This window comes from Staurois parvus, unplaced genomic scaffold, assembly GCF_062004578.1.
Source record: "Staurois parvus isolate SC_StPar_1 unplaced genomic scaffold, SC_StPar_1.0 ptg000025l, whole genome shotgun sequence".
Taxonomy (NCBI): Eukaryota; Metazoa; Chordata; class Amphibia; order Anura; family Ranidae; genus Staurois; species Staurois parvus.
In genome coordinates, this window is record NW_028317821.1 from 22,297,843 (window position 1) to 22,369,931 (window position 72,089).

Genomic DNA, 72,089 nt, shown 5'->3' on the forward strand with positions numbered 1-72,089 from the left:
AAAAAGTATATAATGCAGTACTGCTTTAAAATAATTCATAATAAGGATATAACCACTCACATTTAACATGCAATCCTTGTGCATCCCATATATCCCTGTGAAAAGTGCATCCAATTCCAATATCCTACCAAGAATCACTGTCTTCACACCAAGGTCTTCTGTTTCTCCAGTATTTCAGCTCTCCCATGCAAAGATATTGCAAGAGATCCATAGTGCAGCAATTCCCTAAAATCTTTCCATCTTTTAAAAAGCCAATTCAATTACAAGCACACTCTTTTAAAAGCATGAAATCCTCGCTTAAGATGGCCACCATGAGACTTCCAACATCCATAATGACGGCACATCTGGTGCCTGCCATCACTTCCGGTGCCTGCCATCACTTCCGACGCATTTAATCCAATTGACTTTGTCCAAAGATGTGACATCTTTAACCCCTAATATAGGTCATCTGGATCTGTCTGCTGTTGCTATAGACAGTAAAATTGGTAGATGCTCAACCAATGTATATGTAAACATTTTACTGCTAATTAGCATAGATTTGAACCCTAGCATTTAGTTTGCTAAAGCACTGTGAGGGAAATTTATTAAGATTGGAACAGTTTCTTTCTTTCCTTTTCACAGTTTAATTAAACAAGTTGAATATAGAAGCTGATTGGTTACTATGCAAAGCTGCTCCATATTCTGTCTGCTTTGTAAATTCCTGCTTTTTGTAATAAAAAATTGCCCATTTTTTAAAGAAAATACTTGTTTTCACCTTTTTTTAAAATTCTTTGCTGCTTTTCAGTTCTGTTCTTTTGCAGCTTCTTTGCAGAAACATCATTATCGGAAGCCAGTGTGACAATGCAAGAGCATGATTCGGATATGGGAACAATAAGTCTTCACTTTGTAACAGGAGGGGTCTGCACAAGGACCGTCATCACAGGATCACTTGGTACCAGTTGCAGATTTAAAAACAATAGAAAATGATTTCAAAATTACAATACCATGTTAAAATATTTTTGACATTTTAGTAATTGAATTTACATATACTTTAAAGGCCAACTACAGCTTAAAAAGAAAATCATTGCCAAATGTAAAATAAAAAAATAAAACAGCCCTACAATACTTTCCTCATCTGTGGCTCTGTTTTCTTCACCTGGCATCACCTGGTTTAATTCTTTTTATTTCCGCTAACTCCAGGGCATCAATGACCCACCCTTTGGAAGCGTATCATTAGGCCACCCTGGACTCACAGGAAAAATTTGCAGAGATCCATACTGTGTTGATCCGTAAATGTGTTGAGAGGACCTGTAATGTCACCTGACCAGACTGAAAACAGCTGCAAAAAATATATATATATATATTTATAAAGAAATGAAAAAGTAGGCTTGCTCAGCTTTGAGTTCATCTTTAACCTTTTACCCTTACCCTCTGTACTTATTAACTGAATTCCCCCTTTTCCACACCACACCTGTCAGGAATCTGGGTATGACCAGAAAGGTGTGGACTGACACAGGGAAACGCAGGTTTCAGGTATAGTATAATAATACAGTTATTAGCCACCCAGATATATATACAAACGCACAGTGAATAAACCAACCTTCCACTAATCTTAGTAGGTGCAGGAACACAGGCGTAGTCAGGGCTGGAGAGGTGGAATGGTCAGGCCGGCCATAGGGTTCTGTAATGAACGTTTGGTGGTACCTCTAGCAGTCCCTAGGACAGGATTCCCCAGGGCGCGGAGTCTAAGTCCCAGTCTGCTTATTCACCAGGGCCCCTGATGGTGGGGATGGACTTGGAGCAGATAGGAACCAGGTCGCGGCCCCTGAGTACACCTGCTAGTGGTAGAGGGATCCGCCAGAGGTATGTGCAGGTAGAAAGCCTGATGTGAAGAGGCAGAAGGTGTGAGCGGGGACGGCTGGATCCATGCAGGATGGATGGATGGCAGAACAGTTAGCGTGGTCAGACGAGCCAGGTCAGCAACATGCGGGCAGCAAGGTACCAAAGGAGCAGGCAGAGAATGGTCAGGGTCACAAGCCGGGTTCAGTAACTCACGGGCAGCGCGGTACAGGGGATCAGGCAGAAGGATGGTCAGGCAAGCCAGGGGTTCAACAGGAGACGGTCAGCAGAGGTCAGGATCAAGCAGGGTCAGCAACGAAGCAGGAACACAGGATACCAGGTACAGGCGCTCATGGGAAAACATACACCAAGGCCCAGATCACAGGCCTGGTCATGCCTTAAATACACCTTCTGCAATCAGCCCCAGGTTTGGCTGATTGCAGAAGTGAGCTTCTGGCTGCTGAGAGCACCCGCTGGTCAGCCCTGGTACTGCAGCCCACACGGCAGGTGAGTCCCACCACCAGTGCTGAGTCCATTCCTGACAACACCACTAGGATACTTGAATGGTACTATTGCACATAGGTGTCCGTTTATGAACCAGCGATAATAGATCGCTGCTCAGTTCTCCGGCATTCTCGGAGAACACAGTTCTCCTTTGAATGCCTTTTATGAAGCAGTTCTCCGAACGAAGGGAGAATGGTCTCCAAACACTGGAGAACGGTCTACAAATGCTGGAAAACTGCTGATTTTACTATAATCTCACGAGATTACAGTAAAAGATCAGTTTACTAAGCAGATGTAAATTATCGCTGCTTAGTTTGCGATCCCTCCGATTCTCCAGCTCTGGGCTGGAGAATCTGGAGGGAGAACACAGATCTCCAGTGAAGGGCTGAACATGTTCTCCGCTGATCTCCTGAGTGTCATAAACTGTGAATGATCAGAGAGTAGCTGTGATCCTCTGAATCGCAGCTATTCTCTGTGTCATAAACGGACACCATAGTCCCATGTACTGGCATAACAACTCCCCGGAGTACAAAGCCTTTTGGTTTAAGACTGGACTTGAAATCTGCTGCTCCACAAGACTGGACTAACAGATTCCTTGAACAATGTTTTCAGATTGATACATTTACACATGACAGATACCTGTTTTTAAGATGCCTAAAAAGTCTGTAGATTAAGCTGACCCAGGGGCAGACTGACAATTCATGGGGCCCCTGGGCAATAGGGGATCATGGGGCCCCTTTGTCCTTGCCCAAACTCAAACAAAGCCTATGAAAAAGGTACCAGGGGCATCTCATAGGGGCCCCCTACTGACCCCGGACCCTCGGGCAGTGCCCGAGTTTCCAAATGGTCAGTCCGCCCCTGAGTTGACCAAATTTAGTTTTCAGAAGCATTTCAGAAGCATGTTGTTAATTCATAGAGGGACAGTACATGAACATATTACAATCTTATGTGCATGTGTTTTGTATACTGATATAAAAATAAAAATTGTTTTAGATGACAAATAGCAAAAAATACATTACAGATACATCATCTTAAATCTTTGCATTTATCTATATCACATCTATATGGTTTTGGTTTTCTTTTTATAATGCCAATTCTATTTTATAACAGACATACTGCATACAACAGCAATAACTAACTTTTTTTCTGAAAGACTGCTGGAATATTTGTTTTATATTACAATTTGTTTCAAGCACTCATTTATCAAAGTCATAAAGCAGCATAGTACTGGGAAAGAAATGTATATGTTTCATGACAAACTGTAGCAGACAAACTGTTCTGTAGCAGTCTGAATCATATGTTATAGAGGTTTGCGTGGTGATGGAGTTAAATCAGAATTGGGTCTAGAAGCAAGAGCATAATACTGGAAGCCTAGACATGTAATCATTTATGTGATTAAAGGTCACCAATGTCACATGTCTGAGTACACCATGAAGTATACATTGTAAGGAACATTTCACTGATAATCCACATTGTCATTCATACTGGGAGCCTAGGTGAGAATGAAGAAACACTTAAAGTTGAAGTGTAGGAATAGAACAAAAATAAACATTAATATTCACATATATTGGTCTGATGCTGCAGCTGCCCCCTCCAGCTGTAAGACCAAAAACTGAATGATCGCATGACCACTGATTGCTCAGTTCTAGGTCTTCACTGAGCAGAGAGTGGTGACTGTCAGTTCTCTGCTCTGCTCCTTCAGCACTCACTGGTGCGCCAGGCTGTGAAGAGGGCTGGAGCAACTGGCTCAGATTCTCAGTGGTGCACTGGGAGGCTGAGTCACCTACCAGTCAGGCATCTGGACAGATCCCAACATTAATATTGTGATCTCTGCAGAGTCTGGAAGATCTCTATGATATCAGCCAACAATGGGCAGCTATAAGTGCACATCTGTGATACAGAAAAGAAGTATGGACAAAATAGGTTTGGCCATACTTCTCTTTTAACCAAGAAACTGTACAGAAAATGGGGTTGATTTACTAAAGGCAAATGGGCTGTTCACTTTGCAAGGGGATTTTTTACTTTGCAGGTGAAGTATCCCTTAATTTAGTGGAAAATAATAAAACTTTTTACTTAGCAAGGAAATTATCTCTTAACTTAGTGAATGCAGTGAAAATTCACCTTGCATTCACATGCAAGGAACATTTTAAAAATAGTATTTTTGCTTGCACATTTGATGATAGAATTAAGCAATGGTTCACCTCGCTCACTAAGTTAATGGAAAATTCCCTTTCAAAGAGAAAAGCCATTGCAAAGTGAACAGCAGACTTTTTGCTTTTGATAAATCAACCCCATTGGGTTTGGTTTTGCCTTCAAAAACTGCAAAAACTGCTGTCAATTTCAACCCTAACCTACCCCATTGTCAATTACGACTGAAGCAAGATATTCTATAGATGTATCCATCACTTTCCATGAGCTGTCATGAGAGAAATTGAAGGACAGACATTGCTTCTGAAAACGCTAGCTGAGCGGCCAGTTATACCGGTTATCTGACTTCGAAATCACTGACCTGGAACAAGTATGCAGATTAGCAAAGATGGAGAAAAGTCAAATGTCCTTATCTTCGTGCTTATTTGGGATCATCAACTTAAAGTTTTGAAGCCAAAGGGTCAGTATGGCAGCTAAGCAGCTGTCTTTCTTAGGAGGAATGCTCATCAATAACAGTAAATATGTTTTTTCCCATGACAGGTGTCCTTTAACATCACAGTAATATTTACCATTGCTGGCATTGGAAAAAAATTGTTACTGAATGTAGGAGCATGTTGAGACTTGACCATGCACCAAGTGTTGCCTTTTATGTGGAGAACCCACATTTCAAAGCACAAACATTATTTTGTACCTAGACATGCAAGATAAAACTATTATGAGCCTTGATATCTAGTACGTTAAGAGAAGACAGGCTAATCTCTTAAAGTGTACCTAAACTCAAGTGCAAAAATGTAATATATTGCAGTCCTTAGATGTGGTGGCTGCATTGGTTTTCTTAAGATTTTCACCTGGTGATCTTGACAGTAATGCACTGGCCTGTCCTCGGATGGCAATTTTCACTCACTGTTCTGTATCTATAAATGAGAATAGTGGCACCATTAGCTGCACTCCTGGCTTGGATTGCAAACACCTCCACATCACCTCATTGCCATAACATGGAGGGGGTGGAGCTCTATAGTTCACAGAAAAGAACTGACAAGAGCTAATCTCATTGTTTTACATTTCATTTCTGTGCACAGGAAGATACAAACACATCATTTTTCTGGCAAAATCAACAAGTAATTTTTGCACTTACAGAAAAAGTGCTTAGCTTGAAAAAATAAATTAATTCAGCCACAACATCTAAAGACTTGTAAGCTGCAATATATTACATTTTTTTCTCCAGCCTAAATCCACTTTATTGGTCACCTAGTAAAAGATTTGCTCAAACAAGCTAACAGTAAAACTAAATTGGATAGATTTTAGATAATAGTAACATAATAGAAAAACAGAATGAAAGCCTGGAAATACACAACTCCAGGTTGCCTCCACTTGTAACTTAAAGTGGTTTGCATGTATAAATTCATAACATTTGCCAATAATGTGGAATTAATTGGCGCACTAAGAAAGACAGACCCAAGTGTGTAATGTAAAGAGCAGAAGAAAAGGGAGATGTCAGCACTCTTAGAGAGGGGACATAATGACACAATGACAAGAGTCAATAGATGATAAAAAGTTCTTAAAAGTCCAAAAAAGTAATCCAAAGGTGCTTGATTCAGTGGCAGCTGTTTCATAATAGCTAGAAGAGACTCTGCATGCAAACATGTAACACCACTGTGAGGCTCCAGTCCACTGCATACAGGTCCCTAGAACACTGTCCCTGGCTGTGCTGGTGGCTTCCAGCACTTCCTAGTTGACATGGGTCCACAAGGCGGGCAAAGATAATGTCACTTCCTGGATACAGTGGTGGTGGAAGTTGCACACATTCAGATCACGCGTGCTCCTTTATCAGGCCAGCAGGACCGGACTGGTGCCTCATAGCAATGTTATATATTTGACAAGTGCTCTTCCTATTACTTTTGTCAGTTGCCAATGTTGTATTATTAAATTAACTGGCTTTATTACAACACTTAGGTGGCTATACTTCTGTTTCATTTGGGTTTCAATATGGAAGAATAAAATAGAATAGAATGTCTGTACTGTCATTGCAAAAATCATACAATTACATTTGATGCCACTCTCACATAGAGAACAATGTCTTACACACAAACAGACAGTATAACAACCCACACAATACAATTAGTAATTAAAAACACACATAATAAATAAATATAATTAAAATTCATAATACCTTAAAAATAGCATTAAAATGTCATGCAATTATATTACTGAACAAAACCCACCTAACCAGCAACCAGGATTTAGTTTTTTGTTATGTGAAGAGGTTGGATAATCTTAAATACCCAGGGTTTCCTAAATGCTCTGCATCAATATCTAGTATATCACAAAAAGAAAAAGAAAGCGCCAATCAATAATATCAATACTATAAAGCAGCAAACCTCTAACCCAAATTTGGTGTAAAACAAAAAATCAAAATCGGAATGCGCTAAAAATATATTTAAAAAATCAATATACTGTGTTTGGACTTTTTTGCACAGTATATTGATTTTTTTATATATTTTTAGCGCATTCCGATTAATATCTAGTATATGCTTCACTTATCTCAACCCATATGATATTTTCCTCCCACCTCTCCTTCCTTACAGAGCACCATCGGCAGATATACAGAAACAGCTGGCTAAATTTTATACTGCTGCAAAAAGAAAATGTTGAATGCTCACAGCAGAAAGTAAGGGTTTAAGCATAGATGGAACAGTTTTCTTTCCTGTAAATTGGGGTTGTGTTGATGCTGACTGTGCTGATGGGGGATACCCTCCCGCTGAGCCATTGGGGTTTATTTACTAAAGCTGGTTCACTCAAACTCTGGTGCACTTCTGCATAGAAACCAGTCAGCTTCCAGGATCTATTGCTAAAGCTTAATTGAACAAGCTAAGGTTAGAAGCTGATTAGCTACCATGCACAGCTGAACCAGATTCTAAATGAACCAGCTTTAGTAAATACACCCCATTGTGTTCTCCAGGCGTGGAGGGTGGGGTCGGCTATATTAGCCACTAGCAATAATAGCATGTAAAATCCAACAAGATGGTTGTACCCTAGTTGATTGATTGACCTGTTTGGGTACATTGAGCCTGCCCATACAATTTGAATCTTAGCCGATCCCTGCTGAAACGGCCAAGATTTGAACCATCTATGACTAGCTTAAGGCTTGATAGTATTAGCATTAGGGTTGGCAGGAATGTTGGTTCTAAGCAAGTAAACCAGTGCTGCAATATACTTCAAATACATAGAAAATTTGGGCAGCACTTATGTAGAAAAACAGAATAGAACCTCTTTAAAGGGTATAATAGATATAATGTGGATTTGTATGCATTTTATTTTTATGTCTTTATTACTATAATTTAGCCTCTTGTTTGGTGATTCATCTCCTCCTGACCTCCCTTTGTATTGTTAAGTCTGCAATTTCAATTAAAGACTGTGCACATAAATGAAATTCTTCTGCTCATGGTGCTTTGGGAATCATTTTTGTTTGTCATGTACAGGGGCGGACTGACCATTTGGAAACTCGGGCACCGCCCGAGGGCCCGGGGTCAATAGGGGGCCCCATGAGATGCCCCTGGTACCTTTTTCATAGGCTTTTTTGAGTTTGGGCAAGGATACAGGGGCCCCATGATCCCCTATTGCCTGGGGGCCCCATTGGTTGTTAGTCCGCCCCTGGTCATGTATTACATGTTTGTGTGCTAACAAAGATTTTACACATATGTGTGTACAAGTAGATGCAAATATATGCAGAAATAAATGGAACATTTTACTTTAAAAAATACACCCCCCCCCCCCCCAAAAAAAAAATGGCTCAAAAGCATTACAGTTTCCACACTACCATAGACTTGGGTTTAAATGGTTGATCCATATCTTATGGCCTGCATTCTGTTCATATATATTAAAAAAAATGATTTTCAAACATAGTTGCAGTTTTTAGAAACATAGTAATTGTTCCACTTGTTTTACCTTTTGTTGTTTATTTTATATTCTGTGTCAGAGGTGTTTTAGTAGATTGCATATAGAGTTCAGTACATTGCATAGTAGCTAAAGGAATTTGAAATATTAAAGCTAATACTGTAGAAACACTGGAGACCCAATCAGATAAGAAAGTAAAGTTACTTTTCACTGAACAATGGTTGTTTTAAGGGAATAAAAAAAAATCAATCAATGGCTGATATTCTACTTCTACTAGTTCAGAAACCAAGCTGCATCTGCTGACAGTTTGGCTTCTGAAAACAGTGAAAAAGGCTAAAATCAATAATAAGAATATTAGATGTTAGTGTGATACAAAGTAGAATGGGTCCTGTCAAGTAAATGTTTACCCTCTAGTCAAATGCTAAGTTACAAAGGCAGGAAGGACTATATATCATGTCTTCAAACATTGTTAAATGTAGGAAATATATACATGTGTGCAAACTTATATGGTTATATTTAGAGATGAGCGAAGTATTCAAAAATTCGATTCGGCGAATTCGCGGAATAAATTCGATTCGAGTCGAATATATTCGCTGTGAATTTAACTTATAAAAAGGGTGTTTCTAGGCTTCAGAGAGCCTTTATATTAGTGCAGAACACTGTACCTTTAATTTAAATGCCCTTGGAGTCTGCTGGGGAAGAGAAATAATACTGTCAGTCAGTATGACATGCAGATGAGTGCCGTCGATCTTAGAATCACCGCACACTTCACTCATTTGGGCAGTCACGGGGCCAAAACCAGAGTGTGGAGCCACAGTGTGGCGGTGGAGGCAGCAGCAATGGGAGGCCATACAGCACCCTATGACAAAATGGAACCCACCAGCAGTATGAGGAGACCTGAAAGTGGCACATGGCAGAGTGTGGCGATGGAGACAGCAGCAATGGGAGGCCGTACAGGGACCCATGAGACACTCTGGACCTGGCAGCAGCATGAGGAGGCGGTACGGGGGCCCATGGCAGATTACGGGCCTGGCAGCAGCAATGGGAGGCCCGTAATCTGCCAGCACCCTATGACAAATTGGAACCCACCAGCAGTGTGAGGAGACCTGAAAGTGGCACATGGCAGAGTGTGGCGATGGAGACAGCAGCAATGGGAGGCCGTACAGGGACCCATGAGACACTCTGGACCTGGCAGCAGCATGAGGAGGCGGTACGGGGGCCCATGGCAGATTACGGGCCTGGCAGCAGCAATGGGAGGCCCGTAATCTGCCAGCACCCTATGACAAAATGGAACCCACCAGCAGTGTGAGGAGACCTGAAAGTGGCACATGGCAGAGTGTGGCTTTGGAGACAGCAGCAATGGGAGGCCGTACAGGGACCCATGAGACACTCTGGACCTGGCAGCAGCATGAGGAGGCGGTACGGGGGCCCATGGCAGATTACGGGCCTGGCAGCAGCAATGGGAGGCCCGTAATCTGCCAGCACCCTATGACAAAATGGAACCCACCAGCAGTGTGAGGAGACCTGAAAGTGGCACATGGCAGAGTGTGGCGATGGAGACAGCAGCAATGGGAGGCCGTACAGGGACCCATGAGACACTCTGGACCTGGCAGCAGCATGAGGAGGTGGTATGGGGGCCCATGGCAGATTACGGGCCTGGCAGCAGCAAGGGGAGGCCCGTAATCTTCCAGCACCCTATGACAAAATGGAACCCACCAGCAGTGTGAGGAGACCTGAAAGTGGCACATGGCAGAGTGTGGCGATGGAGACAGCAGCAATGGGAGGCCGTACAAGGACCCATGAGACACTCTGGACCTGGCAGCAGCATGAGGAGGCGGTACGGGGGCCCATGGCAGATTACGGGCCTGGCAGCAGCAATGGGAGGCCCGTAATCTGCCAGCACCCTATGACAAAATGGAACCCACCAGCAGTGTGAGGAGACTTGAAAGTGGCACATGGCAGAGTGTGGCGATGGAGACAGCAGCAATGGGAGGCCGTACAGGGACCCATGAAACACTCTGGACCTGGCAGCAGCATGAGGAGGCGGTACGGGGGCCCATGGCAGATTACGGGCCTGGCAGCAGCAATGGGAGGCCCGTAATCTGCCAGCACCCTATGACAAAATGGAACCCACCAGCAGTGTGAGGAGACCTGAAAGTGGCACATGGCTGAGTGTGGCGATGGAGACAGCAGCAATGGGAGGCCGTACAGGGACCCATGAGACACTCTGGACCTGGCAGCAGCATGAGGAGGCGGTACGGGGGCCCATGGCAGATTACGGGCCTGGCAGCAGCAATGGGAGGCCCGTAATCTGCCAGCACCCTATGACAAAATGGAACCCACCAGCAGTGTGAGGAGACCTGAAAGTGGCAAATGGCAGAGTGTGGCGATAGAGACAGCAGCAATGGGAGGCCGTACAGGGACCCATGAGACACTCTGGACCTGGCAGCAGCATGAGGAGGCGGTACGGGGGCCCATGGCAGATTACGGGCCTGGCAGCAGCAATGGGAGGCCCGTAATCTGCCAGCACCCTATGACAAAATGGAACCCACCAGCGGTGTGAGGAGACCTGAAAGTGGCACATGGCAGAGTGTGGCGATGGAGACAGCAGCAATGGGAGGCCGTACAGGGACCCATGAGACACTCTGGACCTGGCAGCAGCATGAGGAGGTGGTACAGGGGCCCATGGCAGATTACGGGCCTGGCAGCAGCAATGGGAGGCCCGTAATCTGCCAGCACCCTATGACAAAATGGAACCCACCAGCAGTGTGAGGAGACCTGAAAGTGGCACATGGCAGAGTGTGGCGATGGAGACAGCAGCAATGGGAGGCCGTACAGGGACCCATGAGACACTCTGGACCTGGCAGCAGCATGAGGAGGCGGTACGGGGGCCCATGGCAGATTACGGGCCTGGCAGCAGCAATGGGAGGCCCGTAATCTGCCAGCACCCTATGACAAAATGGAACCCACCAGCAGTGTGAGGAGACCTGAAAGTGGCACATGGCAGAGTGTGGCGATGGAGACAGCAGCAATGGGAGGCCGTACAGGGACCCATGAGACACTCTGGACCTGGCAGCAGCATGAGGAGGCGGTACGGGGGCCCATGGCAGACTACGGGCCTGGCAGCAGCAATGGGAGGCCCGTAATCTGCCAGCACCCTATGACAAAATGGAACCCACCAGCAGTGTGAGGAGACCTGAAAGTGGCAAATGGCAGAGTGTGGCGATAGAGACAGCAGCAATGGGAGGCCGTACAGGGACCCATGAGACACTCTGGACCTGGCAGCAGCATGAGGAGGCGGTACGGGGGCCCATGGCAGATTACGGGCCTGGCAGCAGCAATGGGAGGCCCGTAATCTGCCAGCACCCTATGACAAAATGGAACCCACCAGCAGTGTGAGGAGACCTGAAAGTGGCACATGGCACAGTGTGGCGATGGAGACAGCAGCAATGGGAGGCCGTACAGGGACCCATGAGACACTCTGGACCTGGCAGCAGCATGAGGAGGCGGTACAGGGGCCCATGGCAGATTACGGGCCTGGCAGCAGCAATGGGAGGCCCGTAATCTGCCAGCACCCTATGACAAAATGGAACCCACCAGTAGTGTGAGGAGACCTGAAAGTGGCACATGGCAGAGTGTGGCGATGGAGACAGCAGCAATGGGAGGCCGTACAGGGACCCATGAGACACTCTGGACCTGGCAGCAGCATGAGGAGGCGGTACGGGGGCCCATGGCAGATTACGGGCCTGGCAGCAGCAATGGGAGGCCCGTAATCTGCCAGCACCCTATGACAAAATGGAACCCACCAGCAGTGTGAGGAGACCTGAAAGTGGCACATGGCACAGTGTGGCGATGGAGACAGCAGCAATGGGAGGCCGTACAGGGACCCATGAGACACTCTGGACCTGGCAGCAGCATGAGGAGGCGGTACGGGGGCCCATGGCAGATTACGGGCCTGGCAGCAGCAATGGGAGGCCCGTAATCTGCCAGCACCCTATGACAAAATGGAACCCACCAGCAGTGTGAGGAGACCTGAAAGTGGCACATGGCACAGTGTGGCGATGGAGACAGCAGCAATGGGAGGCTGTACAGGGACCCATGAGACACTCTGGACCTGGCAGCAGCATGAGGAGGCGGTACGGGGGCCCATGGCAGATTACGGGCCTGGCAGCAGCAATGGGAGGCCCGTAATCTGCCAGCACCCTATGACAAAATGGAACCCACCAGCAGTGTGAGGAGACCTGAAAGTGGCACATGGCACAGTGTGGCGATGGAGACAGCAGCAATGGGAGGCCGTACAGGGACCCATGAGACACTCTGGACCTGGCAGCAGCATGAGGAGGCGGTACGGGGGCCCATGGCAGATTACGGGCCTGGCAGCAGCAATGGGAGGCCCGTAATCTGCCAGCACCCTATGACAAAATGGAACCCACCAGCAGTGTGAGGAGACCTGAAAGTGGCACATGGCACAGTGTGGCGATGGAGACAGCAGCAATGGGAGGCCGTACAGGGACCCATGACACACTCTGGACCTGGCAGCAGCATGAGGAGGCGGTACGGGGGCCCATGGCAGATTACGGGCCTGGCAGCAGCAATGGGAGGCCCGTAATCTGCCAGCACCCTATGACAAAATGGAACCCACCAGCAGTGTGAGGAGACCTGAAAGTGGCACATGGCACAGTGTGGCGATGGAGACAGCAGCAATGGGAGGCCGTACAGGGACCCATGAGACACTCTGGACCTGGCAGCAGCATGAGGAGGCGGTACGGGGGCCCATGGCAGATTACGGGCCTGGCAGCAGCAATGGGAGGCCCGTAATCTGCCAGCACCCTATGACAAAATGGAACCCACCAGCAGTGTGAGGAGACCTGAAAGTGGCACATGGCACAGTGTGGCGATGGAGACAGCAGCAATGGGAGGCCGTACAGGGACCCATGAGACACTCTGGACCTGGCAGCAGCATGAGGAGGCGGTACGGGGGCCCATGGCAGATTACGGGCCTGGCAGCAGCAATGGGAAGCCCGTAATCTGCCAGCACCCTATGACAAAATGGAACCCACCAGCAGTGTGAGGAGACCTGAAAGTGGCACATGGCACAGTGTGGAGATGGAGACAGCAGCAATGGGAGGCCGTACAGGGACCCATGACACACTCTGGACCTGGCAGCAGCATGAGGAGGTGGTACGGGGGCCCATGGCAGATTACGGGCCTGGCAGCAGCAATGGGAGGCCCGTAATCTGCCAGCACCCTATGACAAAATGGAACCCACCAGCAGTGTGAGGAGACCTGAAAGTGGCACATGGCAGAGTGTGGCGATGGAGACAGCAGCAATGGGAGGCCGTACAGGGACCCATGACAGATTACGGGCCTGGCAGCAGCATGAGGAGGCGGTACAGGGGCCCATGACAGATTACGGGCCTGGCAGCAGCAATGGGAGGCCCGTAATCTGCCAGCACCCTATGACAAAATGGAACCCACCAGCAGTGAGAGGAGACCTGAAAGTGGCACATGGCAGAGTGTGGCGATGGAGACAGCAGCAATGGGAGGCCGTACAGGGACCCATGAGACACTCTGGACCTGGCAGCAGCATGAGGAGGCGGTACGGGGGCCCATGGCAGATTACGGGCCTGGCAGCAGCAATGGGAGGCCCGTAATCTGCCAGCACCCTATGACAAAATGGAACCCACCAGCAGTGTGAGGAGACCTGAAAGTGGCACATGGCACAGTGTGGCGATGGAGACAGCAGCAATGGGAGGCCGTACAGGGACCCATGAGACACTCTGGACCTGGCAGCAGCATGAGGAGGCGGTACAGGGGCCCATGGCAGATTACGGGCCTGGCAGCAGCAATGGGAGGCCCGTAATCTGCCAGCACCCTATGACAAAATGGAACCCACCAGCAGTGTGAGGAGACCTGAAAGTGGCACATGGCACAGTGTGGCGATGGAGACAGCAGCAATGGGAGGCCGTACAGGGACCCATGACACACTCTGGACCTGGCAGCAGCATGAGGAGGTGGTACGGGGGCCCATGGCAGATTACGGGCCTGGCAGCAGCAATGGGAGGCCCGTAATCTGCCAGCACCCTATGACAAAATGGAACCCACCAGCAGTGTGAGGAGACCTGAAAGTGGCACATGGCAGAGTGTGGCGATGGAGACAGCAGCAATGGGAGACCGTACAGGGACCCATGACAGATTACGGGCCTGGCAGCAGCATGAGGAGGCGGTACAGGGGCCCATGACAGATTACGGGCCTGGCAGCAGCAATGGGAGGCCCGTAATCTGCCAGCACCCTATGACAAAATGGAACCCACCAGCAGTGTGGGGACCTGAAAGTGGCACATGGCAGAGTGTGGCGATGGAGACAGCAGCAATGGGAGGCCGTACAGGGACCCATGACACACTCTGGACCTGGCAGCAGCATGAGGAGGCGGTACAGGGGCCCATGGCAGATTACGGGCCTGGCAGCAGCAATGGGAGGCCCGTATTCTGCCAGCACCCTATGACAAAATGGAACCCACCAGCAGTGTGAGGAGACCTGAAAGTGGCACATGGCAGAGTGTGGCGATGGAGACAGCAGCAATGGGAGGCCGTACAGGGACCCATGAGACACTCTGGACCTGGCAGCAGCATGAGGAGGCGGTACGGGGGCCCATGGCAGACTACGGGCCTGGCAGCAGCAATGGGAGGCCCGTAATCTGCCAGCACCCTATGACAAAATGGAACCCACCAGCAGTGTGAGGAGACCTGAAAGTGGCAAATGGCAGAGTGTGGCGATAGAGACAGCAGCAATGGGAGGCCGTACAGGGACCCATGAGACACTCTGGACCTGGCAGCAGCATGAGGAGGCGGTACGGGGGCCCATGGCAGATTACGGGCCTGGCAGCAGCAATGGGAGGCCCGTAATCTGCCAGCACCCTATGACAAAATGGAACCCACCAGCAGTGTGAGGAGACCTGAAAGTGGCACATGGCACAGTGTGGCGATGGAGACAGCAGCAATGGGAGGCCGTACAGGGACCCATGAGACACTCTGGACCTGGCAGCAGCATGAGGAGGCGGTACAGGGGCCCATGGCAGATTACGGGCCTGGCAGCAGCAATGGGAGGCCCGTAATCTGCCAGCACCCTATGACAAAATGGAACCCACCAGTAGTGTGAGGAGACCTGAAAGTGGCACATGGCAGAGTGTGGCGATGGAGACAGCAGCAATGGGAGGCCGTACAGGGACCCATGAGACACTCTGGACCTGGCAGCAGCATGAGGAGGCGGTACGGGGGCCCATGGCAGATTACGGGCCTGGCAGCAGCAATGGGAGGCCCGTAATCTGCCAGCACCCTATGACAAAATGGAACCCACCAGCAGTGTGAGGAGACCTGAAAGTGGCACATGGCACAGTGTGGCGATGGAGACAGCAGCAATGGGAGGCCGTACAGGGACCCATGAGACACTCTGGACCTGGCAGCAGCATGAGGAGGCGGTACGGGGGCCCATGGCAGATTACGGGCCTGGCAGCAGCAATGGGAGGCCCGTAATCTGCCAGCACCCTATGACAAAATGGAACCCACCAGCAGTGTGAGGAGACCTGAAAGTGGCACATGGCACAGTGTGGCGATGGAGACAGCAGCAATGGGAGGCTGTACAGGGACCCATGAGACACTCTGGACCTGGCAGCAGCATGAGGAGGCGGTACGGGGGCCCATGGCAGATTACGGGCCTGGCAGCAGCAATGGGAGGCCCGTAATCTGCCAGCACCCTATGACAAAATGGAACCCACCAGCAGTGTGAGGAGACCTGAAAGTGGCACATGGCACAGTGTGGCGATGGAGACAGCAGCAATGGGAGGCCGTACAGGGACCCATGAGACACTCTGGACCTGGCAGCAGCATGAGGAGGCGGTACGGGGGCCCATGGCAGATTACGGGCCTGGCAGCAGCAATGGGAGGCCCGTAATCTGCCAGCACCCTATGACAAAATGGAACCCACCAGCAGTGTGAGGAGACCTGAAAGTGGCACATGGCACAGTGTGGCGATGGAGACAGCAGCAATGGGAGGCCGTACAGGGACCCATGACACACTCTGGACCTGGCAGCAGCATGAGGAGGCGGTACGGGGGCCCATGGCAGATTACGGGCCTGGCAGCAGCAATGGGAGGCCCGTAATCTGCCAGCACCCTATGACAAAATGGAACCCACCAGCAGTGTGAGGAGACCTGAAAGTGGCACATGGCACAGTGTGGCGATGGAGACAGCAGCAATGGGAGGCCGTACAGGGACCCATGAGACACTCTGGACCTGGCAGCAGCATGAGGAGGCGGTACGGGGGCCCATGGCAGATTACGGGCCTGGCAGCAGCAATGGGAGGCCCGTAATCTGCCAGCACCCTATGACAAAATGGAACCCACCAGCAGTGTGAGGAGACCTGAAAGTGGCAAATGGCAGAGTGTGGCGATAGAGACAGCAGCAATGGGAGGCCGTACAGGGACCCATGAGACACTCTGGACCTGGCAGCAGCATGAGGAGGCGGTACGGGGGCCCATGGCAGATTACGGGCCTGGCAGCAGCAATGGGAGGCCCGTAATCTGCCAGCACCCTATGACAAAATGGAACCCACCAGCAGTGTGAGGAGACCTGAAAGTGGCACATGGCACAGTGTGGCGATGGAGACAGCAGCAATGGGAGGCCGTACAGGGACCCATGAGACACTCTGGACCTGGCAGCAGCATGAGGAGGCGGTACAGGGGCCCATGGCAGATTACGGGCCTGGCAGCAGCAATGGGAGGCCCGTAATCTGCCAGCACCCTATGACAAAATGGAACCCACCAGTAGTGTGAGGAGACCTGAAAGTGGCACATGGCAGAGTGTGGCGATGGAGACAGCAGCAATGGGAGGCCGTACAGGGACCCATGAGACACTCTGGACCTGGCAGCAGCATGAGGAGGCGGTACGGGGGCCCATGGCAGATTACGGGCCTGGCAGCAGCAATGGGAGGCCCGTAATCTGCCAGCACCCTATGACAAAATGGAACCCACCAGCAGTGTGAGGAGACCTGAAAGTGGCACATGGCACAGTGTGGCGATGGAGACAGCAGCAATGGGAGGCCGTACAGGGACCCATGAGACACTCTGGACCTGGCAGCAGCATGAGGAGGCGGTACGGGGGCCCATGGCAGATTACGGGCCTGGCAGCAGCAATGGGAGGCCCGTAATCTGCCAGCACCCTATGACAAAATGGAACCCACCAGCAGTGTGAGGAGACCTGAAAGTGGCACATGGCACAGTGTGGCGATGGAGACAGCAGCAATGGGAGGCTGTACAGGGACCCATGAGACACTCTGGACCTGGCAGCAGCATGAGGAGGCGGTACGGGGGCCCATGGCAGATTACGGGCCTGGCAGCAGCAATGGGAGGCCCGTAATCTGCCAGCACCCTATGACAAAATGGAACCCACCAGCAGTGTGAGGAGACCTGAAAGTGGCACATGGCACAGTGTGGCGATGGAGACAGCAGCAATGGGAGGCCGTACAGGGACCCATGAGACACTCTGGACCTGGCAGCAGCATGAGGAGGCGGTACGGGGGCCCATGGCAGATTACGGGCCTGGCAGCAGCAATGGGAGGCCCGTAATCTGCCAGCACCCTATGACAAAATGGAACCCACCAGCAGTGTGAGGAGACCTGAAAGTGGCACATGGCACAGTGTGGCGATGGAGACAGCAGCAATGGGAGGCCGTACAGGGACCCATGACACACTCTGGACCTGGCAGCAGCATGAGGAGGCGGTACGGGGGCCCATGGCAGATTACGGGCCTGGCAGCAGCAATGGGAGGCCCGTAATCTGCCAGCACCCTATGACAAAATGGAACCCACCAGCAGTGTGAGGAGACCTGAAAGTGGCACATGGCACAGTGTGGCGATGGAGACAGCAGCAATGGGAGGCCGTACAGGGACCCATGAGACACTCTGGACCTGGCAGCAGCATGAGGAGGCGGTACGGGGGCCCATGGCAGATTACGGGCCTGGCAGCAGCAATGGGAGGCCCGTAATCTGCCAGCACCCTATGACAAAATGGAACCCACCAGCAGTGTGAGGAGACCTGAAAGTGGCACATGGCACAGTGTGGCGATGGAGACAGCAGCAATGGGAGGCCGTACAGGGACCCATGAGACACTCTGGACCTGGCAGCAGCATGAGGAGGCGGTACGGGGGCCCATGGCAGATTACGGGCCTGGCAGCAGCAATGGGAGGCCCGTAATCTGCCAGCACCCTATGACAAAATGGAACCCACCAGCAGTGTGAGGAGACCTGAAAGTGGCACATGGCACAGTGTGGAGATGGAGACAGCAGCAATGGGAGGCCGTACAGGGACCCATGACACACTCTGGACCTGGCAGCAGCATGAGGAGGTGGTACGGGGGCCCATGGCAGATTACGGGCCTGGCAGCAGCAATGGGAGGCCCGTAATCTGCCAGCACCCTATGACAAAATGGAACCCACCAGCAGTGTGAGGAGACCTGAAAGTGGCACATGGCAGAGTGTGGCGATGGAGACAGCAGCAATGGGAGGCCGTACAGGGACCCATGACAGATTACGGGCCTGGCAGCAGCATGAGGAGGCGGTACAGGGGCCCATGACAGATTACGGGCCTGGCAGCAGCAATGGGAGGCCCGTAATCTGCCAGCACCCTATGACAAAATGGAACCCACCAGCAGTGAGAGGAGACCTGAAAGTGGCACATGGCAGAGTGTGGCGATGGAGACAGCAGCAATGGGAGGCCGTACAGGGACCCATGAGACACTCTGGACCTGGCAGCAGCATGAGGAGGCGGTACGGGGGCCCATGGCAGATTACGGGCCTGGCAGCAGCAATGGGAGGCCCGTAATCTGCCAGCACCCTATGACAAAATGGAACCCACCAGCAGTGTGAGGAGACCTGAAAGTGGCACATGGCACAGTGTGGCGATGGAGACAGCAGCAATGGGAGGCCGTACAGGGACCCATGAGACACTCTGGACCTGGCAGCAGCATGAGGAGGCGGTACAGGGGCCCATGGCAGATTACGGGCCTGGCAGCAGCAATGGGAGGCCCGTAATCTGCCAGCACCCTATGACAAAATGGAACCCACCAGCAGTGTGAGGAGACCTGAAAGTGGCACATGGCACAGTGTGGCGATGGAGACAGCAGCAATGGGAGGCCGTACAGGGACCCATGACACACTCTGGACCTGGCAGCAGCATGAGGAGGTGGTACGGGGGCCCATGGCAGATTACGGGCCTGGCAGCAGCAATGGGAGGCCCGTAATCTGCCAGCACCCTATGACAAAATGGAACCCACCAGCAGTGTGAGGAGACCTGAAAGTGGCACATGGCAGAGTGTGGCGATGGAGACAGCAGCAATGGGAGACCGTACAGGGACCCATGACAGATTACGGGCCTGGCAGCAGCATGAGGAGGCGGTACAGGGGCCCATGACAGATTACGGGCCTGGCAGCAGCAATGGGAGGCCCGTAATCTGCCAGCACCCTATGACAAAATGGAACCCACCAGCAGTGTGGGGACCTGAAAGTGGCACATGGCAGAGTGTGGCGATGGAGACAGCAGCAATGGGAGGCCGTACAGGGACCCATGACACACTCTGGACCTGGCAGCAGCATGAGGAGGCGGTACAGGGGCCCATGGCAGATTACGGGCCTGGCAGCAGCAATGGGAGGCCCGTATTCTGCCAGCACCCTATGACAAAATGGAACCCACCAGCAGTGTGAGGAGACCTGAAAGTGGCACATGGCAGAGTGTGGCGATGGAGACAGCAGCAATGGGAGGCCGTACAGGGACCCATGACAGATTACGGGCCTGGCAGCAGCATGAGGAGGCGGTACAGGGGCCCATGACAGATTACGGGCCTGGCAGCAGCAATGGGAGGCCCGTAATCTGCCAGCACCCTATGACAAAATGGAACCCACCAGCAGTGTGAGGAGACCTGAAAGTGGCACATGGCAGAGTGTGGCGATGGAGACAGCAGCAATGGGAGGCCGTACAGGGACCCATGACAGATTACGGGCCTGGCAGCAGCATGAGGAGGCGGTACAGGGGCCCATGACAGATTACGGGCCTGGCAGCAGCAATGGGAGGCCCATAATCTGCCAGCACCCTATGACAAAATGGAACCCACCAGCAGTGTGAGGAGACCTGAAAGTGGCACATGGCAGAGTATGGCGATGGAGACATGGGCCCCCTGGCCACGCTTGACTTTCTGGCCACATAGTCGACATACGGCTACGTTTACTTCCTCGGGCGGCTTGACGAAAAATTGCCACACCGCCGAGTAGGAAACTTTGCCCCCGCTACTCCTCACTGGCTGACTGCTACTTCCTCCGTGCACACCGGCACCACTACTGGCCGTGGTGGTAGGCTGCAGTGGAGCTGGTGCTCTACTCCGTGGCCGTTTGCCTCCACTGACACTGCTGCGACCCTGCTGCCTCCTGGGCAACCCACCGACTGTTTTGCTCGCTGCCAAGCTGCCACCCTCTTCTCCTGATGATGCGGAAGCAATAGCCTGATGACGACGAGGCTGCCAAGTGCGATCAGCCTCATCATCATCAATTAGGGTCTCCGCCTCACTACTAGCCCCCTCGGCTGCGTGTGGATCAGGAGACAGACCTGTCTCTAGACCGGCTACCGAGCCACTCTCCTCGCCAGTACTTCTTCGCCTGGCTGCTGAAGAGGCGGATGTCTCCCCCCGTTCCTGACCGCCCTCTGTTAGCTCTTCCTCACTGTACAGTGGGGCTGAGCCCACAGCATGCGATACTTCGCTTGGTGAGGGAACACCAAAGGACAGGGGCAGGTCGAGGACACGTGATTTCAGTGGGCTTGCTCCCGGGCCATGCCAACTAACGGTTGTGTCTGACGTACCCACCGACCGTTGGCTGTTGGTGTCAGAGGTGACCTGGGAAGAGGAAGACGACCGAGCCAACCAATCGATGACGGCAGGGTTGTCGGTGGAGACACGACCGCTGGATGACACCGGGAGCACTGGCCTCTGGCTGCGACTAGTGCTGCCTCGACCCCTTCCTCTGCTGCCACGTCTGCTCGCTCCTGAAACATTGCCTCCTCTGCCACTCCTCTGCGTGTTGTCTGACATACTCTTTAATTCAACGATTCTGTGTCCCTGAGTAACGATTCTGTGTCCCTGAGTAACAATTCTGTGTCTGTCCCTGAGTAACAATTCTGTGTCCCTCAGTAACAATTCTGTGTCCCTCAGTAACAATTCTGTGTCTGTCCCTGAGTAACAATTCTGTGTCCCTCAGTAACAATTCTGTGTCCCTCAGTAACAATTCTGTGTCTGTCCCTGACTAACAATTCTGTGTCCCTGAGTAACAGTTCTGTGTCCCTGAATAACAATTCTGTGTCCCTGAGTAACAGTTCTGTGTCCCTGAGTAACAATTCTGTGTCCCTCAGTAACAATTCTGTGTCCCTGAGTAACAATTCTGTGTCCCTCAGTAACAATTATGTGTCCCTCAGTAACAATTCTGTGTCTGTCCCTGAGTAACAATTCTGTGTCCCTCAGTAGCAATTCTGTGTCCCTCAGTAACAATTCTGTGTCTGTCCCTGAGTAACAATTCTGTGTCCCTGAGTAACAGTTCTGTGTCCCTGAGTAACAGTTCTGTGTCCCTGAGTAACAATTCTGTGTCCCTGAGTAACAGTTCTGTGTCCCTGAGTAACAATTCTGTGTCCCTGAGTAACAATTCTGTGTCCCTGAGTAACAATTCTGTGTCCCTCAGTAACAATTCTGTGTCTGTCCCTGAGTAACAATTCTGTGTCCCTCAGTAACAATTCTGTGTCCCTCAGTAACAATTCTGTGTCTGTCCCTGAGTAACAATTCTGTGTCCCTGAGTAACAGTTCTGTGTCCCTGAGTAACAATTCTGTGTCCCTGAGTAACAGTTCTGTGTCCCTGAGTAACAATTCTGTGTCCCTGAGTAACAATTCTGTGTCCCTCAGTAACAATTCTGTGTCCCTCAGTAACAATTCTGTGTCTGTCCCTGAGTAACAATTCTGTGTCCCTCAGTAACAATTCTGTGTCCCTCAGTAACAATTCTGTGTCTGTCCCTGAGTAACAATTCTGTGTCCCTCAGTAACAATTCTGTGTCCCTCAGTAACAATTCTGTGTCCCTCAGTAACAATTCTGTTTCTGTCCCTGAGTAACAATTCTGTGTCTCTGAGTAACAGTTCTGTGTCCCTGAGTAACAATTCTGTGTCCCTGAGTAACAGTTCTGTGTCCCTGAGTAACAATTCTGTGTCCCTGAGTAACAATTCTGTGTCCCTCAGTAACAATTCTGTGTCCCTCAGTAACAATTCTGTGTGCCTCAGTAACAATTCTGTGCCTGTCCCTGAGTAACAATTCTGTGTCCCTCAGTAACAATTCTGTGTCCCTCAGTAACAATTCTGTGTCTGTCCCTGACTAACAATTCTGTGTCCCTGAGTAACAGTTCTGTGTCCCTGAGTAACAATTCTGTGTCCCTGAGTAACAGTTCTGTGTCCCTGAGTAACAATTCTGTGTCCCTCAGTAACAATTCTGTGTCCCTGAGTAACAATTCTGTGTCCCTCAGTAACAATTCTGTGTCCCTCAGTAACAATTATGTGTCCCTCAGTAACAATTCTGTGTCCCTCAGTAACAATTCTGTGTCTGTCCCTGAGTAACAATTCTGTGTCCCTGAGTAACAGTTCTGTGTCCCTGAATAACAATTCTGTGTCCCTGAGTAACAATTCTGTGTCCCTAAGTAATGATTCTGTGGCCCTAAAGTCTCTTTGGCCCTAACTCTGTCCCTAATACAGAGAGGTCTGTCTCTCTTGAATGACCGGAGGCTAATGGAGAATTCTAAGATGGCCGCAATTTATAGCTCGACCATTACACAGTGCTGGCTGGCTGCTCATTGGCTAATGCGATCACATGTCATGAATGAATGCATTATGGGTCAGCGCGCCTTGTCTGCGCGCCTTCCCAGAGATCCCCGCTCCGTCGCCACACATGTCGCCGCCATTTTTGGAAAATTTCGATTCGCGCATCCGAAGTCTGCTAATTTTCGGATTCGGCGCGAATTTTTCCTAATCTTCGAAACAAATTCCACTTCGCCAAGTTCGATTCGCTCATCTCTAGTTATATTGGTAAAACATAACTTCTACAACAAAGCTGCTATGTAGTCTCCTAGGTATTGCATGTGAACAATAAAGAAAGTGCAGTATGTTAACATAGCAAAAATGTTGATAAAAATTCTGATCCATTGTAAATACCAACGTTGCTTTTCAAAGTATATGTAATCCAAACATTTCATATTCCTGATATGTGTCTGCTGTACCATGTACTTATATGAAAAAGTATCCTGGTCTCTTTGTATCGCTTCTTTTGTGTGAAAACCCTAGTGTTCCAACCAGCCCCCCTGCTTTACTATTAAAAACTGACTACACTAGGGAAGAGATCAAAGCAGGGTCAGTTGTCTTGCTGTGCTCAGAACTCAGTGTGGTCTCCTCCAATGATGAGACTTCTGCTGACACACCCCACCCCCCTGAACAGCCATTCACTGGGAAGGTTAGTGTACTGCTTTTTCTCCTTCCCTAGCCCTTATGCAGCTGAGAACAGAGGGTATGTGACCACTTATAAAAAAAGAGGGGTATATATAGTGTTTTTTGTATCTATAAACAAATGTTTTTCCTTTCATTTCTATTTTAAACTGAATGTGTTGTTTTACGAGAGTTTACAAACACTTTAACAATTTTTGAAGGATCATATTTGACAGTATAGTGGCCCTTTTATTAAAATAGTTTTCACTTTAGAGGTTAGAAAGAATGACTGGCTTACAAGTGGGTTATCTATTGTTAACCATACATGTGGTGTCTGTAGTCTATTCTATTCTCTCTGACTGGAGATTGGTCATACAGAATAGGCAGTTATTTAATAGCGAGGACCACTTTTATGTAATATTTTGTCCTCATCTGTAATACTCTCCTGGTAACACAATGAGATACTGTTCACAAAAACACAGATGTCTGATTACCACAGGAAAGCATCTTCCACAACTGATTGACCGTATTCAGAGAGATGTTTTGCTGAACTTAAAGTAGTAGAACCAACAAAAAGAAGAAAGAATGTTATTACAACAAAAAGCATGTCTAATAACCTGCATGTGGGAAACAGGTTCATTTGGATTAAATTACCACAAATAGTTTGCTTCTTCTTGAATAGAAGAGTAAAAAAACCCTGTATATAGTATAGTCATAAAATAGATATAGGTTCTTTAAAATGGAATGTAAGTAGGTAAGCTGTTTGCTGAGAAGAGGAATGAATTGAGGCTTCTATTGCTTCTTTGTAATGAGACTTTCATTCATCTCTTTTTCATAGTTATATAGTAGCATTTGAATATGGGGCAAAGCCAAGCAGGTCTATAAGTCTATTGCAAAGCCTTTCCAGATCATAAGTAATATAAGTGAAATGTGAAATGGCCATTCGTAAAGTGGTTCATGTTACCTTTTGTTACCTGTAGAATAAATGCCATGTAATGGAAACTACAATTTCCCAGTTTTTGTTTAAGATCAATTATCAAATCTACTATATAGGGCTCTGAAAAAAAAGTGACAACACTTGGAGACAATGATAATTAAGACCATGTAGCCCCCAAGCACACTATGGTTGTGATTTTAAATCCTGTAAATGAGGGAGGCTTGCCTGCTGCACCATCCCAGTCTCTCTAAGCTTTAATATGTGACAGTGTTTGGGCCTGTTTACTCAGGTCCAAGCACTGTCACATGGATGAGGTCACCTGCTCCTTCATACCCAGAAACCTTGAACAATTAGCAACGGTGCCATGCATTAAAAGTGATCAAAATACCTTAAACATTGTGCCATTGTTGGATTTTTGCAAATCCTGGGGGGATTTATTTTGAATAATTGAGATTATTGACATATATAGTTCATCAATGTAGAATTTTCTTTATACTTTCATCTGAGTTGTTAAATACGCTACACATAAAATACTGTATGCTCACCCTCAGGAATGAGTTTCCTCCTAGCCCTCCTATCCACCCCTCCTCTCCACCAGTACATGAAAAGCATGTTTTGTTTGTTTAACGTTTTCTTTAAAAAAAAGTGTGCCCCCCCCCCTTGCATGTCATTTCACATAGGTGAATGACGTGCACTGTCCTCCCTTTGCCTCCTGGGATACGCATGTCACATAATCCCAGGAAGCATAGCGCTTCATTCATAAAAGAGGAGGGGGTGTAGCACCGCATCATTAGGAAGTGCACAGTTGAAACAGAGAGACCCAGCAGGCCTCTTGATGGTGTCAGAGTTGACATGGTGGCACAGGACCACGAGGTGGCAGAAGACAAGAGGATCTGAGCGGGACAACACTGGATCCTCTGGGTGGGTGAGTATAGGAAAAGTGCTCAATGGACCACTTGCTAAGCGAGGGGGGTAAGGGCAGGCAGGCAAAAATCCATTTTAATGTCAATTTTGTATGCAGGCATATGGTTATTTATGCATGTCGGCTATGCTCTACAGAGTGGGGTTATTTTTAAATGTTATTAATTTTTAAGGATACTAAAAAGCATTAAAGCGTAACTAAACCCAAAAACCAAAATTAAATATATATCATTGCAGCTTACCAGTCATTGGATGTGGTGACCAGGGGCGGACTGACCATTTGGAAACTCGGGCAAAGCCCGAGGGCCCGGGGTCAGTAGGGGGCCCCATGAGATGCCCCTGGTACCTTTTTCAAAGGCTTTTTTGTGTTTGGGCAAGGACACAGGGGCCCCATGATCCCTTATTGCCAGGGGGCCCCATGAGTTGTCAGTCCGCCCCTGGTGGTGACTGCATTTGTTTTTTTATTTTTCAGGTTTTTATTCCCTTGTTTTCATCTGGTGATTGACCATTAACATGCCTCCAGTCTTAGGGGGGCTATAGTCATTCCTTCACTGCATCTTTGGAGGAGCAACATAACCACCCTTGGACAGCAGTGCTGTCAATCAGTTAGGAGGGCATTGTTGTATGGACTTGTGTGACTAACACTTTTTAAGCAGTTGCAAAAATGTTTTTTTTTTAATAAACTATAACTAATACTGTAGCTGACCATTCTTTGCTCCCCTGTCAGTGGTAAATGGTTGGTGTCAACCCTCTGAATGTGACTTTTGCTAGACAGTTTGCTATGTTGAAGAAAGTTGAAAAACAACAGACTTACTGGTTGGATTACCAGATAAAACAACGTGACAAGGGAAACTCAGAAAAAAAGGTTACTGTGTTAATGCTAGTGACAGACTGTATCACATACAGGTGAAACTCGAAAAATTAGAATATCGTGCAAAAGTTCATTTATTTCAGTAATGCAACTTAAAAGGTGAAACTAATATATGAGATAGACTCATTACATGCAAAGCAAGATAGTTCAAGCCGTGATTTGTCATAATTGTGATGATTATGGCTTACAGCTCATGAAAACCCCAAATCCACAATCTCAGAAAATTAGTATATTACATACAATCAATGAAACAAGGATTGTACATAGAACAATATCGGACCTCTGAAAAGTATAAGCATGCATTTGTACTCAGTACTTGGTTTGGGCATCTTTTGCAGCAATTACTGCCTCAATGCGGCGTGGCATGGAAGCCATCAGCCTGTGGCACTGCTAATGTGTTATGGAAGACCAGGATGCTGCAATAGCGGCCTTCAGCTCTTCTGCATTGTTCGGTCTCATGTCTCTCATCTTTCTCTTGGCAATGCCCCATAGATTCTCTATGGGGTTCAGGTCAGGCGAGTTTGCTGGCCAATCAAGCACAGTAATCCCACGGTCATTGAACCAGTTTTGGTGCTTTTGGCAGTGTGGGCAGGTGCCAAGTCCTGCTGGAAAATGAAGTCAGCATCCCCATAAAGCTTGTCTGCGGAAGGAAGCATGAAGTGCTCCAAAATCTCCTGGTAGACTGCTGCGTTGACCCTGGACTTAATGAAGCACAGTGGACCAACATCAGCAAATGACATGGCTGCCCAAATCAACACAGACTGTGGAAACTTCACACTGGACTTCAAGCATCTTGCAGTGTGTGCCTCTCCATTCTTCCCCCATACTCTGGGTCCTTGGTTTCCAAATGAGATGCAAAAGTTGCTCTCATCAGAAAAGAGGACTTTGGACCACTGAGCAACAGACCAGGTCTGTTTTTCTTTAGCCCAGGTGAGACGCTTCTGACGTTGTTGTTCAGGAGTGGCTTGACAAGAGGAATACGACATTTGAAGCCCATGTCCATGATCCGTCTGTGTGTGGTGGCCTCCTTATGGAGGGTGTCAATGATGGTTTTCTGCACAACTGTCAGGTCAGCAGTCTTTCCCATGATTGTGATTCCTACTGAACCAGACTTAGAGACCATTTAAAGGCTCAGGAACCCTTTGCAGGTGTTATGGCTTAATTAGCTGATTAGAGTGGGACACTTTGAGCCTAGAATTTTGCACCTTTTCACAATATTCTAATTTTCTGAGATTGTGGATTTGAGGTTTTCATGAGCTGTAAGCCATAATCATCACAATTATGACAAATCACAGCTTGAACTGTCTTGCTTTGCATGTAATGAGTCTATCTCATATATTAGTTTCACCTTTTAAGTTGCATTACTGAAATAAATGAACTTTTGCTCGATATTCTAATTTTTCGAGTTTCACCTGTATATCATTTTTTATGTTGTCCACAATTGCACTTTAAGACAGGGGCGTCCAACATTTTGACTTTCCTGGGACACATTGGAAGAAAAGGAATTGTCTTGGACCACACATAAAATACACTAACAATGAGCAAAGCTGATTAGCAGAAAATGTCAGGCAGATCACAAGTCATCGAACACTGATATAAATAATGTACCTATTTGAGTAAAAAACATCTTTTTTTTGTAATTTTTTTATTATAAAATTAAAAGAGGACAACATAAAACTAGTGTGATATTTGATACTGTTTGATAAACTAACGCATCAATATCTGGCTCGATGGATGTAGTAGCAATTCCTAATGAATTCTCAAGGTGCTCATCAGATATTTTGGTTCTAATTTTACGCTTCGTGTGTTTCATCCTTGAAAATATTGGTGCTGCTGAAATACCAATGACATGAATAAGGCGTGATTGTGAAGAGTGGCATATGTCTTCTTTGGGAAAATAAAACTTATAAAAGTCCAGTAAAAAGACACTGTCAAAGTTCCCTTTGCCTGTTTGCTAAGTGTAAACGTATTTTTACAAAAGAATTGAAAAAAAGCAATATTTCTTCCGATTTTGTGTTGGACTGCATTCAAAGTCTTGTGCTGCATGCAGCCCATGGGCTGCAGAATTTACACCCCTGCTTTAAAGATAGATAAGGAAAAAAGTTTCCATTGCAAACATTTTTTAGAGCTATATAAGATGCTCAATCTATATTCATCACATATTTAGGCTGTGAAATGAAGACATTTTTTTCATTTGAAGAGGGTCCTTAACATAAATCTGTGTTTGAAATCAAATGTATTCACTAGGGGTCACCAAAATTTGCATCTGCTTTCTCTTACAAAAGCTGGATGCTGTTTTTGCATCCTAGATCTGATTAGGTGCACAAACACTAAAATACAGAACGAACAGTCAATGCACTAGAAATAGGAATATTTTTCTGATAACATGCATAAATTAAAACTGTATATTACATTAATAGAAATAACGGAATAAATTGGAAATATTATATTTAGCTCAATAATGAGCACAGCAAAATGAGAGCAGAAAGAAAGCAAGCAAAACAGTGGAAATAAAACAAAAATTCACTCTTTAAGAGGTTTCACCATGTCCAACTTATTTTCCTCATTCCATGACCAGTTGTTAAGGAAAATGATGGAAATAACAAAAACGCAGTTGAGCTTGAAAGGTGAGGGATGGTCTTATCCTGATGTCTGACACCCACTGCACCTTCTTTCCTCAGAGATGTGTCTTGTGACAGGTCATTAATGAGTGACCCACCTGACATCCATATCAGAGGCGTCCTGGACTTAATCCAAAACACAACCCTGGGCACCATATCACTGGAAATGCTCCAGAGGCAGATATTGTGCTGCTAATGCCCAGGAGCAAAGCTTGCAGAGGGGCCAGTGGAGATTGAATACTAGCAGACAACCAGGTCTGATACCAAATCAAGAGGCAGAAGCACATTTAATCAGGCAAGGCTAAAGCAAACAGTATATGGAAGCATGGTCAGGGAGGCAAAAGACAGGAAGTGACAGTAAGAGAAGTAATAGACAGAAGCATAATCTATAGGATCTATGAATGGAGGGGGTAGAGGTATCAATCATCCATCCATCCTGCATACCACCCCATTTCATTCATAATATGTAGTATGGCTGTGGTAAGGCTTCCATGAGTGGCAGAGCTTGGCAGAAAGGGCAGGCATAGTCAGGCTCTCTTGATGAGAACCTATGACAGCCCTTTAATACTTTTAACCCCTATAGCAGCGAAAGACTACAGTGGCAAGGGTGGGAGAGAGAACATTAGCATTCTGGGTTCTGTTGCATGTACATATGCAGACAGGAATCATGCTGAATAGAGAAGAAGGGAGTCAGTCTATTACTATTCCTTCATTGTTCTTTAACAGACTTGTGGAAGAAAGATGATCAAACTGAAGTGTCCAACTTCGGCAGAAAAAAGTCAGGTCATCAACTTAGCTGTGCTGTATGGTAGGGCTTTGAAAATCATAGCACTGGCTGGACAAAAGTGCAAACAGGCACCGTACTGTATTTCAGTTGTTTATTTAGCTGAACAAGTGGCTGCAGTTTTCAAGACTGAAAGGTTGATGCTTTGGGAACACTATTACCTGATCACTATTATGCTTAACAAATATTACATACAATATATGAGCATATTAATATTTTATTTTTTATATTAAACAGGAAACACTTTATGTTCATTAGCATTGTGGGGTTGATTTACTGAAACTGGAGAGTGAAAATCTGGTGCATGGTAGACAATCAGCTTCTAACTTCAGCTTGTTCAGTTAAAGCGGAGCTCCCCCCAGAACTGCTTTAAGGCTTCGGCTTCGTGCTCCGATCGCCTAAGTATCAGAAGCAGAAGTTCTCTCCTCCTCCACAGTCTTCTGGGACGTGTGACAGGTCCCAAAAGTTTGCAGGACCAATGCGCAGCACTGCTGATGCATATGCAATGGCCACCCAGCTGTGAAGCCGCAAGCTGCTGAGTTTTATATTTAATGCTCAGCTTTAAACTTTGACAATAAAACCTGAAAGCTGATACATTTCTATGCAGAACTGCACCCAATTTTGCACTCCCCAGTTTTAGTAAATCAACCCCTGAGTGTAAGGAAACTATGCGCACACAAAATTCTTTCTCCAGTAGCTGTTGCAGTTCACTATCCAAGCAGTTATCATATGAAGCTATAGATCCAGGAAAAATTAAGTGTCAGTGTTGTTGTAAAATATACATAAGTGCCCTCTATCTTTTATTTTGTTGGTCTGATTTCTGTTAAGAGATGGAATGTAAGAATGCCTGGTAGGACAAGGATTACAGTATATCTTGATTTCTGTCACTGAAAATATATTGCCTATCTTTTTAATGTGTTTTTCCGTGTGATCAGGTTAAATTTAAGGCAGAATATATTTTATAGATATCGCTGCTCATGATCAGGTACATCAATAAATTAACTTGTCATATTGATTAACTAGGTGTTCTTATATTATTACAGGGTGTGTTTGTTTTGTGATTATTTATGATCAGTTTTTAACATAACCAGGTATGAGTTTCAACATTCATAGAGTTATTATGCAAATACTGTGACTCTACTTGCATGTGGTAATATTGCATTAAATCGTATAAGTATAGTGCAGCGCTACGATTTGAGTGAATATAAAAATAAATGAATATGCAAAGTTCATGGAATCTTCATAAATATTCAGAATCTGAAAAGGACATGGAGTGAAAGTCTTCCTTAAATTAAATAGGTGACTGGAACTGTGTAGAAAAAATGCGCACTCACCGACCGCGCATTAGATATGCGCATGTATATGATCATCAATCCAGGTAATCCAGGTAATCAGCAAAACACACCATACATCTCTCACAGGTAGATCATCAGCCTTGGGTGTAGTAATATACAGCAGGACTCAGAAAGCACGCTGAACCAGTGGATGGACAGCTTAGGTGAATGGGCTCCCTCTACTGGATGCAAGGTATACTGGAAACCAGCTGCTGTAAATCTGAAACCCTCAGAGAGAGGGTCAAGACAAAGAGGGAGTGCCAATAGTGTAGTAGGTTCAAGCTAGTTTATTGGTCACATAAAATATCCATGGGTTCATGTACAAAAATAAATAAATAAATTTGCCAGCATTATGTGGGAAAAGATTTTGCACTGACCCAGTAAGAAAAAGATTTTTCACTGACGCAGTAAGAAAAATGGCCGCCTGACCTCCTCGTGGTCGCGGCGGTGTATAACGTCACACTTGCTGACGGCTCCTCCTTGGTAATATTGCATTGCCTTATACTTCCTGCTTCCTGTTCTATGCTGACCTGGATGTAGTTCTGTTGTACAACACGATTCCTCACACCAGCATCTTGTGTTGTCTGCATTCCTGTACATGAAACATGGTGTCAGAAGTGACTTGAATCAGGACTGAGCCTCTTGTTTGGAGCACAGCAGCTTTGGGAAACACAGGTTTGTGAACTACAGCCTGAGACTGCATTTTCTGATATTTGATAGCTCAGAGGCTTACTGACAATATGGCTGCCATGACTTGCATACCTCCCCCAGAGGGGATGACAATGAGTGGGGATTGGAGCAGCAATTGGGAATCTTTCAGAGCTGAATTTGAAGATTATTCTCTGGCTACAGGCTTGAATGTGCAGTAGTGCAGGCAGCAACTCTGAGAAGAGTCATGGGCAGTGAATGCAGGCATGTGTATAAACACAATCTGACCCTCACAGCAGATCAGCAACACAATGTTACAGCCATTCTAAATGCACCGGAAGCTTATTTCAAACCTGCTAAAAATGTCATTTATGAAAGGTATGTGTTTGGATGCTGCAAACAGGAAGAGGGAGAATCTTTTGATAACTTTGTTACACGCTTGAGAGAAAAGGCAGCAACTTGTGAATATGGCACTCTCAGAGACGAATTGATAAGGGACAAAATTGTTGTTGGTATAGCTAGCAAGAGCACACGCGGGCGCCTCCAAAGAGAACATGCATTAACTGTAAACACAGCCATTGAGACGTGCCGTACAGCAGAGCTCACTGACAGACGTCTGAAAGTTATGGAACAGGACAGACAGCAGACCGACAGCATAAACATTGCAATGCAGCATCGAAACATAAACAAACCTCAGCAACGCCGCCTGATTAGCACAAATACTGCCAACCCTGCAGCTTGTAAATACTGTAGGACTGTGCATCAAAGAATTAAAGAGCAGTGTCCAGCTTATGGGAAGTCTTGTAAGTCTCGTGGAAGAACAAACCATTTTGCTAATGTTTGTTTGTCAAGTAAACGACGGCCATCGATAGTAAAATTACACAATGTGGAGAACACATCCGCATATGAGGAAGAGACACACACCACTGAAGTTATATACAGCAGTGAATTGATTGGCGCTGTGCAATTCAGAGGAAAGAAATAGTTTGTCACTTTACATTTAAATAATAAGCCCCAATCCTGTCAGCTCGATTCAGGAGCAACGTGTGATGTAATGTGCTTAAGAGACAAAATGGTGTTAGCACCAGAAGCAAGTCTACTGCCAAGTGACACCAGATTAAAGTTATACTCAGGTGCCATTATGAAATCTCTAGGGCAGAATGTGCCATACGTGGAGTTTGAAAGCTGGAGTTTGCAATTGTGGAAGCCTGCCAAAAGCCACTGTTGTCTGGCTCAACCTGTGAGCGTCTAGGGCTGATACGTTTCTTTGTCCCCGCAGAGCTTAATGTGATGGACAATCTATCCAAGGGGCCCTTGACAAAACAACTGCTAAAGGAATTTAGTGATGTGTTTACTGGGCCAGTTGAATCTGTACCAGGGGAAGTTCATTTCGACCTTGATGTGAGTGTCCCTCCAGTCCAATGTGCACCATGCAATGTGCCGGTGGCAATAAAACAGGCAGTTAAGGCACAGCTTGACCAATACGAGGCCAATGGACACTTGGCACCAGTGACTGACCCAACTGACTGGATAAGTAACATGGTGATTGTAAGAAAGCCAAATAAGGTAGGAATATGCATAGATCCCAAATTCTTAAATATGGCACTGAGACAATCTCACTAAATCATGCCAACTCTTGAGGATGTTTTGTACATGCTGCCTAAGGCACGTTTGTTCAGGCTTGTTGATGCCCGGGATGCATTTTTACACTGTAAACTGGATGATGCAAGTAGTTACATGACAACCTTCTGGACTCCGTGGGGCAGGAAAAGATGTCTCAAACTGCCTTTTGGAGTATCAGTTGCACCAGAGGTGTATCAACGTAAACAACATGAACTATTGGCTGGACTCAGTGGTATTGAACCAGTAGCTGATGACATCCTTATGGTTGGCTGTGGGGACACAGATGAGGAAGAAGAGCAAGATCATGAAGGCAAACTGCTGGAACTGATGAATCGTTTTAGGCAGGTAAAATTGAGACTCGGCATGAAAAAGCTGCAATTCAAGGTCAAAGAGGTCCGCTTTCATGGACACATTCTAACCTGGGTGGGTGACCCAGAAAAAAATCAAAGACATACTGGATATGCCGCAGCCAGCAAATGTGAAATCCCTGCAGCGCTTCATTGGATTTGTTACCTACCTAGCAAAATTCCTACCACACCTCTCGAGGTCTGTGAGCCATTGAGAAGGCTTCTGGACAAGGACGCTGTTTGACATTGGCTTCCTAAGCATGATAATGCAGTGCAGGACATCAAACGCTTGGTCACGGACACACCTGTCCTGAAGTACTATGACGTTACAAAATCTGTAACTATTCAAAGTGATGCAAGCAAAACTGGACTTGGGTGTTGCCTATTGCAAGCTGGCCAGCCTATCACTTTTGCTTCAAGGGCATTGACTCTTATCGAGCAAAACTACACACAAATAGAAAAAGGAATGTCTGAGTATAGTGTTTGCCTGCCAGCACTTTCACAACTATCTCTATGGGCGCAATGAGATCACGGCAGAAACTGACCATAAACCTCTGATTTCTATTTTCAAGAAACCACGTTTGTGTGCACCCAAACATCTACAGAGCATGTTGCTCACGTTAAAAAACTATTGCCTAAATGTTGTCTATAAACCTGGTCCTGAAATGTACATTAGTGACACTCTTAGCAGAGCTACAGCAGCAGGTGGTACACCTGAGTATGCACAACACACAGTTTGCAATGTTCAACGGGACCTTGATGTCCTGTCACAGATTAATCATTCAGACTATTTAAACGTCACGGACCAACAATTGCTTCAGATAAAACAGCACACTGAAACAGATGAGAGTTTGCAGGCTCTTAAATACGTTGTTCTGAATGGTTGGCCTGATTCCAAGTTGGAAGTGCCATTACTTGTGAGAGAATATTGGACTTTCAGAGATGAAATCGTCATTCAAGATGGTATACTGTACAAGGGGCCAAGGGTCATCATTCCTAAATCTTTAAGATCGGAGATGCTGACTCGTATTCATGCCAGTCACATTGGCGGAGAAGCATGCTATAGGCAAGCACGTGATACCCTATACTGGCCCAACATGCAGAACGAGATTAGAGACTTTGTTAGCTGTTGCTCAGCATGCAATGAATATGCGCAGGTACAACTGCAAGAACCTATGATGTCGCATGTGCTGCCAACCCGGCCTTGGCAAATTGTAAGCATGGACTTACTGAATTATACTGTGCAGGATTTTCTACTAATTGTTGATCACTATTCGACTTTTGGGAGATTCAGCTACTTCCTGACCTGTCTGCTGATACTACCATCAAGCGTTGTAAAGCACAGTTTGCACGTTATGGCCAGCCGGATAGAGTAATCTTGGATAATGGACCTCAATTTGCATGTGAGCAATTCAGACGGTTCTCTACAGATTGGGGATTTGAGCATGTTACCTCATCCCCGAGGCACCCGCAAGCCAATGGCAAAGCGGAATCGGCTGTCAAGATAGTGAATAATCTTTGTAAGAAGGCCGAGTTTGATGGTACTGATCCATGGAAGGCCATTCTACATTGGTGGAACACCCCATCTGAAGGCATGGACAGTAGTTCTGCACAGCGCTTGATGTCTAGGAAACTGAAGACTTCATTGCCTGTGGCCAACAAATTACTTGATCCTTGTGTGGTTACAGGTGTCCTGGCGAAACTGCAGCGGAGGAAACAGATTGCCAAACCGTCATACGATGTGTCTGCTAAAGACTTACCTGAACTAAGCATTTGAGAGCCAATCCATATGAAGCCGCTTCCAGGTGACAGGACCTGTCGCTGGAGACAGGGTTCCTGTGTTCAGAGGGTTGCTCCTTGATCATATCTTGTTGATGTAGAAGGCAGTCTTTACCACCGCAATCGAGTGGACCTGCAAAGGGCAGAACGATTCACCGCACAAGCCTATGAGCATCCTGCACGTGATCCTCCTGAGGTGCTCAATGCCCTGAGTCCTACTGGACCATATACTCAAAGCAGAGAGAACTCTGCTGTCATATCGGGATACAATGAGGATGACATATTGCAGCCACATATCCCGTTGAGTTCTTCTCTGCCAAACACACCAGCCAGGAAAGAGGGTAGCTCCTTATCAACACCTTCTGAAGCTGAATGGATTTCCCCAGGCAAAATCCCTGTGGCCTTGCGTAGTGGTCGAGTTTCAAGACCACCAGATAGACTCAATCTGTAGTATATCTACCAGTAACACAGTATGTCATGTTCAAGACTGTTCAGGATCTGTTTTAGTTTAATTGTTTTCAAGGTTTGAATTGAATGTAAAAAAGGGAGATGTTATAGAGTTATTATGCAAATACTGTGACCCTACTTGCATATGGTAATATTGCATTGTCTTATACTTCCTGTTTCCTGTTCTATGCCTGACCTGGATTCCATTGTTCAACATGATTCCTCACACCAGCAGCTTGTGTTGTCTTCATTCCTGTACATGAAACAATTCACCAACTAAAGATGATGCTTTATTTACTGTAATCAGAACTCAGCCGTGGCTTTCGTTTAACCTGGGTTCCTGTGGACACTCTTTGGTCTGGCTCTGTAAAGCAAGAGTTTTGTTTTTGCGATGTGTGATCTGTTTATGTCTCTACTAGTTCATGGAGGTACTTTTGAAAGGTCATTTCAGCGTTAGCCAATCAAATTTGTGAGTGATAAAGAATTTAGTTCTGCAAAATCATATACAGTACTTTACTATGAATTTCACTGCACAAACTTTGAAGTTTTAGACATGTGTATTTAATCAAGTCATTGCTGCACTACAGAGCAGTGAAATACAATTACTGACCTGTTTAATTGATTCCTTAAGTTCTATTTCAAAATATTTCATCTGGCCTCTCAAGGGGATTTGTGTTTCATCCAGTGTCTGCATGAAAGTCTGTCTGGTCTTAAAGGAGTTGTATACCAAAAAATGTAAACTCAGTGAGAACATAGCAAGTTTAATAGATGCATATGATACAATTTACACAACCTTGGACTGGATGGGCATTTGTTTTACATCACAACATTTTAGAAGCACAACATTCAATGTTATTTACATGATGTAATCATGCAATCATACATATTATTCTAAACAAGATCTAAGTAAAGGAAAATGAAAAGTGGAAAGCCCCTTTAAAAGGTACAGTCCAATCCTCCCAGTTGGCTGTAGTTTCATCCTGACATTTCTGCTGTCTCAACACACACACACCACACACACACACACACACACACGTTGTGTGGAGCTGGTCTTTAACCTCCTTAGCGGTTATCCCGAGTGTAGCTCGGGGTAAAATTTCAATACCAAGAGCGGTAACCCCGAGCTACACTCGGGCTTACCATGCGGCGTTGCTCAGGGGGTCCCTGCAGCACTTACCTTGTCCTTCGCTCCCGCGATGTGTCCCCTGCAGCGTCCCCGGCCATCTCCTCCAGCCGATGCCGGCATCCGGCTTCCGTGTTCCGGTCCCTGTGACCGCGGGAAATTTGAAATTTTTAAAAAATTTCATTTTTGCTGTCATTGCTGTTTCAATGCATTTCACATATATTTGTCCCTACTGCTTTGTCCTGTGCCCTGCCTGCATTTTGACTGTTCTTTCTGCCTGGAAACTTAGAAAAGTCCATGGCATCCAAAAAGCGTCCCTTTACGTCAAAAGCGGTTTTAGAACAGCGATAGTAAATCAGAACCACTTGCAGAATTGAGTGATAATGATTTGTGGGGAAATTCGTCATCAGACACTGAAAATGATTTTGCGACTTTGCTCAGCGATGTGCGAATTTGCCTCTGTATTTCAAATTTCAGTGTTTTGGTTTGATTATATTATTGAATTAAATGTATTATTATTATATTATTATTTTTATGATTATTTAATAAATTATAATTTATGATTTCATGTTTCAAGTTTTATCATATCCGGAATGTTTACTAGACTCTTGTTCGGACAGATTTCAGTGAGTTATTCCTAAAAATTACAGCCTACAATAAAAAAACTACATATTTCCATGCAAAAAAATGGTACCGCTTTCAGCACAAAAAATCGGAAAGAATCATACCGCCAAGGAGGTTAATCACTTCAGTACCAGGCACTTTTAACCTCCTTCCTGCCCAGGTCAATTTTCAGCTTTCAAGGCTGTCACACTTTAAATGACAATGTCATGCAACACTGTACCCATGTGAGTTTTTTTTATCATTTTCTTCACACAAATAGAGCTTTCTTTTGGTGGTATGTAATCCCCACTGGGTTTTTATTTTTTGGTAAATAAATGAAAAAATCCTTAACATTTTGAAAATTTCTGTTATAACATTTTGCAAAAAAAATAATCTTTCTTCAAAAATGTAGGCCAAAATGTATTCTGCTACATTTCTTTGGTGAAAATAACCTAAATCAGTGTTTATTATTTAGTTGGTAGTAAAGGTATAGAGTCCACTAATTATGGTACTGTATATACATTATATTGCCAAAAGTATTGGGACACCCCTCCAAATTATTGGATTCAAGTGTTCCAATCACCTCCATGGCCACAGTTGTATAAAATCAAGCACATAGGAATGCAGTCTGCTACTACAAACATTTGTAAAAGAATGGGTCGCTCTCAGGAGCACAGTGAATTCAAGCGTGGTACCGTGATAGGTTGCCACCTGTGCAATAAGTCCATCCATTAAATTTCCTTGCTACTAAATATTCCACAGTCAACTGTTAGTGGTATTATAACAAAGTGAACAGAGTGGAAGCAACTGGGAACAACAGCAACTCAGCCACGAAGTAGTAGGCCATGTAAAATGACAGAGCAGGGTCAGCGCATGCTAAAGCACACAGTATGCAGAAGTCACCAACTGTCTGCAGAGTCAATACCTAAAGATCTCCAAACTTCATGTGGCTTTCAGACTAGCACACCAGTGTGTAGAGAACTGTATGGAATGGGTTTCCATGGCCGAGCAGCTGCATCCAAGCCTTACATCACCAAGTGCAATGCAAAGTGTTGGATGTAGTGGTGGAAAGCACACTACCACTGGACTCTAGAGTAGTGAATACATGTTCTCTGGAGTAACCAATCATGCTTCTCTGTCTGGCAATCTGATGGATGTGTCTGGGTTTGGCGTTTGCCAGGAGAACGGTACTTGCCTGACTGCATTGTGCCAAGTGTAAAGCTTGGTGGAGGGGGAATTATAGTGTGGGGTTGTATTTCAGGGGTTGGGCTTGGCCCCTTAGTTACAGTGAAGGGAACTCTTAAGGCATCAGCATACCAAGACATTTTGGACAATTTCATGCTGCCAAATTTGTAGGAACAGTTTGGGATGGCCCCTTCCTGTTGCAATATGACCATAGGTCATGCAAGGTCCATAAAGACATGGAGGAGCGCATTTGCAGTGGAGTAACTTGACTCACCTGCAGAGTCCTGACTTCAACCCAATAGAACACCTTTGGGATGAATTAGAACGGAGACTGCGAGCCAGGCCTTCTCATCTGACATCAGTGCCTGACCTCACAAATGTGCTGCTGGAATGGTCAAACATTCCCATAGACACCCTCCTAAACCTTGTGGACAGCTTTCCCAGAAGAGTTGAAGCTGTTATAGCTGCAAAGGGTGGGCCGACTCAATATTGAACCGTACGGACTAAGAATGGGAGCCATTGAAGATCATGTGCGTGCGTCCCAATACTTTTGGCGATATAGTGTATCCTAAAATGAATCAGTCCTGATGTAGTGATGGCCTATCTAATTTCTTGAGGACCAAAGAATGTCAAGACAGTACAAGTATCCCCCAAATGACCCCTTTTTGGAAAGTAGACAGTTCAAGGTATTTAGTAAGAGGCATTGTAAGTTTTTTGAAGTTGTAATGTTTTTGTCATAATTTTTTGGTAAATGAGGGAATTAAACTTTTTTTTCACAATTGTTTTTACATACTGTCAACAATACAGTACAGTATCAACATAAATCTGGTGTGGCAGAGATAAAGGACACTGACTGGTGAGAGTATGTTTGAAAAAAACTATTTTTAAAAAATTATTTTATTTTTATTTTTTTTACCCCGGTGACCAAAGCAATGCAAAGCATAGTAACACTGTACTACTCTGGGCAAGTGATCAGGATTTTTTTTTTTTTACAGAATTTGATTGCTTGTACCAGTGAATTTCACTGGTATTAACAACCATTTTTACTGACTGAAACAGATTAATTCATTATGTATTGTTGTGATTATCTTTGATTGGCCACAGCTAATCAAATGGTACAGAAGGACTGTGAATTGCCCTTTCCATGTAATCACTGTGACCAATCACAGCTAGCAATTGTAAGCAGTCAATGGCTTGAAAGGAAGCCATTCCTTGTTTACATTTGTCATGTGAACTGCTGTAATTGGTCACTGCAATCACATGGTACCGGCAGTGGGCCGGCAGAATGATCAGTCATCAACCATGTCTGGTGGACACATCCGGTGACAGATTGTGCTGCAGGAGGACACCTCGGCCGGTTGTCATATTACAATAGGCTGGGCAGGAACTGGTTAAAGAAATCTGTTATTCCCTCCAAAAAACAGTTGCAAATATAAAGTGCTAACTTTGTTAACTTACTTGCATTCATCTCCAAAAGCCTTTCATTATGACTGAATCTTAGGCCGTTTTGACAAGTGTGTTCCTTTATTTCATCAAATTGCTGAAGCTTGCCCATCCCTTCTTACATTCTATTGGGAAGAGGACTGTGTTGGTAATGACAGAATTATTTTAAACCCCCTGTTGTAAGATTTTGTATAAATGGTTCTTATAATATTATTAATTTCAGTTATTTATATAGAGCTGTAAGTTTACATAGCACTTTACATATAGAGTGTACATTCACATCGGTCCCTGCCGTCAAGCAGCTTACAATCTAAGGTCCCTAGCAGGGGTGGACTGACAACTCATGGGGCCCCCGGGCAAGAGGGGATCATGGGGCCCCTGTGTCCTTGCCCACACTCAAAGCACACCCAAAAAAGCCTATAAAAGGTACCAGGGGCATTTCATGGGGCCCCCTACTGACCCCAGGCCCTCGGGCAGTGCCCGAATGCTCAAATGGTCAGTCAGCCCCTGGTCTCTAGCTCACATTCATACATGCACATGCTAGGGCCAAATTAGATAGGAGCCAATTAACCTACCAGCATGTCTTTGGAGTGTGGTAGGAAACCAGAGTACCCAGAGGAAACCCACACAGGCATAACATGCAAACTCCAAGCAGGTAGTGTAGTGATTGGGATTCAAACTGGTGACCCTAGTACTGTTAGCGAGAAGTGCAAACCACTTAGCCACTATGCTGCCTTATACATTAATAAAAGAGAATTAAACTGCAGGGTACTGTTATTAATAAAAATATACTGTAAAGCAAAAAAAAAAACAAAACACAGACCCAATCCAACAGTTCTTTAGATGTGCAGTTTTAGAAAAACCATCAAGCTATGTCATGCATTTTCCTTAAGCTCCTCACATGATCAAAGACCATCTTAACTTTGCCCTTGTGTCCATTATTTATACTTTTGTTAGTACTTCTATATATTGCCGTGATGAAACATTTCCTCTCGGGATTAACTATGTAAGTTGTTCATTGACTTGATAAATATTTATAACATGAATAAGAGGCTTGTGTAACCTTGACATTTTACCTCTTTCTACATATATAATAAGCTTAGAGAGCTGCATACATGCTGCAGTTTGCAAACTTAGTACAACTGAAACAGTTTAGGATTTATATATGTTAATCTGCCATAGTATATATTTACTGAAAAATGTTCAAATGCCTTTTACCAATTTGGCCATTTGCTTTTTTAGGCAATACTAATAAAATGTTTATCTTTCATTTGATGTTGTGGTTTACCTACCACCACTTGCCCTCCAGAGGATGTACCCCCCCCCCCCTTCCTGACCAGGCCATTTTTTGCGATACGGCTCTGCGTTACTTTAACTGACAATGGGGCGGTCATGGAACACTGCACCCAAATGAAATTTACATCCTTTTTTCCCCAAAAATAGAGCTTTCTTTTTTTACTGGTATTTGGTCACCTGTGCTTTTTTTTCCTTCCACTGTAAACAAAAAAAGACCATTTTGAAAAAAAACAATATTTTTGATGTTTTGCTATTAAACATGTCCAATAAAAAAAATGAATAAAATCTAATTTCGTCATAAAATTGGGACAAAATGTATTCTGCTACATGTGTTTGCTGAAAAAAAATCCCAATACATGTAAATTAATTGTTTTACGTGAACGTTATAGCGTTTACAAATGCCGGTATAGATACTGGAATATTTTTTATAATTTTTTCTTCTACTAGTAATGGCGGCAATCAGTGACTTATAGCCAGGCTGTGGTGGGCAATATGACACTGGGGGGAACTGACTTGGTATCACATCCACAGTGACACTGATACAGTGACCAGTGCTAATAAAAAGCACTGACACTGTTTTAATGGCACAGGGCAGGAAGGGGTTAACATCTGGGGTGATCAAAGGGTTAACGGTGTGCTGTTTTACTGTGTGCTGCGTGTGTGCTTTACTGTAAGCACACTGCTTTGTATGGTTTTCCTATGCAGAGTCATACAAAGCTGTGTGCAGGAGCTGACAGGGGAGAAATCTGTGTTGTTTATACACAGGTCTCTCCTCCATCTGAGACATTTGGCTGGGACCCGGTGACTGACAGCCGAGGTCATGAATGGTGGCGCAGGTAGGGCACGCGTGCGGCGTGCACGTGCCCCCTACCCACAACTGCAAAATCACGTGATTTATATACGTGATCACGTGATTTATATATATTTGTGATTTTGCACACCCGTGCCACCCTGTAGCAGTATCTCTGCTATAGAGAGGCGCAGAAGCGGTTAAAGTAGTGTGACAGGATGAACGGCGAGGTGATAGAGGGACGCTATGTGTCACCTCGCATATGCTCATACCTGACCGTTTAGGTGGAGTCCACTCCGGGTTTTCGGGGCCACAGTTAAGCAGGTGGTTCCGGACCAGAGTTTGGACTCCACTGATCTCCACCAACAGGTGGTATAAAAAGGGCAGGGCTGGAGCAAGGAGTTGCTTGTGGCCTGGGACTCAGAGAGGTATTCTGAGAGAGCTGTGTGTATGGACTATACCTGCAAGAAAAGGTTTGCTGTTATTTTGTTTTGGTGACAGGGAGAAGCCCTTCACCTCTGAGAGAGGAATCAAAAAAATGATAAGACTATTGTGTCAGATAAGGAGACTGTAGGCTTAGGACCTAGAGACTGGCCAAATAGGTCAGGAAGGTCCCCAAAGCCGTTTAGAGGTCTAAGCACTGAACATATAATATGTTATCGTTGTCATGCGTTAGGCCATATTGCTGCAAACTGTCCTTTAAATGATGAACCTATGCAATGTGAAAATGCTTATTTAGGAAAACGCATGTCTCTTTTTGCACAGGTGGTATGTACTGCAGCATGTCAGAAACGCATGGAAAAGCAAATGTGTGTGATTGCCATTGATGGGAGGCCAGTGACTGCTCTGCTAGACTCGGGTAGTGTTGTGACCTTAGTTAAAGGTGATTTGGTAAACCCTGCAAGGTTACACCCTAGCACGATTGGGGTTATTTGTATTCATGGTGACACGTAATTACCAGACTGCTCTGGTGGAGATTGGTACTCCCTGGGGCCCTGTGACCCATTCAGTGGGGGTGGTGCCCTCTCTGCTTCATGAAGCCATAGTGGGGAGAGATTTTCCCCATTTCTGGAAGTTATGGGATAAGGAGGGGAGTCAGGAGGACCGAGCTCCCCCTGCTGGGGAAACGCTGAAAACTCCTGAACTCACTCCTGACCCCTTTGACGGCAAGGTGGAAGGGGAAACTGTTGGTGTATCCGAGGAAGGTGTAGATCTTTTTCCTTTCTCTGTAATGGCTGGGGAGCAGGAGGAGTTGGATCTAACCCCAGACAGTGAGGATATAGAACAAGAGATGATCGCTGGCTCTAGTGAGAGTGGACAGAATGTGGTGCCTGACCTAGAGGTCAGAAAAGAGGATTTTTGTACGGAACAACTGAAAGATTCCACACTTAATAGAGCCCGTGAAAACATTAAAATGATTGATGGGGAACCAGTTGAAAATGATGTAGCGGTGTCTTTTCCCTACATGGCTTTTAACAATAACTTGCTGTATCAAGGGGAGGAGGTGGTAGAACAGTTAGTGGTCCCCAAACCCTTTCGCCGGATGGTACTAGATTTAGCCCATGGGCATATAATGGGTGGACACTTGGGCGTAGAGAAAACAAAGGAGAGAATAACCCAGAGATTCTTTTGGCCAGGCTTACATGGAGACGTCAAAGCACATTGTGAGTCATGCCCGGAATGTCAATATTCTGCGCCCTCACCCCATTTTCGCAGTCCGCTAGTACCTCTACCCATAATTGAAGTACCGTTTGAAAGGGTGGGCATGGACCTAGTGGGTCCAGTAGTAAAGTCTGCCCAGGGCCATCAGCACATACTGGTTATACTTGACTATGCCACCCGGTATCCTGAAGCCATCCCTTTGCGTAATACCTCATACATACCTGCAAGAAAAGGTTTGCTGTTGTTTTGGTGACAGGGAGAAGCCCTTCACCTCTGAGAGAGGAATCATCTGCTGTTTAGTTAGTGCCTGGATGGCAAGGGTTTATTTTGATGTTTTGTTTATTTTGATATTTTCTTGCAAACCTTTTTAATAAAAACTGACATCCAGTCAGATTTTGACAAAAGCCTGCTGTGCGGTCTACCTTTGTCCCAGGGAAGGAGATCCCCCACCTGAGCTAACCCCACAGTAGGAATAATTGAAATTATGACACAGGTAAAAATTGACATTTAGGGATCCTTGCTTCAAGTAAATTCATGCTAGGGTATTAGTTTTACCTTATTGTAATAATTAGTAATGTTGTAACTTTGCTACTCTCTTTCATGTAAAATATCTTTAAATACACAATGCTACTTTTAGGAATTTAGCAGGGTCATGCCAAACTGTTGTGATAACAAAAATAAACATATGGAAAACATAAGTAAGAGTAAAAGCTCTTTCAATGAAAGCACTTTAGTTACAGTAATTAGATGGAGTAGATGGCACCACACCTTTATCTAAAGCATAAAGTTAATTTTCATATCATTAAAGCTTTTTTACCATACTGTATATATAAAGGTGTTTCTACTAGAAAATTGGAACATTACATGCAAACTTTGAGACTAACAATGATGTTTTATTATTTTGGTTCTACACCAAACATATATGTTAGATAAATATTATGTAAAACTGTTGCGATCACTATAACCCCCGGTTCACATATATATAGCTGTGCGGGCCACGTTTTGCCACAGGCATGGAAGCCCAATTATTTGAATGGACTCCCGTGCCTGTAACATGCAGGGAAGAAGTCCCTGCACTTCTTTTGAAAACGCAGCCCGCACGGGAACCTCAGTTCCCGGTATGGTTGCGTTTTCAAGTGCGGGTTGTGTGCCATTAGAACTAATGGCACCCGCCCGTGGGTACGCATTTCTCTGTGCGGGTGGTGCGGCTGCACGGATTTTCATGCGGATCTGCATCCGCACAGATGTGAACCTAGGGTAAGTGTTGGAAAAATTTAAATATTACACCTAATGAAACTTGCTTTTTCAGTCCAATGGTCCAATGGAGGCTTGAGTAGTTTGACATGCTTGCACCAAAAAATGAAGGTCAGAGTTCATATTGATCGATTCTCCTTTTCTTGATAGAGCTCAGAGGAACAAATACCTAGGTATCTGATAACGTTATGTCACTATGGGATCCTGGAGCAACAATTTCTGTAAGTCAGGTAGGAGGTCCAGACATTCTTTTTTCACATTGAACTTTAAAGCAGAAATCCAGAAAAAAAAACCCATCGGCCCATGCAGTGGGGATGTGCCACCACTGCATGGGTCAAATACTCATTTTGTTTCATGGGACAGAACACTGAATATATGCTCACCTGACCCTCTGATCCTCCGCACACGAGACCGGTTCTTTCATGCCCTGCCCCCCTGAGGTCTAGCGGTCTTGTAAATGGGCTGTTCCTGAGATCAGCATGCTTAATGCATGCTCCACAGACAGGAACAGTCCACCACTGGACCGTGGGGGAGTACAGTTTTCTGTAGGACTAGCAGGTCAGGTGAATATGAGCTTAGTCCTCACCCCTAGAAAAAAATGAGCATCCGATCCATGCAATGGGAGCACAGCCCCACTGCATGGTTTAAAAAATAAATTTACCTGGAGTTCTGCTTTAAGGCGGGGCTGGACAGTAGGATGAATGTTATTTTGCTTTAAATCTGTCTAAAAAAAATAAGCATCAGATGGCCACCTTGCATTCAATCCAAGGATAATGTGAGAAAGGGCACAGATATTCTTAGATGCTATTCATCTACCTAATGCAATAAAATAGCATTAATCATTTGTAATTACTAATAATACAGTTATTAAGAACATAACCATTTACTAGCTCATATGTTCAGTCCATATGAACTAAAGCAGTTTTTCACTTCTGTTATGGGCCTATTGATTCAGCAATAACCTTGACATTACTTCTGATAGTGAACTGATATAAATATACTCTACTGTATATATAAGGTTTTAATTTAAAGACTTTCCATGTTGAATGGATTCACTAATGTCTAAGGTTGTTTAAGACCCAAACAAAAGGCTACTATGAAGGAAAGCTGAGGGCTGGGCCCACAGATTCAGAGGCTACACAATGCCACACAGACAGTGGTTCTTTAAAAACAATTACGTTTACTGAACAGTTATAGTGATCATGCAGCTGAGCATACGTAAACAGAATGATAACAGCGCATAACCATACAGTAAGAATAATACACACTAACCCCGTACTTGCAGACTTTCCCCAATGTCCAGAAAGCAGCCTGGCTGCGCCTGAATGTTCCTGAGCAAGATATAACGTTGGGGTGCACCATAAGTATTGCGCAATACTATTTGTAATCCAAAGGAAAGCGGAGTGTGTCTCTTATAACTTTCTGGTATATCCAAAATGTCACTGAACACATGTGGTGCGATGTGCTGTGGCAAAGCCACACTTACAGTTCCCTGGCAGGCTCTTGGTGCTTTTTCCTGATCCACTCCAGAACCGGACCATACAGTCACTTGTTTCCTGGTCTTGTTGTGGTGAATCTTCCCTAGGTGCCGTCGCCAGACTCCACTTTGAGCTGTAAATCCTCTTCTAGGCCCCACACAGATTCTCCAGACGTCCTCAGCATATACCAGCCAGACCCAGACTTCCTGTCACTTCCTCCTCTGCACCGGAACTCCTCCACTTCCCATAGAATTTGTGATGCAGTAAGTAATTTCTGAATTGCAGCCTCAAACCTGCATTTACAGTTCACTATGACCCTTCTGAGGGTCCTACTCGGCCCCTAAATTAGTATTCATTAAACTTTATAGGGTAAATAAGCATTTATCTTGTCTTAGCAAAAGTCACTGCAAAATCGATTCTAGTACTTTGCTGCCATCTACTGACCAAAGAGCATATTACAGGCATATTACAGTTTAACATTACACATCAGTATTTCATGCCTCCACACCCTTACAACTACACAGATTGAACCCATAGAGGCATTGCTGGTAGTGATGGGTTGAACACCCCCGTGTTCGATTCACGGTCGAACGTTTGAACCTAATGAATGTTTGACCGCGAACTTCGAACTTAATGCAAGTCAATGGAACTCAAACTTGTAGATTCAAAAGTGCCCATTTTGAAGGCTTATATGCAAGTTATTGGCCATAAAAGGGGTATGGGGATTTGGGGACTGCCCTAAGGGACATGCATCAGTGAAAAATAACATTTCAAAAAGTACCATTTTTAAAAGTGCAGTCATTCTTCATTGCTTAAAGTTAAAAAAAAAAAGAAACCTTTCTTTAAATATCATGCTTTGGGGGGGGTCCCCTTAACCCCCTTAAACTACCTGCAAAGTTGCATATTTGTACAATGTAAAGAACCTGCTGCAGAAGGATTGACATATTCTTTTTAAATGACATTTTTATAGAAAAAAAAAAACAAATAAGAAAAACAGCGTAGGGTTCCCCCCCCAATCCATAACATACCCTTTAGGTCTAGTAGGAAGGTAAGGAGGGACCCCACAGTATTTTTCTTACGGTGCGTGGGCCCCCTAAAAGCTATACCAGGCCCTTTAGGCCTATAAGGACTTTTGAGGGGATCCCCATCTCCCAAAAATGGGGGGGGGGGGAGTGCGTGGGGTTCCCCTTTAAAGCCACATCAAGCCCATTAGGCCTGGTAGGACTTTTGACAAGAACCCTACCCCAAAAAATGGGGGGTGAAGCGTGGGGTCCCCCCTAAATTCCTAGCAGACCGATCTGAGCACAGGCCTGGCAAGGCAGGAAAGGGGGGGATGAACGAGTACCCCCTCCCTGCAGTTTATCAGGCTTCAGCATTGGGACGGTGTCCCCATATCAATGGAGACATGTCCTCTTCCCCACAACCTTGGCCCAGTGGTTGTGGGGGTCTGCGGGCAGCAGAGCTCATTAGCAGCAGGGTACCCCTTTAAATAAGGAGGCACCCTGATGCTGACACCCCCTTGTGAATGAGTAAGGGGTACAGACACCAGATTTTTGAAAAAAATCCTTTATTGAACAAAAAACAAAACAATAGTTTTTGACAATTCCTTAATTAAAAGAAAAAAGCCAAAAAATGGTTCCATTGTTGTAATCCATTGTCAATCACAGTGTCCAGCGCCGCCCGGCGACCTGTCTGTACCCGCCAAGCACTTGCCGCAATCTGACATTTGCCAATCCGATGTAAACAATTGAGTGGAGCTAGCAGTGATGTCACAGCTAGCTCCACCTAATTGTGCTGTGATTTGCCATAGCATTGCACCTGACCTGCGGTCAGATGCATTGATTTGGCCAAACACAATGCACTGTGAGAGCATAGTGTATTGTGTGGTGCAGCGGGTGAACAGCCCACCGAAGGACCTTATCATTCGTGTGTTTGGCGAAAACACAAACTGATGTTCGAGTCGAACTTACATGCCACTCAAACATCAAGACCATCCCTAATTGCTGGCATACCATAAAACTGCTATGTATACTAGAGATGAGCGAATTATTCAAAAATTCGGTTCGGCTGATTCGCCGAATTCGCCGAATAAATTCGCTTCGAGCCGAATATATTCGCTGCAAATTTAACTTATAAAAAGGGTGTTTCTAGTCTTCAGAGAGCCTTTATATTAGTGCAGAACACTGTACCTTTAATTTAAATGCCCTTGGAGTCTGCTGGGGAAGAGAAATAATACTGTCAGTCAGTATGACATGCAGATGAGTGCCGTCGATCTTAGAATCACTGCACACTTCACTCATTTGGGCAGTCACGGGGCCAAAACCAGAGTGTGGAGCCACAGTGTGGCGGTGGAGGCAGCAGCAATGGGAGGCCATACAGCACCCTATGACAAAATGGAACCCACCAGCAGTGTGAGGAGACCTGAAAGTGGCACATGGCAGAGTGTGGCGATGGAGACAGCAGCAATGGGAGGCCGTACAGGGACCCATGACACACTCTGGACCTGGCAGCAGCATGAGGAGGCGGTAGAGGGGCCCATGGCAGATTACGGGCCTGGCAGCAGCATGAGGAGTCGGTATGGGGGCCCATGGCAGATTACGGGCCTGGCAGCAGCATGAGGAGGCGGTACAGGGGCCCATGGCAGAGTGGCGGAGCGTAAGCCGCTAAAATTGAAGGCCATACAGAGGCCTATGTTAAAAAGTCCCCCCAGCAGCAGCGTGGGGAGACGACTATCAAGAGTCCAATGGCAGAGTGGCGGAGCAGAAGCAGCTTCAATTGAAGGCCATACACAGGCCTAGGTTTAAAAGTCCCTCATAGTTAATTCCAATAACGAACTCTACTCCTCCGTGCAATCTACTTACGAGACCCTGGGCAGGTCTGGGTCCAATTTGTGGTAGAGACTGGTTTTGTTCAGCCATGCTTGAGCGAGTAATAACAGGTCTGTGCTGCCCTTTGGTGTCTGGCTTAATGCGCACAACACTGAACGTCCCAGCGTTTGTCAACGATTTGCCGTTAAGTGATGCAAACCCGCTGAACCACGTTCATGAGGAGCCGGTACAGGGGGCCATGAATCAGTATGGACCTGGCAGCAGCGTGAGCAGATGACAGAGGCACATGGCGCAGGGTGGCGGTGTAGGCAGCAGTATTCTGAAGCCATACACAGGCCTAGGTTAAAAAGCAGAAGCCGTCAGCAGCGTGAGCAGACGACAGAGACACATGGCGCAGGGTGGCGGTGGATGCAGCAGTATTCTGAAGCCATACACAGGCCTCGGTTAAAAAGCGGAAGCCGTCAGCAGCGTGAGCAGACGACAGAAACACATGGCGCAGGGTGGCGGTGGAGGCAGCAGCAATGGAAGGCCATACAGCACCCTATCACAAAATGGAACCCACCAACAGTGCAAGGAGACCTGAAAGTGGCACACGGCAGAGTCTGGCGATGAAGTCAGCAGCAATGGGAGGCCGTACAGGGACCCATGACACACTCTGGACCTGGCAGCAGCAAGAGGAGGCGGTACAGGGGCCCATGGCAGACTGGCGAAGCGTAAGCAGCTTAAATTGAAGGCCATACAGAGGCCTATGTTAAAAAGTCCCCCCAGCAGCAGTGTGGGGAGACTACTATCAAGAGTCCAATGGCAGAGTGGCGGAGCGGAAGCAGCTTCAATTGAAGGCCATACACAGGCCTAGGTTAAAAAGTCCCCCCAGCAGCAGTGTTTTTATAGTACTTTATTTTGGCCTCCCTCTCAGCAGGTGTGAAAAAGGCCACCATTTTTGAACGGTAGCGAGGGTCCAACAAGGTGGACAGCCAAAAGTCATCCCTCTGTCTGATGGTTATTATTCGGCTGTCGCTACGCAAGCAACCGAGCATGCTATTGGCCATTTGTGCCAAGGAATGCGAGGGACTCCCTGCCTCCATCTCCACAGCATACTGCCACGGTGCGTCTGGGTCCTCTGTCTCCTCCTCCTCCTCTACCAGATGCTCCTGCTCCTCCACTCCTGTCCGCTGAGTGGAAAAACCACCCATTTCACTCAATAATTCCTGAGCACCAATGTCCTCCTCTACCTCCTCCTCTTCTTCCTGTCCTGCCCCCACAGGGGTCATGTGGCGTTGAGATCTGTGCGCCACGTCTACCGCACCCTGACCAGCCATTGTTAACAGCATTTGTTCCAGGACGTGCAACAGAGGAATGACGTCGTTCATCCCATAGTCCTGCCGACTCACGAAAAGCGTGGCCTCGTCAAAGGGCCTGAGCAAGCGGCAGGTGTCACGCATGAGCTGCCAATGGCTGACATCGAAGTTACACAGGGGAGTACCTTTATCCACTTGTAACATCAGGAAATCGGTGATGGCCTTTCGCTGTTCGTAAAGGCGGTCTAACATATGTAGGGTTGAATTCCACCTTGTTGCAACGTCGCAGATCAGGCAATGCTGTGGAATTCCGTTCTGCCGCTGCAGCTCAAGGAGGGTGTGCTTTGCGGTGTAGGAATGGCTGAAATGCATGCAAAGTTTACGTGACATTTTAAGGATGTCTTGCAGTGGGATGGTGGATTTTAGGAACCGCTTGACAACCAGATTGAACACGTGAGCCATGCATGGCGCATGGCACAACCTTCCTTGACGCAGAGCAGACACCATGTTCTTTCCGTTGTCGGTCAACATGGTTCCGATTTTCAGTTTGCGCGGAGACAGCCATCTGTCGATTTCTCTGTTCATTACACTCAGAAGTTCCTCCCCTGTGTGACTACGTTCGCCAAGGCATACCAGGTGCAGCACAGCGTGCGCCCTGCACATGTGATATGCCAGTCGGGTAATGGGACTTGGCACGGGGGTGGCGGCTGAGGACACGGCGGAAGAAGAGGTGGTAGAGGCGGACATCTTTGCTGGACCAAGGACGTGCAAACGTGGAGGCAAAAGCGGCATGACCTGTCCAAGTTGCTGGTGCGGCTGTGCCGGCACCACGTTCACCCAGTGGGCCGTAAATGACATGTACTGTCCCTGACCGTAGTTACAGCTCCACACGTCGGCGCTGCCGTGCACTTTGGCAGAGACCGACATGCTCAAAGACTGGCCCACCATCTCTTCTACATGTGAATGCAGGGCTGGCACTGCCTTTTTGGCGAAGAAATGCCGGCTTGGCACTCTCCACCGCGGCTCGGCACAAGCCATCATTTCTCGGAAAGGTGCTGAGTCCACCACTTGAAAAGGGAGGGACTGCAGCACCAGCAACTTGGACAGGAGGACGTTCAGCTTCTGCACCGTCGGGTGCATGCTCGCAAACTGTTGTCTCTTGGAAACGGATTCCAAGAAAGACTGCTGACGGAATCCGTGAAGAGGAGTAGCAGGAGAAGGAGCATCTGAACGAGCGGAAGATGCCAACGAGCGACAACTCCCCTCAGCAGAGGTGTTGGAGCCTTGACTGGCTGATAGAGGGCGATTGACGTCGGGTGACGGAGAAAGTAACGGAGCGGGTGATGGAGCGGGGGCTGGGGCAGGCAGAACCGCCGTATCTTTATCACGGTTTTCCCAGGCCACCGAATGGCGACGCTGCATATGCTGACACAACACTGTAGTCCCAACATTGGCCCCCTGGCCACGCTTGACTTTCTGGCCACATAGTCGACATACGGCTACGTTTACTTCCTCGGGCGGCTTGACGAAAAATTGCCACACCGCCGAGTAGGAAACTTTGCCCCCGCTACTCCTCACTGGCTGACTGCTACTTCCTCCGTGCACACCGGCACCACTACTGGCCATGGTGGTAGGCTGCAGTGGAGCTGGTGCTCTACTCCGTGGCCGTTTGGCTCCACTGACACTGCTGCGACCCTGCTGCCTCCTGGGCAACCCACCGACTGTTTTGCTCGCTGGAAAGCTGGCACCCTCTTCTCCTGATGATGCAGAAGCAATAGCCTGATGACGACGAGGCTGCCAAATGCGATCAGCCTCATCATCATCAATTAGGGTCTCCGCGTCACTACTAGCCCCCTCTGCTGCGTGTGGGTCAGGAGACAGACCTGTCTCTAGACCGGCTACCGAGCCACTCTCCTCGCCACTACTTCTTCGCCTGGCTGCTGAAGAGGCGGATGTCTCCCCCCGTTCCTGACCGCCCTCTGTTAGCTCTTCCTCACTGTACAGTGGGGCTGAGCCCACAGCATGCGATACTTCGCTTGGTGAGGGAACACCAAAGGCCAGGGGCAGGTCGAGGACACGTGATTTCAGTGGGCTTGCTCCCGGGCCATGCCAACTAACGGTTGTGTCTGACGTACCCACCGACCGTTGGCTGTAGGTGTCAGAGGTGACCTGGGAAGAGGAAGACGACCGAGTCAACCAATCGATGACGGCAGGGTTGTCGGTGGAGACACGACCGCTGGATGACACCGGGAGCACTGGCCTCTGGCTGCGACTAGTGCTGCCTCGACCCCTTCCTCTGCTGCCACGTCTGCTCGCTCCTGAAACATTGCCTCCTCTGCCACTCCTCTGCGTGTTGTCTGACATACTCTTTAATTCAATAAGCACCTCAAAAATAAAACCGGATTTAACTCTTTGAACGTACAATAGTGGTTGTGAAGCAGAAAGTCAGTTTATTGTACACAATCGGTCAATTGCAGCTTGCCGTTGGCTGGAAACTGTACGTTTATGTCACTGGAATGCACTAATCACCCAAAAAATATTACCGCCACCCGGCGTGTAAATGGATCTAACTCTTTGAACGTACAATAGTGGTTGTGAAGCAGAAAGTCAGTTTATTTAGCACAATCGGCAAACTGCAGCACCAACTGTGCACGACAGCCACCAAAAAAAAAAAGGGTGTATGTCACTTTAAATTTTCGATTGTTTGAAAGCTGTGTCCCTGAGTAACGATTCTGTGTCCCTAAAGTCTCTGTGGCCCTAACTCTGTCCCTTAATACACACAGGTCTGTCTCTCTTGAATGACCGGAGGCTAATGGAGAATTCTAAGATGGCCGCGATTTATAGCTCCACCATTACACAGTGCTGGCTGGCTGCTGATTGGCTAATGCGATCACATGTCATGAATGCATTATGGGTCAGCGCGCCTTGTCTGCGCGCCTTCCCAGAGATCCCCGCCCCATCTTCTCTGTCCATTTTCTCCGTCGCCGCCATTTTTGGGAAAATTCGATTCGTGCATCCGAAGTTTGCTAATTTTCGGATTTGTCGCGAATAGAATTTTTCCAAATCTTCGGAACGAATTCCACTTTGTCATGTTAGATTCGCTCATCTCTAATGTATACTATAGAACCAAGGTATATTTCAATTATTAATGTCATACATAATTACAAATTTTGCTAAGCTGTAGTCAGAGAGGTCAAGCTCTGTTTACACTTGAAGTAATATCTACTACAACTGTTTCACTCTAAAGGAAAACAAAGTTCCGGTTCACAAATATGTTTGAACCGCATCCAATCTGCATGACATGTGAAATAACATTGCTTTCTATGGGGCCTGTTCACTTATGTCCTGTGCACTGGCAGTGCATATTGAAAAAGAGTCATATGCGATTTTATGAGCAGTATGCTCTGGTTCAGGTGCGGGTTACAGGCTATTGACTTCTATGGGAACTGTTTCTAAACCGCACATGTGTTGTAAATATTATAAAATCCTGACCTGAACCTGATATAAACCTGACTTGAACCTCTGAACAACTACTGTGTCAATGTGTGAATCGGCACTGAAGAAACTTTTTTCATTTTAGATAAAATAAGGAAGGGTGGGAGATTTGCTTTCACTTCCTTTTTCATAGCCACATCAGGATATAAGTGGAAATCCATCCAAGATTAGGGAAATCTCTGACAATGACCAGGATCACCAGAACTTGTAGAACTGAAAGATTTCATCTTTATTTCTGTAGTGACGATAGCCCAAAATTTGACATTTTATTCACTTTCAGTGATAACAGTCTCCAGGACAAGCCAACTTATGTTAGATCTATATGTAGAGAGTAACATTCTCCTACAGTGGACAGTTTGAGTTATTGCCTATATTCCTAAATTCCTCTCCAGGCATACTTGCCCTTAATTTAAGAGTTAGGACCACACTTTACAGAGAAGTCTTGGTGAGGCAATACTTCTTCCACATATATTTGCAAATGTTCACACTAAAGCCCTGGTTTTTACCTTACATTTTTAGACAGGGCCATTTTTCTTTTTTTTTTTTTTTGCAGTCTAGCTCATGTTATGAGCCCACTGTCTGAGTTACAAGAAAGCAAAAGTAAAGCAGCCCTTACTGTATGCAATTTTGTCTTCTTCCACCATAGATGGAGGGAAAGAGAATTGCTCAATTTAATTGTAAACACAGTCACTGTTGACAGGGGAATCCCTCCCGCAGTGCTATTGTGTTTTGCTGGTGGGAAACCAGTGATCACATGAAAAAAAGTTAACAAGCTGGTTGTACTGAAGTCAATCAATGCATCGACTTCAGTAGAACCAGCCTGTCCATAGATAGATCGAATCTCAGCTGGAAACTGATGAACTGCTTGAGGTTCGATCCATCTATGGCTGTATTAAGTGTATTCCTGTGACCCACAAAGGAAGAATAGCCAAAAATAGTTTTGGCCCTATGTGTCTTTTTATTGTCCTGCAAAGTCCTCTACCAGGCCCTACTCTGATTTAATTGCACTTTGTAACTGGGGCCTATCTTCCTGTGACTTAAGGTCTAAGTCCTACTAACTTCCATTTCAGTGTCAAATTAAAGGAAAAGTTAAGCTTTGGAATATGTCATATTTTTCACCCATTTTTAGGGTGGAACACGTAACATATCTCAGCATTTGCACCCTCTCCTCTGATCCCTCCCTCTCCCTCCACAGTTTGAAATCAGCACACCCACATGGCCACAATATTTATTCAGTTTCCTGTGAATGGATAGACTACAAGTACCAGCACCCATTGCAGCTGATGGCTTGTAGTTCTCAATGAACTGAGAGGGCACTGGTGAGCCAACTGGTAGTTCATTGATCTTTCTGCTCTCAAGTAACAGCTATCCTGGGAGTCTGAGCCTGACATTGCATTTGCAATCTGCTGATCATGAGTGCAATGCTCTGCAGGCTCCATAGACAAACATAATAAATGCACATTTTTTACCTGCAAAAATGTGCGTTTATTATTTTTTTCTTCAAAGATGAACTTATCCCTTACACTGTCTTAGGGGCTAGTAAAGGCACTCTTACTAGAGACGAGGATGTTAGCTGGTGGGGCTTAACAATAAAATCAGGCAAAGTCGGGCCCCAGTAGCAAAGTAAAACTAAATAAGAGAAACAAACAAAAACATTTCTTTGCAAACACATTTCCAGGCATTTGAAAATACCCTCCTACCTTTAATGGCATGTGAGTCATATATCATGCTATTCTGCTTTGTGAAAAATCTTTGAATCTGAGATTAAATCCTGCCTAATCCCAAAAACAAATAGTTAATATATTGCAACTTTCCAGTCCATACTTGTGCTGGCTGCACTAGTTTTTTTTTTCTTTGTTGAACTTGCCAGTAATACAATTCCTGTCTTAGAATGACAATGTTCACTCACTGGATCTATGGAGAAGTGATGTCTTCCTAGCACAGGACTACCAAATACCTATCACTCCTCTTCTTTTCTCCATAACATGGGGGGGAGGGTTGTAGTTCACAGAGATAGCCGGTACTAATGATAACTGAGATATATATATATATATATATATATATATATATATATATATATATATTTAGTAGAAAAGAAAAAAAGTAAGAAATGAATTGTTACGGTTTAGATTCACTCAACTTCTGCCAGTCAATTTCTTTTACAAAGTCTTTTATTATCATTCAGTTATACAGACAGAGCTATAGGTTAGCTACAGTTACAGAACAGGTTAGGTAAGTGCAAAGTAAAAAAAAAATGGTCAAATGAACAAGGCTCAAGACCATACAGCATAAAAGGTTAAGGGTCTAAACCGGCATGTAAATGTAAGTAACATAGAAATATAAAATAACAAGTCAAGTCATACATTCAAATAAATGTAGGAACATCATGCGTAGAGCATGGCATAGTACCATGGGAAAGAAATACAGATTTCACAACCGTCTGAACCAGGCTAGTGCCGGGCGGCCTAATAATTCTATCAATTGGCTGGAAGATGAGGAAACAAAAGAATCAGAAAAGGGAAAGTTAGAACAAGAGAAAAAGAAAAGAGGGTAGAAAGGGAGTCCCAGGAGTTTGTGACGCAGGACTGTCAGACCAACAGAGAAGGTCGGGCATAAGTAATTCAGGGTTGTGAAACCCAAAGAAAGTTCTCATGGGTATCTAATAGTATGGTCATGGATATTTCATTGATCATAATGTTATTTATTTGGTGTTTGACATCCCCAAAATGAAGGGTTGGGGTTTTACATGTTTTTGCTATAGTCAATTTCGTTGCAGTAAAAAGGTGTGATGTCAATTGTTGCTTGGGGTTAAGCTGTTCTTCAGTTGGTTTAAAGAGATGGGCTTCATATAGATTTCGTTTGAGATCAGCATGGAGCAAAGTACGAAGAAATGCACCCAAACTTTACATGCCTTAGAGCAGGACCACCAAATGTGTGTCATTGCTCCTACCTGTGAGCATTCTCGGAAACAGGTTCGTAGATAAAAGGGGATAAAGTGAGCCAGCCTTGCCAGCATAAAATACCACTGATTCAAGATTTTGTAGGCATTCTCCAGCGTAAGTACATTTTTGAGAGCTTTTAGCTGGGGTCTTTGGGAAGATATTATTGAGCAATGAATCAATGAGATTAAGCCAGGGGAGTGAGATGGGCCAAAAGGGATCAGCGTATAGGGAGTGGTCTGGGATCAAAGGAGTTGCAAAATTAGGTGACGTAGTTGAAAGTAGTTGTAATGTTCCCTCAGTGGTACATCATGTGAGGACCTAAGGCCATCAAAAGTGAGGATTCTAGTAGGAGTAACGAAGGAGTGGATGTCAAAAAATCCATGTGCAGTCCACCATGTAAACTACCCAGAATTATCAAGACCTGGAGGAAATAGTAGACAATAAAGAAGACGTAGCAAAGGGAGATGGGGTGAAATCAGGCCCACTGAAAACTTGAGTCCCACAATCAAAGAGTGTTAAGCAATAACGGACTAAAAGTCATAGGACGAAGAGTAGTGGGAAGAAAGGTAAGGAGGATAAGGGCTGGGAGTCAACTAGGTCTATTTTAGCCCATAGTGGGAGATGTTGAGTCTAATGAAGGTGGAGCAAGGGAGCAAAGCTAAATAATAAGCTTGGAGGTTTGGAACTGATAGGCCACCATTGATCTTATGGGTAAACAGGATCTGTTAGGTAATTCTGAGCCTGGAGAACCCCCCCCAAAAATTTCAGGAGTTTGCATTGGTGTATAGGCAAGATGTGTGAAGGGACTGGAACCAGCAATTCCCCCAGTCAATTTCTATAATTGTAATAGAGATGTGTGTTTAATCTCTGAAAGCTGAGGCACGTGAATTAATACTTCAGACTAATTAACAATCATACAGCTATTACCTTCTGCTGCAGATTTCTATGAACACCAAATGTGTGAGAAAATGTTTAAAAACTAAAATACAATCTTTCACTATACGAACTGCACAATGAGTTAAACTAAGCTACACAATTTACCTCCTCATTTCAGTCGTTTATGAATACATGAATAATTTGTTATGTTAGTGTCTGTTTAACTTTGCAATAAAACCCACATGTGCGTGTATCTGTGTGAAGTGATTTCTGGCTGATATATCCCGTAGAGACTCCATTTCAACAAGAAGATGCGCAGTGTATACAAATGAGATAAAATGTCTTTATGTCAATGGCACCTGACTTGAAGATGCAAATGAATTATAGTAAACATTGTCAAGGCTGTATGCCTAAACTTTGTCATTGCACATTGTTAACTAGGCAGAACATACCACTTTTTTAGCATTACCTCATTCACAAAAAGGTAGTTGTTAAAAATCCAAGTCATATTTTTTCAACAGTAGCTAAATAAATTCTGTGCAAACAAGTTTAAATGTAAAAGTCTTGCTGCTGTAAGAAGTTAAATTACCAGTGCCAGTCCAAGTACTTCTTCCCCAGCATTCAGGGTCAGAAGAGACCATGACTATCAGTATGAAGCAGTGGCCTTAGCTACAGCAGTCTGACATACACCCCCCCCCCCCCCCTGAGTCGCATGTGGATTTCTCTAATAAATGGGAAGCATGATCATTAGTGCAATGGAGTAATGAAAACCAGGGTAAACATTGAACTGTAAATTTCTTGTTTTCTTTTAAAGTCTTATTGGTTGCCTTTGCCAAATCCAATGGCTGATCAGCAATATCTTAAATGATGTACTTAGAACATATAATAAAAATTACTAAGTACAGCCAAACATTTGTTATTACATACCAGGGGTCTCAATCATTTTGAAACAAAGGGCCAGTTGACTACCCTTCATACTTTAGGGGGCCTAATTGTGGCCAGTGGGAGTAGCGAATTCCCTGGCATTAGTGGGAGTAAACAATACCCTAGGCTTGGTGGTCAGTGGGAAGTGTCCTATCATTGGTGTCAGTGGGATTAGTTCCCCATTTCCGGTATCAGTGGAAAGAACAGTGCCTCGTCGCTGGTGTCAGTGGGAAGAACAGTGCCCTGTTGTTGGGGTCAGTGGGAGGAACAGTGCCATGTTGTTGGGGTCAGTGGGAGGAACAGTGCCCCGTTGTTGCGGTCAGTAGGAGGAATAGTGCCCAATCACTGGTGTCAGTGAGAGGAATAGCACCCCATCATTGCTGTCAGTGGGAGGAATAGCGCCTCATCGTTGGTGTCAGTGGGAGGAATAGTGCACCATCATTGGTGTCATTGGGAGGAATATCATCCCATTGTTGGTGTCAGTGGGATGAATAGTGCCCAGGGGCGGACTGACCATTTGGAAACTCGGGCACTGCCCGAGGGCTCGGGGTCAGTAGGGGGCCCCATGAGATGCTGCCCCTGGTACCTTTTTCATAGGCTTTTTTGAGTTTGGGCAAGGACACAGGGGCCACATGATCCCCTAATGCCTGGGGGCCCCATGAGTTGTCAGTCCGCCCTAATAGTGCCCCATGGTTGGTGTCAATGGAAGGAATAGTGCTTCATATCATTGGAAGGAAAAGTGCCCCAAGGGTCATATAAAAGCAAGCAAAGTGCCACAGTTTGGAGACCCCTGTTAAATACTAAAAGTTAATACAACCTTTTAAGGGACTTCAAGTACTGCCCCTGACATAACCAAGGACCACACATACAATTCCTTGAATGTAAAACTAGAAAACTGTCAGACTGAAGACATGAGACAGAAGATGAAGAAAAATGAAAAATGACAGTGAGCGCACAGGGAGGAATTTAGTAAGAACAGCCGCTAGCACAAACAGGATAACCCTCTATATTCTCAGTAAAAATAAATCAGAAAAAAGTGCAGCGCTAAAAAAAAAAAATTATCAAAGAACAGTAAACTGGTGGAAAATGACTCTCTACGCCTTCACGTTATACTGAATAAGAATAAATAATGAGTGACTTAAGTGAACATACAGCAATAGATAATGCAATCAGTGAAGCGCTCTTTTGGCAGCGCTATAGTGGAGTGTAAAAAAACCCCACAATAATATGCAAGAGTATACTGTGGCACTGAGATTGCAGAGTAATGGTGACAAATATCGTAACTGTAGAGATACAAAACAACAAATAAAATAAAATGAAGCAAATCTGAACAAATTGCAAAACTATTAATCAGTACTGTAAACAAAGTCCAAAAGAAGATTATGACATCCAGTGATAAGTGAATCCGTGATCAATTCTTCTTTATAATGCCCTCGCCAGAAGCACCTAAAAAATGCACATAGAAAGCAATGGTAATAATATCCTCCAGAATGGGTCAGCCTATTTCACCGTCAGGCACAGATATGAAGCTGTCATACATCAGAAATGAGAGATGCCTCCAAAAGAACATTTGTACTTGAAGGGAACAACTCACAAACGAGCCCAGAGAGAGAAACCTATAATGGTGTAGTATTTTTATTAAAATAATGAAAGCATTCACATGGAGCATATATAATGGTAAAAACACTTACAGAGGTGGCCACCGGACCAATGTATGAACGCAGCGGCGCGATGCAAGCATGTAGGCTCCTCACTGACGCATTTCGTGCACACGCACGTTATCAAAGGGATCCGCCTCCTACTGATGCCATTAACACACAGCCTTTATATAGCCCCAGGCACGCGAATAGCCGGCCGCCATTTTGAAAGAGACAAGAGGACCAGGAACAACTTAGCTCCAGGGCCACTGTATATAAGCAAAAAATTAGAGGATCCAAACAAACGATGGAAGATATTCGGACCCTTGATAATGGAATCACTGGTTAAAGGACAACAGACTGATATTACATTAATGATAAATGATATATTAGTTATAAAAATTACACACAAATGACGGTAGCCATTTTATTGTAGTCAGAAGGACAAGGACATGCATACGTTACAAAAAACATCAGGAAAAATATATATTAGATGAATGTACTATGTCTATAAAGGAAGATGCACGTGTATAGCTGGATAAAAACATAAACAAAAAATATGAAGAATATATTAGACATGACTACACGGAAAATATACATGAATCAAAAAATTATAAAAAATGCAATATATTGATAAATGAAAAATGTAAAATAGCGGTCCTGGTAGGTGTACTGGTCCTATGGTGAGAATAAATGCATAAAAAATTTAAAAAAAAGTGGAAATGAAAAATCATATAGCTAATGGACAATATACAATAAAAACAAATAAGGATCAATATACCTTAAAAATATGAGCAAATAGACAATGCATAAAGAGACTGAAATATCAATATTCCATACGAGACTGAATCTATCCAATTATGTACGAAAAGAATAAGGAATAAAGGGGGGGGAAGAAAAATGGTGGAAGTGAAAACTCTACCCATATGCAATTATGTGTCTATGAGGAACTCTGTGAGAGATATGAAAAAGGGGGGGGGGATACGTAGAAACAAGAAATTAAATGAAGGAAAAAAAAGCAAAAACAAAAAGGCAGGCAAATCAATTGCTGTCAATAAAACTATTGATGTCAATGTCAATATTGTGTCCTAAGGGTGCTAGAGTCTGCATTTCAAAAATCCACCTCGTTTCAAGCTTGGATACAGCTCTGTGCTTGTTGTTACCTCGCCAGTGGGGGTGGATGAAATCAATGCCAACAAACTTCAAAACAGAAGGGTCCCTATGATGGTGGTACCTGAAATGTCTGGAGAAGGAATGTTCCTTAAAACCTTTCTTTATGCTATATACATATTTTCTTAATCTGTCTCTAAGTCTTCTCGTGGTCCTGCAATGTATTGCTTTTTCCAAGGACATTCTAAGAGGTAAACCACATATTTTCTGTTGCAGGTGATAAAGGAATACATATTATAACTCTTTCCAGTAAAATGAGACATAAAAGTGTCTACCATCCTTTTACGAGTACCATCACATCTACAAATCATGCATTTATTGCACGGATAGAAACCTTTCATACCACAAAAAAAGGATGTGGTATTAGGTGGGTCTGTTATGTTAGGTGCTATTCTGTTCCCCAAAGAACAAGCTTTGCCAAAGGTCAAATAAACCAATGATAATAGATAAACATTTTATTCTATTCTGCGAAATTTCATCTCCCCTATGTTAAACACAGACTGTGGTTTCAGTTTTCTATGTAGACATGTTTAAAATCTTTTCGGGGGGATTGTTGGAGTTCAGCTAGCCAAGATGTCAGTGATGTCATTGTTGATTTGTCTTACTGAATTGAAGAAGCAAAAGGAATCCGGTTCATTTGAATGGGCTGTCAATGCATCAGAGCAGAAAGGAAAATGTACCTGTGCCCTGCAGCATAGCACAACGTGTAGTAGTGCTTTACTGTATGCTGTGATGTTCTGCAACATAGTTTTGTTGTGAATGTTTTTTGGGGTGGCATTCAAAATGAATGGCAACACAATGCACCTAAATGTGTAACGTGTTACTGGATGTTGCAATAATATGTTGCAGTAACGCATTTTAGTAGTGCAAAGGGGGCATCAAGGTTTCTTCACCTACCATTCTTGTCTGGACCCTCTTTTTTAATATGTGTACATTAAATCTTCAGAAATAGTAAATGCTCACTTTTCATTTTTTTCCTTGACTGTTATAGATGAATAGACAATAACTCGGTGGTAATAGATTCTCTTTCTGCAATTACATTTCTTCTATCCAAGCAAAATCCTCCTGCTTTTCCTTAAAATGAAAAATCAAATTACATTTTATAAAAAAAATACTCAAAAATGATCATTAAACCAGCTTATTAAACTAACTTTTTATTGGGTACCCTATACATGTTCATGTATTTGCAATGGTTTCAGACATATATGGGGCCTATTATACATCATCAGTCAGAAATAAAATTTTCACAGCCTTAATGCTTCTATTATATATACGTACTATAAAAAGTAATTTCTTGTTTTTTTAAATGCCGACTCTAAAATTATATTGATAATGACAATTTAGTAGAATAAGCACTGCAAATTGTACAGTTTTAGAGGAAAAGCCATTATATTCATAAAAAAGCACAATATTTTTTTTCATGAACCCACAGCAGTAAATCCACAGAAGGATGCCCCTGGAATACAGATTTTTGTTTTCTTGACCTATTTTTTCTCTTCATTTTTTAATAATGAGCCCATATGTAAATATTAAGGTTGTACAAATGTTTAAGATTGCAATTGCACATTATGTATAGGGAAACTGTTTATATTATTCATATTAGCCACTTTACACCCCAGTAACCCATATGTGTGGTGGCTAAAAATGCGGCTTTAAGGTCCACACACTGAACATATGTTTTGCTGGGAAGGTAAAGTTTATGTTGTGGGATCATGCAGGGAGTGTGACCAAGACCAAGCAAAGACCAAGCGGGCAAAAACATCTCTCAGTCTCAAGAAAACATTGGTAACCAGCGGGGACAGCTTTTGATTATGTGACCACTGAGACAGTCAATCACAGTGGTGATATAATAGTTGATCCTTCCCTCCCTCCTTCTCCTGGATATTAAGAACTTTTAAAGGGGATGCCATAGTGGCTGAGAAGGGCTTAATGTGATATCCCAACTAACAGAGCTAGTTATCTCACAGAAAATTACATTGTTGTTTTAACATGAAATAAATGAACAGCAGTCATAATAAAGCTTAAATATGATCACTGGTTAAAAAAGTAGTTGAACAATACTGGGAAAGGTTCTTTCCTACCTTATATGAATGTGACAAGACACTTGTTTTCCCACTCTGTGTCTTCTTTATTTCTTGGTCATTAGACCGATATGCCCTTTATCCTGCCCTTCAGTAGTTTCTCATTCAGTGAGTGGGTGGACCTAATTAAGAGTCTCAAACTCTCGGTCTGACTCGCCCACCCAAATTTTGTGTAGTTTCTAATAGAGACGCAACACAGCGAGCAGATGTGAGATACAGTATGTGCCACCATGATGTGTTCTCCAGGTGTCTGGACGTAGATTAATTTTTCAATAGAACAATGGAGTCACCGAATTTTATAAGATACCTTTCTACTTAACAGTGAATTGTTCAACTATGACCAGGCTGGAAAACAGGGACTATGGTGTGTCAGGCTTTAGTGAGTGCACACAAGCCCTTCAGTAGCCACTGTCTCCATTAGCATGCTTAGTCTAGCCTGTTGTTGGTAGAGTGCAATCATTATAGAGACTACAATAACCTTGGTTATATATCTTATATGCGTAGAGGAGACCTATGTTACAACTTGGGAGAATGTCACCAGCACACTGAGAATCATCAATATGGGTCCAAAAGTTTTAATGAACGATCACATAGTTACAGCAAGGCAATGTTTCGGAGTCTCGCAGGACCCCTTCATCAGGCATGTGACCACTTGTCCCTTTTTAACACATATTAAGGATATCTTCCTCTCTCCACATTTGCTAATGATATTATATTTGAGTAGAGAGCCTTTTCTTTGACGTAATAGTGAAATAGTCTCCTGGTGAGAGGTCTTTATATTATATATACAGATATTAAGATACAGTATATCCTTGATGGTGCTCTCCTTGTGAGTAGATAGACACGTGGCAATTTATACAGAAATGGTATATGTTTTATAGAAAATAGATAAAAATTAAGTTTTAGGCTTGACTGGGTTAGATGCATAGGTAGGTGAGCACATCCCTGCTTTTTTCTATTTTTTAGTTCCCACATAAGTGACCAGAAAAAAATATTACAATCAGGCTATTTGTAGTCAACAAAGAAGAGCTACAACAAAACAAGTTTTCAGATTTTTCACAGGCAAAAAAGTTCATGCTTAAGAGAAGTGGGAAAAATATTTCTGCCCATAGGAGATACTGGGTTCATCCATTGTTGTCCCAGTGGGGTTTATTTACTACAGTTGGTTCACTCAGAATCTGGTGCACTTGTGCATGGTAGCCAATCAGCTGCTAACCTCAGTTTGTTCAATTAAGCTTTAGCAATAAAACCCGGAAGCTGATTAGGTTTTCCATGCAGAAGTCCACAGGATTCTGAGTGAACCAGCTTTAGTAAATAAACCCCACTGTGTTTGGGCTGATACAGCAAAATGCTGAATTGTTTTTTGGCTATACCTGTATGTCTGTCCAAACCTATGATTTTCTGCTGCATCGAATAAGCCTCTTTATTCAGCATTAGATGTCAGATTTAAGGTTTCCCATCTCAGTAGAGGAAAGACTTCTTATTACTATGCAGTGACTGCTTTTGTATCAGGATATCTTTGGTTTAGATTATTCACAAACAGCAACTGATTATAAAATACTAATTTGTTGAAAAAAAGAGTATTGCATATATTTTTCACTTGGTCATGTATGGATATGTTCACAAGAAAGTGACCTATGTGGCTGGAACTAAGAAGCAGTCAATGTAAAAGTTTGTTGTCCTTCTTGGCTTCATTTTACAAAGACGTGGCTATGCTGGTTGCTCATATACTCCTTCCATTTGGGAATTATCACAGTATTTTTTCTCTGATAGTCAAAAATGTAATATTGTATTCACGGGTATCTGGCCTCTGGAGAGTTTATCACATCCCTGCACTTCCAGTTTCTCATGGAAAAGTACACAAACTCCAAAATTGTGCTTGAGGCTTGTCAACTGAAATGTGTTAAGCATGGAGTTGACGGCACTGCTATCTCAGGACATGTGAAATTATAGCAGGCTATATGCAAAACTGCAATTTTCCTAATTTCATTGGTGTTTGGATGGATATATTTCCAGGTGTCACCAAAAAGTGGATTTCCATATATATTTCCACAGTACTATTGACAGTTGCAGAGAGCAACTACAGCTTAATTGCTGTGGATGATGGAGCTCATGGTGGATTGGCCAATACCAGTGTTTTTAGGACCTCACCAATGAGCAAAAGATTAGGGGAAGGGACATAATTCCAAGGCCTCAACCTGTTACAGTGAATTGCCCTAACCACTCTTCTTGATTACAGATTAGGCCTTTTCAGTGTCCACCAACCTCATAATGCCTAACCCAAAGCGTGGACTTAGTGTTCCAAAAGCGTTTTCAACTACACAACAGATAAACCTAATTTACCTCCACAAGGATAATCTTCTGGAGAACATACACATAACAACAGTTGTCTTCAAACAGAACAGCAAATTATCCAGAATTACCCCATCCCTATTGGCAGTAGAGAAATTAGGGTATTGTTTTGGTGTGCTATAATACCCATAAAATGTCATCAAGCACCCCTATAGTACCTCCATCAGTAGCCTCTGTTGCAGTTTGCATTTAACATTTTTAATGAGAATGAATGAAAATGTATTGAGCTGTGAAATTGTAGCTCAGCAGGAATGGACTCACTACAGAGTGATCCTGCAGCTTCCTGTGGATTCCTGACACCTAATCTATAGTTATATAGTTATAGCAGGCTGCTAGGGCTCAAGGATGCCACTGAATTTCGTAGTCCTGGAAGATTGATATCACAATTAATGTCTTATTGTATGCTGTAAAGGGCTTTTCCACAATTCTCTGCTGGTTTGGCACTTCATAAAAGAGCTATGTATCCTTCCTGTGTTCTTCCCTTGGCTTAACAGGGCCTTTAAAATGTATAACCTGGGATTTCCCTGTTACTGCCTGGGAGATAGAAAACGAGGAATGATCATCTATTCTTCTAAGTGGAAGGTCAACCTGAGGGTGGCATGAGTTGCTGCTAAGAAAAGAACGATCTCAATGTCTGACAGCTCCCATAGTCTCTTTAGTTCTACACAACCCAGCTGCTGATCTAAGACCCTGCCTGTACATCATCAGGTGAATAATGAGCCATGTAACTGTCTGTTTCTGATATGTGCTGATTAACTATGTTCTGGCAGAATTTGATTTTATATGTCATGAACCAACATTCCACTTACATGTATACAAAGTGAATGTATTGCATTTACAGTGTGAAAAAACTGTAGTCTGCTAATGTTTCTGAGCTGGCTCCTGTCACTTTCATATTTTGTTCCTAGTGTTCTAAGGCAATAAACAAATAATGTAATTATCAATGTAAAGTTAAATCACTTCTTGCTCCTGTCTGTAAATGTCCATGGAAGTAAGCAAGTATCGGTAAAAATGTCCCTTTGCCTGATAAGGATATGCCACAAATGCACACTTCTAAAGCTAGCCAATTCAAATTAAAGTATAACTAAAGACAAAACTGTTTTTTTTAGTTTTGGATAGTGTGGAGATGGATTTGAAAACCTGTTTTGTTTGCCACCTCTGCACCCCGTTAGGTAGATTCATTCTATTTGTCCTGTTTACTGTTACCATCAAAAGTGAAAGTAAAAAAAAATCCCAAATGTTGGGTTGTCCCCTGGAATATAATAGAGGGGAAATCTTCCATCAAGGACATTAGTTCTGATGTCCTGGTGGGCCACAATAGATTCCCTTAATTTGGAGGGATTTCCTCCAGCTGACGGAGTTGTGGGGGAGGGAGAAGAAGCCCTTGTCCTCATTAACATGGGGATAAGGTACTTTGACAGGGGGGTTCCCCCCCTTGTTCCGGACATGTGGCTTGATATGGTCTGGAGGAGGGAGCTGCATTTTCATTTCCCCCTCCCTCCAGGGCCAGCCAGCCTGCATTTTCTGATAAGGGTCTTATGTGGATTTTGGAGGGGACCTTGTCGTTTTTGTGTGGGGCTTCCTGTGAAAAATCCACACCAGACCCAAAAAATCTGATATAGAATTCGGGAAGGAGACTCATACTGTTTTTTTTTTTTTTTGCTTGTAATTCCACTTAAAGTTCATAGCAGAGTTAAAGGTCCTAGTATAAATTATGGGGGAAACCTTCACATGCATTTTCTTTCATCTAGGATACGATTCTGGTACAAGCTTCAGGTTATCATTTTGATGGCAATTTAAAGATGTTGTAAACCCTTACATATACCTACTGAAGTACCTAGCCTTAGGTGATACACAAGATGAAACAAATCCTCCTACATAAATTGTACCTGTAGCCCTCTCTCCTCTACAGCCTCATAAAGCACACATTTTACATAGCATTTCTGAACTTCAAAAAGGAGAGGGTGGGGATCTGAAGAGAAGAAAGCTAAAGGTAATCCGAGACCTGAGTGGAGGGAAAGCACAGACTCTTAAGCAAGCATCCAGTGAGTTGAACAAAAAAAATCACAGATCCCTGCATCAACATAAAAGATCTCTCATGCTGTTTCTCGGTATTCTGATTCCACCCCCCCCCCCATTCCCCCATCAGAATACACTGATCAAATGTTGGTTTTCCAGCATAACCATTCAACAGAAGCTGGCCATTAGACAGCAGTAAACACATACTGAAATTCGGCCAGTTCCTACTGAACCAGACAATTTTCAGTACATGCATACTCAACTTTAGAAGTGAAACATGAATGTAGCAGAGGAATAACAGAGCAGACAGAAATCACACTGGGTGCTTTGGATCAAGGCAAGTATATACTATAGAGGGATATGATTTGTTCATTCTTCATTTCAGAGCTTTACAACCAGTTTATATACACTTTTTTTCTTTGGAAATGTCAGTTTTTCTGTGGTAGGTTGTATACATCCTACCCTAAGCATTACTAAAACTTCTGTTTCCACTAAACTAATTTTTGTTCTTTAGCACAAATTCCCCAGTTCAGTGTCCAACCCCCAATGCCATTAGTTTGCCAGTCCCTTGCCTATTAGCCTACAAAATGGCCTTTACTTTTTATTTAACATTTGGCTTTCATTGAATTTAATGGGGTTTAGATTTAGACCTTGAACTTTAGTAATATTCACCAAACCTGCCCCAAAACAAAACCAGGTATATACGGCTCAGCTCTACTCTTCAATGTTCCCCCAAGCCCTTTTTTGCCTACACCATAGCAAAACAAAGTAGGAAAGCTGGTACTCTACAAGTCATACACTGTAAAACAGTTTATTGGCCATGCTCACTTTTGATCCCACCTACAAAGGTGCTGCATTTTTCTTCTCAATCCCTTCAAGTTGGGCGGTGGCGGTTCCTATAGTAGATCACATATTTCTTTCCAATTCTTTTAAGGTATTGCTTCTCATTGGCAACTATGAAAGAAGCTACATCCTGTTCAAAGTGAACTTTTAACCCACTGTGATCGGACTGTGTATACCTTCATTAGATTCATCAGCAGGTTTTTGCTCTGGCTAGTGCAGTCACTATTTGATATAATGTTTTGATATAATATCATTTTTTCAAACACAGCACTGTGAAACGACTGCAACTTGCTATTACATTGTATCACTACATGAATAAAAAGAAGTGTGCTGCAAGGCCTAGCTTTGGATTCATATATATACTGTATATATAATAATGCAATAGGGTTGTTATAAGTTATGTGACATTTACGAGGCCCTGTCATGGTGTGAAATTAGGAAAGGGATATAGAAAGGACACATGATTCTCAAAGTTACGGTTTGAAAGGCTCCAGTGTGTTTATTGTGAGCAGAGAAAGCTGTGTTCTGAGTTTCCTCCGGGTTTTTTAATCCCGGAGATGTGCCTGGAGTTTGAAGGTTCAAAGTGTCTTGGGTGGGACAGAACCTTCCATCCTGTGTCCAGGTTTTCCTAGAGGTCTGCAGGTTGTGTGTGTCCAGACGCATACACTTGTCTTAAACCAAGCCTGATGAGAGCTCATGGCAGATGCCAGGGGCTGGGTGTTCCTGCTGGAAACTCTTGTAAGGGGTATTCCTTGCCCAAGGACTGGGAAGGTCAGGACAGCTACAAGAGTCTGGGAGACCAAGAGAGGGTCTGGTAGACTGAGGAAGCTGACTCCAGGGGGCTGGAGGGAGTGCTGAAGTCTCTGGAGGAGTAAGCAAGCTCAAGGGGGCTGAAGAACCCTATTTAGAGACCAGGAGTGGGCCTGTGTAGTGAGGTACTGCAACTAAGGTTAAATGAGCCTGAAGAACCCATGGTCTGGGAGACCCAAGAAAGCTGCAGTTCTGTTGACAAGAGAGCTAGGTGGCTTGGTTTTTTCAGTAATTGTGTTTTGCTGATGTTGGAAAATTCCCTACAAGGGAATCTTTGTTGGAACTTTGCTTTTCTTTTTTTAATAAAAGTGGGCTAGTAGGCCCTTAAACCTTAAGTTCGGACTGACACATCCCACTGAAATCATCTACCACATTGAGTCTATTAACTCCGTATCACATATATTATGTTACCTTTTCTTCATTATGTTATATGAATATATCCTCCCATTTATGTATAAGAACAAAGGTCAAATACAGCTATATTATTGATGTATGCTTCTTTATGACTCCCCTTTTGTTTTAAAATCTTTAACAATTGCAATAGATATCATTCAGCCTCCATTTCAAATCACTGTTTCCTTTATTCAATTTTACTATTATGTTCAGCACACCATATTCAGTTCCTTCAGTTAAAGCCTCCTCTCTGTGCCAAACTCTACACCCACATCTGCCTCAATCAATTTCAGGTGTCACCATTAGCCTTAGATCCAATCAACTGTCCACATTGCCATTAAGCCTGGGTTCACACTGGTGCAACATCAGGTGCGACATTCGATTTACAAATCACATCTAAAATCACATCTAATGTATTTCTATGGCACTGTCTTAATAGATGGGATTTGAAATTGCACGATTTGAAGTAGTTCATGCATTACTTTTGAACAATTTCAGTGCGACTTAACTTTCAAAGACTATAATGTAAATTGCACTTGAAATTGCACCTGTGTCTAAATCAGTGCAACTTTAAGCCATTTTTACTTTTTATTTTTACTCTTTCCAAACGATTCCAAGTGACACTGTGCACAGTGAAATGGTTGCAAACATGATAACTACACAGCCTGAGCATCCCTGCTCCTCCCTTTGACATGGACAACCTCTCCCCACAACCTCTACACAGCCACATGTCACATGGTCAGCAGTCAATAGTGACAAGATGGCTCCCAAGAGAAAAAGTTGTGCTGTCCAATGAAGAGATAATTAATTCAATCCGGGAGAGGCCAGAACTGTATGACTCCTCTAAAGCTGAACATAACGACCGCAGCAAACGAAAAGCAACATGGCTTGAGGTTGCCATCATGTACTACCATCATTGGAATCTGTTGCCTGAAGATGAGCAATCAGTGAAATGACTTCAGCGCAGGATGTAGCATCATTACAGGAAGACCTTGATAAATGAAAAATGTAAAGTTCTGCATATGTAAAGTTCTACACATGCAAAATACACATTAGGAGGGGCTCCCCTGGGAGAGTTATCAGTACTATTGTGGTTGTGCAACCTCAACTGTGCACCTAAACCCTAACCCTGAATGCAACACTAACCCCCAAACCTTTACCCTGAACCTTAACCCTAACTCTTAACCCTATAACTAGCCTTAACCCTGAAACTAACCCTAACCCTTAACCTTGAAACTGAGGAGACCAGGTAATCCACAGCTTGTAGGCCAAACCCTGGGCTTCTTTCTTGCACTTAGTGTCCCAAGGCCCCTCCTGGATCTGATGTTGTACATTAATAAGTTCCTGTTGGTCTAGCTGCTGTCC